The sequence below is a fragment of the Hippocampus zosterae genome, chromosome 5 (genome assembly GCF_025434085.1).
Source record: "Hippocampus zosterae strain Florida chromosome 5, ASM2543408v3, whole genome shotgun sequence".
Lineage (NCBI taxonomy): Eukaryota > Metazoa > Chordata > Actinopteri > Syngnathiformes > Syngnathidae > Hippocampus > Hippocampus zosterae.
The window spans coordinates 17,087,817-17,159,396 of NC_067455.1; positions in this window are offsets into that span (position 1 = coordinate 17,087,817).

Consider the following 71,580-nt stretch of genomic DNA (forward strand, 5'->3'; position numbering starts at 1 on the left):
GGTGTTGGCTGTGTGGATGTTGTCAGGTATGGTTATGTTCTCCAGTGCTGATTCTATTTCAGAGGTGTATCCTTCCCAGTCTGCTTTCCTGTAATTTGTGTAAGTTTGAAGGTGTTGTTGTAGGCGGAAAGGAGCACGCGTGTTGTGTGTGATTTTGATAGGAAGGTGGTCTGAACTGAGTGCGTGTATTGTGGTCCATGTTGTTCTGTTTGTGATGCTGTTGCTGGCTGTTGTGATGTCCGGTGATGTTGGTTGTTGGTTGATGTTTGTAGGTTTTCTGGTGGGTGTGTTTGCGTTTAGAGTGATTTGTTGGGAGTTTTGTAGTATGTCTGCAATGTGGGTGCCTCTGTGGCCGTCGTAGGGAGAGTGCCATTGTGTTGAGTGAGCGTTGATGTCTGCGGTTAGAATGGTGTTGTTCAGCGAGTTTATGTATTGGAAGGTGTTGGTGATGTCTGTGTCTTCTGTGGCGTGGTCTGGTCGGGTGGTATCTCTGGGGGGTATATACATGTTGCATATGTGTAGTCTTTTGTGGTTGGTTATGTGAATCTTTACGGTTTGAATTTCTGTAGTGTTGGTGTTAATGTTGTTGGGGATGTTCATGGGAGTGAATGTGTATCTACTGTATATCTATAAAAAAAATCCTCGTCTCACCCCTCAGGTGGTGTCCATCCCTCATTCAGCTGGGGTCCTCTACCAGAGGCCAGGAAGCTTGAGGGTTCTGCGCAGTATCCTTGCCGTTCCCAGCACTGCACATTTCTGGACTGAGATGTCCGATGTTGTTCCCGGGATCTGTTGCAACCACTCATCATCTAGTTTGGGGGTCACTGCCCCGAGTGCTCCGACCACCACAGGCACGACTGTCCCCTTTACCTTCCAGGCTCTCTCCAGCTCCTCTCTGAGCCCTTGGGATTTCTCGAGTTTCTCGTGTTCCTTCTTTCTGATGTTTCCAGCACTTGGGACCGCTACATCCACTACAACGGCTTTCCTCTGCCCTTTATCTATCATCAGGATATCTGGTTGGTTCGCCATTACCATCTTGTCAGTCTGGATCTGGAAGTCCCATAGGATCTTCGCTCTGTCATTCTCCACCACCTTCGGAGGTGTTTCCCATTTTGACCTTGGGGTTTCCAGTCCGTACTCCGCACAGATGTTTCGGTAGACTATGCCAGCCACCTGGTTATGGCGTTCCATATAGGCTTTCCCTGCCAGCACCTTACACCCTGCAGTTATGTGTTAGATCGTCTCAGGTGCCTCTTTGCACAACCTACACCTTGGGTCTTGTCTGGTGTGGTATATCTGGGCCTCAATGGCTCTAGTGCTCAGGGCCTGTTCCTGAGCAGCCAGGATGAGTGCCTCTGTACTGTCCTTCAGGCCAGTCCTCTCTAGCCACTGATCGGAATTCTTGAGATCGGCCACTTCAGTTATGGTCCGGTGGTACATCCCGTGTAGGGGCTTGTCCTCCGATGATGGTCCCTCTTCCAGCGCCTCATCCTCTGTTGCCCATTGTCTGAGACATTCTCTGAGTACGTCATCCGTTGGAGCCTTCTCCTTGATGTATTCATGGAGCTTGGATGTTTCATCCTGGACAGTGGCTCTCACACTCACTAGTCCCCAGCCGCTTTCCTTGTTGCCAGTTCAAGGTTGCCATTGGCTTGTGGTACACCGAGGTACTTGTAGCTGTCCTCAATGTCTGCTATTGTTCCTTCGGGGAGTGAGACCCCTTCAGTCCGGACTACCGTTCCTCTCTTAGTCACCATCCGACTATCACATCCCGATGTCGCTGCTGTAGATCCTGGTTGTGTGGATCAGGGAGTCTATGTCCCTTTCACTCTTAGCATACAGCTTTATGTCATCCATGTAGAGGAGGTGACTGATCGTAGCTTCATTTCTGAGGCTGTATCCATAGCCTGTCTTGGTGATTACTTGGCTTAGGGAGTTCAGTCCTATGCAGAACAGCAATGGGGAGAGTGCATCACCTTGGTATATGCCACATTTGATGGACACTTGGGTAAGTGGCTTGCCATTGGCTTCAAGTGTGGTTTTCCACATCCTCATCAAGTTCGCAACGAAGGCTCTTAGGGTCCTGTTCACCTTATACACATCCAAGCATTCAGTGATCCATGTATGTGGCATCGAGTCATAGGCTTTCTTTTAATCAATCCAGGCTGTGCACAGGTTGGTACATCGGGACCTGCAGTCTTGTGCGACTGTTCTGTCAACCAGGAGCTGATGTTTGGCTCCCCTGGTATCTCTACCAATGCCCTTCCGTGCTTCGCTCATGTATTGATCCATGTGTGCACTTATCTTAGCCGCAACATGAGCTTCCAAAATTGTGGAGGGACAGGTTATTGGCCGATAGTTGGATGCGACTGCACCCTTTGAGGGATCTTTCATGATAAGGATCGTTCGCCCTTCGGTTAGCCATCCTGGGTGAGTCCCATCCCTAGGCAGCTGGTTCATTTGTGCTGCTGGGCGCTCATGGAGTGCTGTGAGTCTCTTTAGCCAGTAAGTGTGGACCATGTCCGGGCCTGGTGCTGTCCAGTCCTTCATATTTGAGACTATTTCCTTTATGTCTGCCACTGTTATGGTAATTGGGTTCTGTTCAGTAGGTGTCTGTGCTCCTCTCTTTGGGTGACCAGCCATTGTGCACTGCTGTTATGTGCAACCTCCTTCTCCCATCTGCCTCTCCAGTACCTTTCAGTTTCCAGTCTTGGTGGATCAGCTCTGTTGTTAGGACCCTGCCACTGAGCGTACACTTTCGCAGGTTGTGTTGCAAACAGCCTGTTTATTCGTCTGGCCTCATTCTCTTTCGTGTACCGCTTTAGGCGGCTGGACAAGGCTTGGAGCCTTTGTTTCGAGTGCTTCATATATGGTCATCTGGATGTACCTCTCAGGATCGGCCTTTTCATCACACCTCTCTGGACCTCAGTCAATTGACTCACATCTTTCCGAGCCGCCTTGATCTTAGCCTCCAACCGTCTTTTCCATGGTCGGTAATGTATCTCATGGCTTCCATGGTTGCTCTTATAGCCAAGCATCTCAAGGATCACTGATGCTGAAGCGTATATCAGTTCATTTCCGTGATCGTTACGGTAAGGATCGCCCTCAGTGCTGAATTCACACTTTCCAAGAGACTTTCAGGTGGTACTTCACATAGCCGTTGTAATCGGATTCTAGGTTTCCCAGCTTTCATTCTTGCCATGATCTTAGCTTTCAGGTCAGTTGCTGCCTCGCTCAGCATTTCATTCATTGGGGCTGGCCTCCCAATCTCATCATCTGCATTCACTCTGGTATGAACTCCTCCTCTGATCTGGCAGCCTGGGGCCCCTCACCATGGAACCTGCGTTGTACCTCATCAATCTCAAGTTGTGACAGCAGTTGCCGTTTGTGGATGTTGGAACACTGAGTTACGAGTGGTTTCGTGGCCACCCGTGACTGTGGGTTTCGAAGTAACCATTTAGCCCACATTCTCTCCATGTAACCTCTCTGACTAGGCTTGCTTGAGTAGTAGCATTCCAACAGAGCCATGTTATTGCATCTTGCCCATCTCTGCTCCATTTTTCATCAAGGTGCTCTGGTTCCCCAGCACCTGACGCAGACCTTGTTTGGCCGGGCGACGTCTGAGCTGGCATGTCATTCATTTTATTGTCTCTCATCATTGTATGAGGTACGCATTAGCGTGAAGGCTCTTGCCCAAGGACCCACACTGGATGGTGTTATGTGCTCATTTTTTGCCCCAAGTGGGGAGCGGAGGGACGGGCGCTGGGGGGGGGACCATCGTGGTGGGGCGGGCCCCTACGCGGGATGTGCCACCGGACCGTGGCTGAGGTGGCTGATCTCAAGAAGTCCTATCGGTGGCTGGAGGGGACTGGCCTGGGGGACAGCGCAGGGGCGCTCATCCTGGCTGCTCAGGAGCGGGCCTTGGGCGCCGGAGCCGTCGAGGCCCGGATGTGCCGCGCCGGACAGGACCCGGGGTGTGGGTTGTGCGGGGAGGCGCCTGGGACGATCCGGCACGTGGCTGCGGGGTGTGGGATGCTGGCAGGGGGGGCCTGCGTGGAGCGCCATGGCCAGGTGGCTGGCGTGGTCTGCCGAGGCATCTGTGCGGAGTGTGGACTGGGGGCCCCGGGGTCGGAGTGGGGGGCACCTCCGAGGGTGGTGGAGGGTGGCGGAGCGGGGATCCTGTGGGACTTCCGGATCCAGACTGGCGGGATGGTGGTGGCGAGCCAGCCAGATGTCGTGGTCGTGGATGGGGGGCGGAGGAGGGCCGTTGTGGTGGATGTGGCGGTCCCAGGTGGTGGAGGCATCGGGAGGGGGGAGCATGGGGGGCTCGGGGGGTACCAGGGGCTCGGGGAGGGGCTGGGGAGGGCCTGGGGGGTGGGGGTGGCGGTCGTGCCTGTGGTGGTCGGGGAGCTCGGGGCAGTGACCCCCGGACTGGATGGGTGGTTGCGACAGATCCCGGGACCAGCGTCGGACATCTCGGTCCGGAGGTGTGCGGTGCTGGGAGCGGCGGGGGTACTGCGCGGGGCCCTCGGGCTTCCTGGCCTCTGGTGGAGGACCCGAGCTGAATGAGGGACGGACACCACCCGAGGACACCTCCTATTGGCTCCATGATAAGAGCTCCACCCAGCAAAGAATTAACCCTTTAAAACCTGATTCTGAGCTTTCACAATTATTTACCGCCATTTGCGTAATATCTACAGTATACAGAAGGAATCAAGCAATTTTTACCAATGTATCTGTAGGTGATGTTTATTTATTATGTACACAGAGATAAAGAGTAATGGCACAGCTCTGCAGTATCTTTCCACTTTTATATATGTATGCTATACTAAATAAAATGAATAGGGCACCATATAATGCAACAGTTATGCAACTCCCTAAATAATGATGTGAATTTTCAGTTGTTGCTAAATCAGTTAGGATGTTATAATTTGTGGTGTAGATGCGAATTTAGGAGAGCAGGACAATATATCGCATTGCAATTGGAGCAGCAGCTTGGTTGATGATGTCCCCAAACCGGCTCATCTATTATATTTGTCGTGCAATACAATGAAAATGAGCACAATTGCAAAACATAGGCTTCTTATATTTTAAAATAAAATAATCACATGTTTACCGTTCTGGGGTTTCTACAATCATGAATGGAGGCATTATTTACAGCAGGTTGATGTTGTTGTTGTTGTTGTCGACCCCACCCGTGCCCCGACATTGGGGGACCGGGCCCTCACTCCGTCTCCCGGATCCCCAGACCCCCCTCCGCCGCCCAGCGGGCGAGCAGGGCCGCCACTCCGCTTGGGTTTCGCCAGAGGTCCTCCGGAGTCAGTGTGGTGGGTATGTTTGTGCAGGTGCGTATTCGAGGCGTGTGAGTGTGGTTGCTTTGTATGTGGTGAGTATAGTTTCTTTGGATTTTCCCCAGTGAGTGGTTGTTAAGGCTTTAAGTATTTTGTTTGATTGCTTGGCGCGGGTTAGAGTGTGTTGTGTGTGTTTTGAGAAGGTGAGTTTGGGGTCCCATGTTAATCCCAGTATTTTGGGTTCGCGGACTGTGGGTAGGGTGGTGTTATCTATTTGTAAAGTGAGCCTGTTGCTGTATTCTGCCGGATCCGGTGTGAACAGAGTGGTGGTGGTTTTGTCTGCGTTGAGTGTGAGTTGGTTCTGTTTTGTCCAGTTGTATATGTCGTGGAGATATTTTTGTACTTGTTGTTGTGCCTGTTGTGGTTTGACATGTGTGGATAGAATGGTGATGTCGTCTGCATATGTAACTGTGTGTACATTTGGAGGTGGTTGTGGTAAGTCTGCCATGTATATGTTGAATAGTGTTGGTGAAAGTACTCCCCCCTGTGGTACCCCCGTTTTCGTGTTTCTATGTTCTGATGTTTCCCCCCGGTATTGAGTGTATTGTCTGCGTCCCCTTATGTAGTTGAAGATGTATTTGATGATGATGTTTGGGGTGTTAGTGTTGTTGAGTTTGTTTGTGAGTGTGTGTAGGTTTACCGTGTCAAAGGCTTTGGACATGTCTAGGGCTATGGCAACTGTTCGTTGTGGTGGTTTTTGTTGATTGAAACCTGTGGCTATGATGTTGTGTATGTGGTGTAGTGCTGTGGTTGTGGAGTGTTGTTTTCGGAAGCCGTGTTGGTGAGAGGGTAGTTGAGTGTTGTTGGTAATGAAGGGTAGTATTACCTTTTCCATTGTTTTGGCTATTGGGCTGAGTAGTGCTATTGGTCTGTAAGATGGGCCGAGTGCGTGGTTTTTGTTGGGTTTTGGTATTGGGATTATTTTTGCAGTCTTCCATATTGCGGGGATGGTGTTGGTGTTGAGTGATGTGTTGTAAGTGTGTGTGAGTAGTGTTATTGCTTTGGGGCCTAGGTGTTTCAGATGTCTGATGTTTATGTTGTCTGGGCCTGTGGAGTTGTTGCTTTTGGAGCGTTGTAGTGCTTGTTTGACTTGTTGTTCTGTGATGGTTATGGGCGTGGTGTTGAGTTTTCGTATTTTGCGTTGTAGTTGTCTGTATGTTCTGTTGGTTTTGTGTTGTATTATGTTGGTGAATTGTTTGTTGAATGCTCGTGCTTTCTGTTTGTTGGATATTGCCGTGTGTTGTCCGAACTGTATTGTGGTGTTTTCTGGTGCTTTTTGTTCTTTGTTTGATAGTCTTGTTACTGTGTTCCAGAGTATGTGTTGTTTGTGTCTGTGGTTCCATGCATCCGTTAAGTGTTCTTTCCATAGCTCTTGTTTGTGTTTTTGGATTTGTGTGTCTATTTCTTTGTTTAGGTCTGTGATGCGTGGGTCTTGGTGGTTTTGTTGTCTGATGTCGTTTCTTTGGCTGATGAGTGTTCTGATGTGTTGTGGTAGGAGAAGTGATTTGCTTTTTATTTTTCCGTGGGGTATGTGGTGTTTGTCTGCTGTAAGTATGAGGTTTGTGAGCATGGTGTTGGCTGTGTGGATGTTGTCAGGTATGGTTATGTTCTCCAGTGCTGATTCTATTTCAGAGGTGTATCCTTCCCAGTCTGCTTTCCTGTAATTTGTGTAAGTTTGAAGGTGTTGTTGTAGGCGGAAAGGAGCACGCGTGTTGTGTGTGATTTTGATAGGAAGGTGGTCTGAACTGAGTGCGTGTATTGTGGTCCATGTTGTTCTGTTTGTGATGCTGTTGCTGGCTGTTGTGATGTCCGGTGATGTTGGTTGTTGGTTGATGTTTGTAGGTTTTCTGGTGGGTGTGTTTGCGTTTAGAGTGATTTGTTGGGAGTTTTGTAGTATGTCTGCAATGTGGGTGCCTCTGTGGTCGTCGTAGGGAGAGTGCCATTGTGTTGAGTGAGCGTTGATGTCTGCGGTTAGAATGGTGTTGTTCAGCGAGTTTATGTATTGGAAGGTGTTGGTGATGTCTGTGTCTTCTGTGGCGTGGTCTGGTCGGGTGGTATCTCTGGGGGGTATATACATGTTGCATATGTGTAGTCTTTTGTGGTTGGTTATGTGAATCTTTACGGTTTGAATTTCTGTAGTGTTGGTGTTAATGTTGTTGGGGATGTTCATGGGAGTGAATGTGACTGATTTGTGAATGTATGTGAGCAGTCCTCCTCCTCCCTTGTGTTCTCTGTCTTTCCTAATGCTGGTGTAGTTGGTGAGACGAGGTGTGTTGTGTTGTTTTTCTAGTTTGGTTTCTTGTATGGTGATGATGTCTGCGTGCTGTTGTGAGGCGAGTTCTTCTAGTTCTGTTTTCTTGTTTTGGATGCCGTTGATGTTTATTTGTAGTATGGTCAGTGTGTGTTTGTTGTTTTTGTTGGTGGGTGTTGTTCTTTGTGGGTTGTTCGGGGGTTGTGGTGTTGGGGTGTTTGTTGTTTGCGTGTGTGTTCTGCATGTCCACGTGTTTGTGTATTGGCGGGTGGTGATGCCGGAGCAATGTCTGTGTATCCAGTGTGGGTGTGTTGAGTTGCATCCGAGTGAGGTTTGTCTGCGTGTGATGATTCTATTGCAGCTATTGCAGGTCCAGGTTTGGGGGGGTGGTCTTGTGTTTGTTGTATCTCTGTTGGAGTTGTCTGTCCGTGTTGCCTTTGAGGGTAGTGTTGGTGAGGCGAGTGTGTTGTTTTGGTCTGTTTGTGCTCTGCTGCCTGTTGGTGTCCTACGAGGTGTTGTTGTTCGTGGTGGTGTTTTGGGATGTAGTCTGCATTTCCATGTTATGTTGTATTGTCTAGTGTTTATGTTTGTGCAATGTTTGTGTACCCAGTGTGGTGTGTGGTGGTTGCATCTGAAGGATGTCTGTCTTCTTGTAATCTGTTGTGTGCAAATGTCGCATGTCCAGGTAGTTTGTTGTGTGTGTGTTTGTTGCGTGCGTGAGAGTGTCTGTGTGGGCCCCGGATTTGTCTCTATGTCCCCCGCCTGGGGCAAAAGGTCCGCCCGCCACCCTGCCAGGTTCAGGGGGCGGTTAGCCGAAAAAAAAAAAACGGCCGTAAGGGCACCCCGTTCGGGGTGCAGGGATTGGTTCCTTGATTTGTCCCCCCGTTCGGGGGGAACCCTCCAACTGCGAGTAAGCCAAGGAGTTTGGAGGTACAGCAGGTTGACAGCAGTGTGATCGAGCAGATTAGATAGAGTAGAATTTGAATGGGGCTTCACTGATTTATTTCATACAATTCATATCTAAAACACAGTTGAAAAATATTTGATTGTTAAAATATTTAAATACAAGAACTATATCAAGAAATTAACAAAACATAGTTTTTTAGTTAGGAGAAAAGTCTAAAAACATATCACAAATGACAAACGTTGTGCCTCTCCTCCTCCTGTTCTTCAATGAAGCTGATCACCCTCCAGCTCCCGTTAGAAACATCGTGCTGCTGAAGGTGTGCCGGCAGAATGGTTGTGATACAGGAGGTGCTGTGGACTCTCCCAGAAACGAGGACCTAGTTTAGTTGTAGATCCAGTAAAACATAGTGCAAATGTGACATTATTTATAATGCACAGTTACAGTCTTGTGAATATTAAAAAATGTACTTCATGTAATGCAGGAAGCGAATATTTCAAACGAACTAAGGCAGCAAACAGTAAGAGCAAAATCGTGTTCCAAACATTAACTCTTTTTTTAAATGTCAATTAGCTTGTGAGTAATAAGACAAAATGTGACTGTCAGACAGAGAACTGTCAGAGCAAACGGCAGATTTTAGAAAGTCCTGCCGAAATAAATCTGCACCCGACTGCGACTGTCAGCGTTGAACTGCCGCCATTGCTGTCAAAGTCAGACACATCTCCAAAATTGTTGGAGCAAATTTTTAAGCAGGCTTCATCTTGATAAATTGACCACGTATTTGACATTTACACCATAACGTTACCGCCTAAAATAATCGTAAAACAAAATTTTGTGTAACAACAAGAGTAATATGTACCCCAAAAGCTTTCAAAGCGTCTGAAAGTTTTCTCCTCCGTTTTTGTTGGGGCTTGGCTCGAAATGCATCATGATTGGCCGCCCGAAGTCCACGTGTCTGTCGGACGTGCTCTCATTGGTCTACAATACCATCACGGATGAATAAATACTCAAAGGGCTTGCCAGGCAAGCCCTTTGAACCCTTTAAATACTCAATGGGCTTGCCTGGCAAGCCCTTTGAGTATTTATTCCATATTGCCCACTAGTTCACTACTAAGGTCATTTTGACGCTTACTAGTGAACATGTAAGGCCATAAATGTGCCCACTAGTTCACTAGTAAGATCATTTTGAGGCTTACTAGTTGACATGTAAGCCACAAAACGCCCGCTAGTTCACTAGTAAGATAATTTTGAGGCTTCTAGTGAACATGTAAGCCACAGAACGCCCACTAGTTCACTAGTAAGATCATTTTGACGCTTACTAGTGAACATGTAAGCCACAAAACGCTCACTAGTTCACTAGTAAGGTCATTTTGACGCTTACTAGTGAACATGTAAGCCACAAAACGCTCACTGGTTCACTAGTAAGGTAATTTTGACGCTTACTAGTGAACATGTAAGCCACAAAACGCCCACTAGTTCCCTAGTAAGATCATTTGACACTTATTTATGAACATGTCAGCCACAAAACGCTCACTCGTTCACTAGTAAGATCATTTTGACGCTTACTAGTGAACATGTAAGCCACAAAACGCCCACTAGTTCACTAGTAAGGTCATTTTGACGCTTACTAGTGAACATGTAAGCCACAAAACGCCCACTAGTTCACTAGTAAGATCATTTTGACGCTTACTAGTGAACATGTAAGGCCATAAATGTGCCCACTAGTTCACTAGTAAGTTCATTTTGAGGCTTACTAGTTGACATGTAAGCCACACATCGCCTACTAGTTCACTAGTAAGATCATTTTGAGGCTTACTAGTGAACATGTAAGCCACAAAACGCCCAATAGTTCACTAGTAAGATCATTTTGACGCTTACTAGTGAACATGTAAGCCACAAAACGCTCACTAGTTTACTAGTAAGGTCATTTTGACGCTTACTAGTGAACATGTAAGCCACAAAACGCTCACTAGTTCACTAGTAAGGTCATTTTGACGCTTACTAGTGAACATGTAAGCCGCAAAACGCCCACTAGTTCACTAATAAGATTATTTTGACGCTTACTACTGAACATTTAAGGCCATAAATGTGCCCACTAGTTCACTGGTAAGATGATTTTGACGCTTACTAGTGAACATGTAAGGCCATAAATGTGCCCACTTGTAGTGCTAGTGACATTACACTGTACTTGCATTAAATGCAAATAAGGATGATTACGAAAACATGTAACGGTATCCTATTGGCTGTACGTTTCAAAATAGTGTCATCCCACCAGTCAGGGCTCATGATTTTGGAAATTCTGTGCCCACTTAGTTTTTTAAAACAACAATGGCGGACAGTGTCCTGAGACGTATTCGGCGAAGGTGCAGGGCAATAGAGAGTGCCTGTCATCAAGGGTCTGCCGGTGAAAGTGAAGCACGCGCGATAAACATTTCAATTGCTAATTTAAGAAGAGTTAGTGACCAGTTTAGCGCTGATACTATTCAAAGTTTGATTCAAAGTCCAATAGATCTCCGATCTGTCATCATTGCGGGACCCACTCCTAATGGTGGACGTGTTTGTTCCCATGTGGCACATCGTTTGCACACAGGTAAAATGGCTACCATTTTTTGTCATTGGTTTTTCGTATGTATTTTTATTCGAACTACACACGGGTTTTACTGACGACTTGCTGTGACTTACCTTCTATCACCCTGTCAAACGTTGTTTTATACCAGTGGTTTTCCTGCAAATCAGTAGACTATTAAGTAACGCGATGGCTGTACACTTTTAAGCAATAACTAGTGATCTTTTAGTTATTCAATTATAAGTTTGAATTATTTTTTTCTTGAGTAAAATGGTTAGAGAAAATAGCTGCTCGTGGTTTTGAAGCTGCATATACTTTTATGTACATCTGTGTCTATATGCCTGTACTGTATACAGTATATAAAAAACACGTAGTGATTCGTTTGCTTGAATTCCTTAATCCTTTTATTTCCACACTTTAGGTAGACGAGGAAGACCAGCACTTGACATTACAAGTGATCAAATTGAACTGCTCCCCACTCAGGGCTTTACAGTGAGAGCCATCACTGAGATGTTGTGTTGTTCCTCTTCATACCTGCATAAAAAAATGAAGTTTTTTCCATGATGTTGACCTGGAAGAGCATGTCAGAAGATTGCACAGCCAATTTCCCAGGTCAGTTTCGGAAGCAAGTGTTCTGCTACATACTCTTGTCCCTTCATGTATATATCATTATATTCATTGTGAAAGTGTACTTTCTTTATTGTGTTGTTTTATGAACCTGTTGCAGATGATGAGGGAATACCTGCGTGCTGATGGTATTGTAGTACAAAGAAAAAGAGTTCGAGAAATCCTCAACCGTATTGAGCCAGCTGCTGCAGCCCAGAGATGGAGCCAGACTGTGGCTAGAAGAACATACTATGTGCCATTCCCCAATAGTTTATGGCACATAGATGGGCATATGCGTCTCATTCGGTAATAAGGGATCATCTTATATTTGTACTCGTGGGAGCATTAGAAAGCCATATTGTATGGACAGCACAGATTAAATTGAATTTTATCATTTGTATATCCAAGTTACACAAACTCCAAATTGCCTCCATGTAGTCTTAAGTGCACAGCAATACCTTCTCTACCGAGATGATATTTCAAACAAGATATGAAACTTGATTGTTTTCTTGTATTTAATCATTATTCTTTTCATGTTTGTTTTACAGGTGGGTGTTTGTGACACATGCCGGCATTGATGGGAATTCCAGGCTAATAACGTACCTTCAACTGGAGCACAGACAACACAGCTTTGACAGTGTTGAAATATTTTGTCCAAGCCACCTGCCTGTATGGGTTACCCTCCAGAGTAAGATCCGACCATGGTGGTGAAAACACTGGTTGCTCTTTTAATGAACCTACTGCAGGGACAAGACACCAAAATTATTTCTAGCTCCAGCCAACACCCCCTCACAATTTACTCACACCTCCCATGGCCTGATTATCCACCAACAGGGGCCCTTTTTGGATTATCATTTTGGCATAGGAACTTTCCTTTCCTATCCTAACCGAGTGAGATGAGCCGGTAGCACCTGGAGCAAAGATCGTCTAAATTTTAATAATGCTTAGGAAAGGTTCTGACCATCCTTTACGAAAGGAAAGGAGATATATTATGCAGCAGGAATATTTAAAGGGGAAGTCTTTTTTTATGTTGTTGTTGTTGTTGTTGTCGACCCCACCCGTGCCCCGACATTGGGGGACCGGGCCCTCACTCCGTCTCCCGGATCCCCAGACCCCCCTCCTCCGCCCAGCGGGCGAGCAGGGCCGCCACTCCGCTTGGGTTTCGCCAGAGGTCCTCCGGAGTCAGTGTGGTGGGTATGTTTGTGCAGGTGAACAGGTGTTGTGTGTCGTGCACTTGCGTGCCGCATAGCGCACAGAGTGGTGTTGGGTGTGTGTCCGGTGTAATGTTGTGTAGGTAGGAGTGGAGGGCTGGTGATTTGTTGGTTCGGAGTTGTGCTAGGAGTTGTCTGGTTCTGTGTGGTAGGTCTTGCTCTGATGGGTCTATTTCTGGTGCTGGTGCATGTATTACTTTGTTGTGTTGTCTGGTGTCCAAGTGTGTTTGTACAAAGTGGGTGTGTATGTCTTTCATGTTCTGTTTTATGGTGTCGTTGTTGGTGTCCTGTGGTGCTGTGTCTTTGTTGTGTGTGTAGTTGTTGTTGTGGAAGATTGTTTGTTTCTTTTGTCTGGGTGGTGGTGGTTGTTGAGTGAGTGGGTGTAGTGGGTGGGTTGGGTGTTGGGCTTTTTGTCTGATTTGCGATGCGTGTAGTTTTAGATGGGTGTTCAGTGGGAGAGTTTTTGTTTCCTCATGCAAGTGTTGTATGTTTGTGTCTTGTGTGCATCCTGTTGCTATTCTGAGTGCGGTGTTCTGTGTGGTCTGGAGTTTTGTCTTGTTTGTGTCCGATAGTGTTGGTGACCATATAGTGTTTGCGTATTCGAGGCGTGTGAGTGTGGTTGCTTTGTATGTGGTGAGTATAGTTTCTTTGGATTTTCCCCAGTGAGTGGTTGTTAAGGCTTTAAGTATTTTGTTTGATTGCTTGGCGCGGGTTAGAGTGTGTTGTGTGTGTTTTGAGAAGGTGAGTTTGGGGTCCTATGTTAATCCCAGTATTTTGGGTTCGCGGACTGTGGGTAGGGTGGTGTTATCTATTTGTAAAGTGAGCCTGTTGCTGTATTCTGCCGGATCCGGTGTGAACAGAGTGGTGGGGGTTTTGTCTGCGTTGAGTGTGAGTTGGTTCTGTTTTGTCCAGTTGTATATGTCGTGGAGATATTTTTGTACTTGTTGTTGTGCCTGTTGTGGTTTGACATGTGTGGATAGAATGGTGATGTCGTCTGCATATGTAACTGTGTGTACATTTGGAGGTGGTTGTGGTAAGTCTGCCATGTATATGTTGAATAGTGTTGGTGAAAGTACTCCCCCCTGTGGTACCCCCGTTTTCGTGTTTCTATGTTCTGATGTTTCCCCCCGGTATTGAGTGTATTGTCTGCGTCCCCTTATGTAGTTGAAGATGTATTTGATGATGATGTTTGGGGTGTTAGTGTTGTTGAGTTTGTTTGTGAGTGTGTGTAGGTTTACCGTGTCAAAGGCTTTGGACATGTCTAGGGCTATGGCAACTGTTCGTTGTGGTGGTTTTTGTTGATTGAAACCTGTGGCTATGATGTTGTGTATGTGGTGTAGTGCTGTGGTTGTGGAGTGTTGTTTTCGGAAGCCGTGTTGGTGAGAGGGTAGTTGAGTGTTGTTGGTAATGAAGGGTAGTATTACCTTTTCCATTGTTTTGGCTATTGGGCTGAGTAGTGCTATTGGTCTGTAAGATGGGCCGAGTGCGTGGTTTTTGTTGGGTTTTGGTATTGGGATTATTTTTGCAGTCTTCCATATTGCGGGGATGGTGTTGGTGTTGAGTGATGTGTTGTAAGTGTGTGTGAGTAGTGTTATTGCTTTGGGGCCTAGGTGTTTCAGATGTCTGATGTTTATGTTGTCTGGGCCTGTGGAGTTGTTGCTTTTGGAGCGTTGTAGTGCTTGTTTGACTTGTTGTTCTGTGATGGTTATGGGCGTGGTGTTGAGTTTTCGTATTTTGCGTTGTAGTTGTCTGTATGTTCTGTTGGTTTTGTGTTGTATTATGTTGGTGAATTGTTTGTTGAATGCTCGTGCTTTCTGTTTGTTGGATATTGCCGTGTGTTGTCCGAACTGTATTGTGGTGTTTTCTGGTGCTTTTTGTTCTTTGTTTGATAGTCTTGTTACTGTGTTCCAGAGTATGTGTTGTTTGTGTCTGTGGTTCCATGCATCCGTTAAGTGTTCTTTCCATAGCTCTTGTTTGTGTTTTTGGATTTGTGTGTCTATTTCTTTGTTTAGGTCTGTGATGCGTGGGTCTTGGTGGTTTTGTTGTCTGATGTCGTTTCTTTGGCTGATGAGTGTTCTGATGTGTTGTGGTAGGAGAAGTGATTTGCTTTTTATTTTTCCGTGGGGTATGTGGTGTTTGTCTGCTGTAAGTATGAGGTTTGTGAGCATGGTGTTGGCTGTGTGGATGTTGTCAGGTATGGTTATGTTCTCCAGTGCTGATTCTATTTCAGAGGTGTATCCTTCCCAGTCTGCTTTCCTGTAATTTGTGTAAGTTTGAAGGTGTTGTTGTAGGCGGAAAGGAGCACGCGTGTTGTGTGTGATTTTGATAGGAAGGTGGTCTGAACTGAGTGCGTGTATTGTGGTCCATGTTGTTCTGTTTGTGATGCTGTTGCTGGCTGTTGTGATGTCCGGTGATGTTGGTTGTTGGTTGATGTTTGTAGGTTTTCTGGTGGGTGTGTTTGCGTTTAGAGTGATTTGTTGGGAGTTTTGTAGTATGTCTGCAATGTGGGTGCCTCTGTGGTCGTCGTAGGGAGAGTGCCATTGTGTTGAGTGAGCGTTGATGTCTGCGGTTAGAATGGTGTTGTTCAGCGAGTTTATGTATTGGAAGGTGTTGGTGATGTCTGTGTCTTCTGTGGCGTGGTCTGGTCGGGTGGTATCTCTGGGGGGTATATACATGTTGCATATGTGTAGTCTTTTGTGGTTGGTTATGTGAATCTTTACGGTTTGAATTTCTGTAGTGTTGGTGTTAATGTTGTTGGGGATGTTCATGGGAGTGAATGTGTACTGTATATCTATAAAAAAAATCCTCGTCTCACCCCTCAGGTGGTGTCCATCCCTCATTCAGCTGGGGTCCTCTACCAGAGGCCAGGAAGCTTGAGGGTTCTGCGCAGTATCCTTGCCGTTCCCAGCACTGCACATTTCTGGACTGAGATGTCCGATGTTGTTCCCGGGATCTGTTGCAACCACTCATCATCTAGTTTGGGGGTCACTGCCCCGAGTGCTCCGACCACCACAGGCACGACTGTCCCCTTTACCTTCCAGGCTCTCTCCAGCTCCTCTCTGAGCCCTTGGGATTTCTCGAGTTTCTCGTGTTCCTTCTTTCTGATGTTTCCAGCACTTGGGACCGCTACATCCACTACAACGGCTTTCCTCTGCCCTTTATCTATCATCAGGATATCTGGTTGGTTCGCCATTACCATCTTGTCAGTCTGGATCTGGAAGTCCCATAGGATCTTCGCTCTGTCATTCTCCACCACCTTCGGAGGTGTTTCCCATTTTGACCTTGGGGTTTCCAGTCCGTACTCCGCACAGATGTTTCGGTAGACTATGCCAGCCACCTGGTTATGGCGTTCCATATAGGCTTTCCCTGCCAGCACCTTACACCCTGCAGTTATGTGTTAGATCGTCTCAGGTGCCTCTTTGCACAACCTACACCTTGGGTCTTGTCTGGTGTGGTATATCTGGGCCTCAATGGCTCTAGTGCTCAGGGCCTGTTCCTGAGCAGCCAGGATGAGTGCCTCTGTACTGTCCTTCAGGCCAGTCCTCTCTAGCCACTGATGGGAATTCTTGAGATCGGCCACTTCAGTTATGGTCCGGTGGTACATCCCGTGTAGGGGCTTGTCCTCCGATGATGGTCCCTCTTCCAGCGCCTCATCCTCTGTTGCCCATTGTCTGAGACATTCTCTGAGTACGTCATCCGTTGGAGCCTTCTCCTTGATGTATTCATGGAGCTTGGATGTTTCATCCTGGACAGTGGCTCTCACACTCACTAGTCCCCAGCCGCTTTCCTTGTTGCCAGTTCAAGGTTGCCATTGGCTTGTGGTACACCGAGGTACTTGTAGCTGTCCTCAATGTCTGCTATTGTTTCTTCGGGGAGTGAGACCCCTTCAGTCCGGACTACCGTTCCTCTCTTAGTCACCATCCGACTATCACATCCCGATGTCGCTGCTGTAGATCCTGGTTGTGTGGATCAGGGAGTCTATGTCCCTTTCACTCTTAGCATACAGCTTTATGTCATCCATGTAGAGGAGGTGACTGATCGTAGCTTCATTTCTGAGGCTGTATCCATAGCCTGTCTTGGTGATTACTTGGCTTAGGGAGTTCAGTCCTATGCAGAACAGCAATGGGGAGAGTGCATCACCTTGGTATATGCCACATTTGATGGACACTTGGGTAAGTGGCTTGCCATTGGCTTCAAGTGTGGTTTTCCACATCCTCATCAAGTTCGCAACGAAGGCTCTTAGGGTCCTGTTCACCTTATACACATCCAAGCATTCAGTGATCCATGTATGTGGCATCGAGTCATAGGCTTTCTTTTAATCAATCCAGGCTGTGCACAGGTTGGTACATCGGGACCTGCAGTCTTGTGCGACTGTTCTGTCAACCAGGAGCTGATGTTTGGCTCCCCTGGTATCTCTACCAATGCCCTTCCGTGCTTCGCTCATGTATTGATCCATGTGTGCACTTATCTTAGCCGCAACATGAGCTTCCAAAATTGTGGAGGGACAGGTTATTGGCCGATAGTTGGATGCGACTGCACCCTTTGAGGGATCTTTCATGATAAGGATCGTTCGCCCTTCGGTTAGCCATCCTGGGTGAGTCCCATCCCTAGGCAGCTGGTTCATTTGTGCTGCTGGGCGCTCATGGAGTGCTGTGAGTCTCTTTAGCCAGTAAGTGTGGACCATGTCCGGGCCTGGTGCTGTCCAGTCCTTCATATTTGAGACTATTTCCTTTATGTCTGCCACTGTTATGGTAATTGGGTTCTGTTCAGGGAGGTGTCTGTGCTCCTCTCTTTGGGTGACCAGCCATTGTGCACTGCTGTTATGTGCAACCTCCTTCTCCCATCTGCCTCTCCAGTACCTTTCAGTTTCCAGTCTTGGTGGATCAGCTCTGTTGTTAGGACCCTGCCACTGAGCGTACACTTTCGCAGGTTGTGTTGCAAACAGCCTGTTTATTCGTCTGGCCTCATTCTCTTTCGTGTACCGCTTTAGGCGGCTGGACAAGGCTTGGAGCCTTTGTTTCGAGTGCTTCATATATGGTCATCTGGATGTACCTCTCAGGATCGGCCTTTTCATCACACCTCTCTGGACCTCAGTCAATTGACTCACATCTTTCCGAGCCGCCTTGATCTTAGCCTCCAACCGTCTTTTCCATGGTCGGTAATGTATCTCATGGCTTCCATGGTTGCTCTTATAGCCAAGCATCTCAAGGATCACTGATGCTGAAGCGTATATCAGTTCATTTCCGTGATCGTTACGGTAAGGATCGCCCTCAGTGCTGAATTCACACTTTCCAAGAGACTTTCAGGTGGTACTTCACATAGCCGTTGTAATCGGATTCTAGGTTTCCCAGCTTTCATTCTTGCCATGATCTTAGCTTTCAGGTCAGTTGCTGCCTCGCTCAGCATTTCATTCATTGGGGCTGGCCTCCCAATCTCATCATCTGCATTCACTCTGGTATGAACTCCTCCTCTGATCTGGCAGCCTGGGGCCCCTCACCATGGAACCTGCGTTGGACCTCATCAATCTCAAGTTGTGACAGCAGTTGCCGTTTGTGGATGTTGGAACACTGAGTTACGAGTTGTTTCGTGGCCACCCGTGACTGTGGGTTTCGAAGTAACCATTTAGCCCACATTCTCTCCATGTAACCTCTCTGACTAGGCTTGCTTGAGTAGTAGCATTCCAACAGAGCCATGTTATTGCATCTTGCCCATCTCTGCTCCATTTTTCATCAAGGTGCTCTGGTTCCCCAGCACCTGACGCAGACCTTGTTTGGCCGGGCGACGTCTGAGCTGGCATGTCATTCATTTTATTGTCTCTCATCATTGTATGAGGTACGCATTAGCGTGAAGGCTCTTGCCCAAGGACCCACACTGGATGGTGTTATGTGCTCATTTTTTGCCCCAAGTGGGGAGCGGAGGGACGGGCGCCGGGGGGGGGGACCATCGTGGTGGGGCGGGCCCCTACGCGGGATGTGCCACCGGACCGTGGCTGAGGTGGCTGATCTCAAGAAGTCCTATCGGTGGCTGGAGGGGACTGGCCTGGGGGACAGCGCAGGGGCGCTCATCCTGGCTGCTCAGGAGCGGGCCTTGGGCGCCGGAGCCGTCGAGGCCCGGATGTGCCGCGCCGGACAGGACCCGGGGTGTGGGTTGTGCGGGGAGGCGCCTGGGACGATCCGGCACGTGGCTGCGGGGTGTGGGATGCTGGCAGGGGGGGCCTGCGTGGAGCGCCATGGCCAGGTGGCTGGCGTGGTCTGCCGAGGCATCTGTGCGGAGTGTGGACTGGGGGCCCCGGGGTCGGAGTGGGGGGCACCTCCGAGGGTGGTGGAGGGTGGCGGAGCGGGGATCCTGTGGGACTTCCGGATCCAGACTGGCGGGATGGTGGTGGCGAGCCAGCCAGATGTCGTGGTCGTGGATGGGGGGCGGAGGAGGGCCGTTGTGGTGGATGTGGCGGTCCCAGGTGGTGGAGGCATCGGGAGGGGGGAGCATGGGGGGCTCGGGGGGTACCAGGGGCTCGGGGAGGGGCTGGGGAGGGCCTGGGGGGTGGGGGTGGCGGTCGTGCCTGTGGTGGTCGGGGAGCTCGGGGCAGTGACCCCCGGACTGGATGGGTGGTTGCGACAGATCCCGGGACCAGCGTCGGACATCTCGGTCCGGAGGTGTGCGGTGCTGGGAACGGCGGGGGTACTGCGCGGGGCCCTCGGGCTTCCTGGCCTCTGGTGGAGGACCCGAGCTGAATGAGGGACGGACACCACCCGAGGACACCTCCTATTGGCTCCATGATAAGAGCTCCACCCAGCAAAGAATTAACCCTTTAAAACCTGATTCTGAGCTTTCACAATTATTTACCGCCATTTGCGTAATATCTACAGTATACAGAAGGAATCAAGCAATTTTTACCAATGTATCTGTAGGTGATGTTTATTTATTATGTACACAGAGATAAAGAGTAATGGCACAGCTCTGCAGTATCTTTCCACTTTTATATATGTATGCTATACTAAATAAAATGAATAGGGCACCATATAATGCAACAGTTATGCAACTCCCTAAATAATGATGTGAATTTTCAGTTGTTGCTAAATCAGTTAGGATGTTATAATTTGTGGTGTAGATGCGAATTTAGGAGAGCAGGACAATATATCGCATTGCAATTGGAGCAGCAGCTTGGTTGATGATGTCCCCAAACCGGCTCATCTATTATATTTGTCTTGCAATACAATGAAAATGAGCACAATTGCAAAACATAGGCTTCTTATATTTTAAAATAAAATAATCACATGTTTACCGTTCTGGGGTTTCTACAATCATGAATGGAGGCATTATTTACAGCAGGTTGATGTTGTTGTTGTTGTTGTTGTCGACCCCACCCGTGCCCCGACATTGGGGGACCGGGCCCTCACTCCGTCTCCCGGATCCCCAGACCCCCCTCCGCCGCCCAGCGGGCGAGCAGGGCCGCCACTCCGCTTGGGTTTCGCCAGAGGTCCTCCGGAGTCAGTGTGGTGGGTATGTTTGTGCAGGTGCGTATTCGAGGCGTGTGAGTGTGGTTGCTTTGTATGTGGTGAGTATAGTTTCTTTGGATTTTCCCCAGTGAATGGTTGTTAAGGCTTTAAGTATTTTGTTTGATTGCTTGGCGCGGGTTAGTGTGTTGTGTGTGTTTTGAGAAGGTGAGTTTGGGGTCCCATGTTAATCCCAGTATTTTGGGTTCGCGGACTGTGGGTAGGGTGGTGTTATCTATTTGTAAAGTGAGCCTGTTGCTGTATTCTGCCGGATCCGGTGTGAACAGAGTGGTGGTGGTTTTGTCTGCGTTGAGTGTGAGTTGGTTCTGTTTTGTCCAGTTGTATATGTCGTGGAGATATTTTTGTACTTGTTGTTGTGCCTGTTGTGGTTTGACATGTGTGGATAGAATGGTGATGTCGTCTGCATATGTAACTGTGTGTACATTTGGAGGTGGTTGTGGTAAGTCTGCCATGTATATGTTGAATAGTGTTGGTGAAAGTACTCCCCCCTGTGGTACCCCCGTTTTCGTGTTTCTATGTTCTGATGTTTCCCCCCGGTATTGAGTGTATTGTCTGCGTCCCCTTATGTAGTTGAAGATGTATTTGATGATGATGTTTGGGGTGTTAGTGTTGTTGAGTTTGTTTGTGAGTGTGTGTAGGTTTACCGTGTCAAAGGCTTTGGACATGTCTAGGGCTATGGCAACTGTTCGTTGTGGTGGTTTTTGTTGATTGAAACCTGTGGCTATGATGTTGTGTATGTGGTGTAGTGCTGTGGTTGTGGAGTGTTGTTTTCGGAAGCCGTGTTGGTGAGAGGGTAGTTGAGTGTTGTTGGTAATGAAGGGTAGTATTACCTTTTCCATTGTTTTGGCTATTGGGCTGAGTAGTGCTATTGGTCTGTAAGATGGGCCGAGTGCGTGGTTTTTGTTGGGTTTTGGTATTGGGATTATTTTTGCAGTCTTCCATATTGCGGGGATGGTGTTGGTGTTGAGTGATGTGTTGTAAGTGTGTGTGAGTAGTGTTATTGCTTTGGGGCCTAGGTGTTTCAGATGTCTGATGTTTATGTTGTCTGGGCCTGTGGAGTTGTTGCTTTTGGAGCGTTGTAGTGCTTGTTTGACTTGTTGTTCTGTGATGGTTATGGGCGTGGTGTTGAGTTTTCGTATTTTGCGTTGTAGTTGTCTGTATGTTCTGTTGGTTTTGTGTTGTATTATGTTGGTGAATTGTTTGTTGAATGCTCGTGCTTTCTGTTTGTTGGATATTGCCGTGTGTTGTCTGAACTGTATTGTGGTGTTTTCTGGTGCTTTTTGTTCTTTGTTAGATAGTCTTGTTACTGTGTTCCAGAGTATGTATTGTTTGTGTCTGTGGTTCCATGCATCCGTTAAGTGTTCTTTCCATAGCTCTTGTTTGTGTTTTTGGATTTGTGTGTCTATTTCTTTGTTTAGGTCTGTGATGCGTGGGTCTTGGTGGTTTTGTTGTCTGATGTCGTTTCTTTGGCTGATGAGTGTTCTGATGTGTTGTGGTAGGAGAAGTGATTTGCTTTTTATTTTTCCGTGGGGTATGTGGTGTTTGTCTGCTGTAAGTATGAGGTTTGTGAGCATGGTGTTGGCTGTGTGGATGTTGTCAGGTATGGTTATGTTCTCCAGTGCTGATTCTATTTCAGAGGTGTATCCTTCCCAGTCTGCTTTCCTGTAATTTGTGTAAGTTTGAAGGTGTTGTTGTAGGCGGAAAGGAGCACGCGTGTTGTGTGTGATTTTGATAGGAAGGTGGTCTGAACTGAGTGCGTGTATTGTGGTCCATGTTGTTCTGTTTGTGATGCTGTTGCTGGCTGTTGTGATGTCCGGTGATGTTGGTTGTTGGTTGATGTTTGTAGGTTTTCTGGTAGGTGTGTTTGCGTTTAGAGTGATTTGTTGGGAGTTCTGTAGTATGTCTGCAATGAGGGTGCCTCTGTGGTCGTCGTAGGGAGAGTGCCATTGTGTTGAGTGAGCGTTGATGTCTGCGGTTAGAATGGTGTTGTTCAGCGAGTTTATGTATTGGAAGGTGTTGGTGATGTCTGTGTCTTCTGTGGCGTGGTCTGGTCGGGTGGTATCTCTGGGGGGTATATACATGTTGCATATGTGTAGTCTTTTGTGGTTGGTTATGTGAATCTTTACGGTTTGAATTTCTGTAGTGTTGGTGTTAATGTTGTTGGGGATGTTCATGGGAGTGAATGTGACTGATTTGTGAATGTATGTGAGCAGTCCTCCTCCTCCCTTGTGTTCTCTGTCTTTCCTAATGCTGGTGTAGTTGGTGAGACGAGGTGTGTTGTGTTGTTTTTCTAGTTTGGTTTCTTGTATGGTGATGATGTCTGCGTGCTGTTGTGAGGCGAGTTCTTCTAGTTCTGTTTTCTTGTTTTGGATGCCGTTGATGTTTATTTGTAGTATGGTCAGTGTGTGTTTGTTGTTTTTGTTGGTGGGTGTTGTTCTTTGTGGGTTGTTCGGGGGTTGTGGTGTTGGGGTGTTGTTTGCGTGTGTGTTCTGCATGTCCACGTGTTTGTGTATTGGCGGGTGGTGATGCCGGAGCAATGTCTGTGTATCCAGTGTGGGTGTGTTGAGTTGCATCTGAGTGAGGTTTGTCTGCGTGTGATGATTCTATTGCAGCTATTGCAGGTCCAGGTTTGGGGGGGTGGTCTTGTGTTTGTTGTATCTCTGTTGGAGTTGTCTGTCCGTGTTGCGTTTGAGGGTAGTGTTGGTGAGGCGAGTGTGTTGTTTTGGTCTGTTTGTGCTCTGCTGCCTGTTGGTGTCCTACGAGGTGTTGTTGTTCGTGGTGGTGTTTTGGGATGTAGTCTGCATTTCCATGTTATGTTGTATTGTCTAGTGTTTATGTTTGTGCAATGTTTGTGTACCCAGTGTGGTGTGTGGTGGTTGCATCTGAAGGATGTCTGTCTTCTTGTAATCTGTTGTGTGCAAATGTCGCATGTCCAGGTAGTTTGTTGTGTGTGTGTTTGTTGCGTGCGTGAGAGTGTCTGTGTGGGCCCCGGATTTGTCTCTATGTCCCAGGCCTGGAGCAAAAGGTCCGCCCGCCACCCTGCCAGGTTCAGGGGGCGGTTAGCCGAAAAAAAAAAAAAACGGCCGTAAGGGCACCCCGTTCGGGGTGCAGGGATTGGTTCCTTGATTTGTCCCCCCGTTCGGGGGGAACCCTCCAACTGCGAGTAAGCCAAGGAGTTTGGAGGTACAGCAGGTTGACAGCAGTGTGATCGAGCAGATTAGATAGAGTAGAATTTGAATGGGGCTTCACTGATTTATTTCATACAATTCATATCTAAAACACAGTTGAAAAATATTTGATTGTTAAAATATTTAAATACAAGAACTATATCAAGAAATTAACAAAACATAGTTTTTTTAGTTAGGAGAAAAGTCTAAAAACATATCACAAATGACAAACGTTGTGCCTCTCCTCCTCCTGTTCTTCAATGAAGCTGATCACCCTCCAGCTCCCGTTAGAAACATTGTGCTGCTGAAGGTGTGCCGGCAGAATGGTTGTGATACAGGAGGTGCTGTGGACTCTCCCAGAAACGAGGACCTAGTTTAGTTGTAGATCCAGTAAAACATAGTGCAAATGTGACATTATTTATAATGCACAGTTACAGTCTTGTGAATATTAAAAAATGTACTTCATGTAATGCAGGAAGCGAATATTTCAAACGAACTAAGGCAGCAAACAGTAAGAGCAAAATCGTGTTCCAAACATTAACTCTTTTTTTAAATGTCAATTAGCTTGTGAGTAATAAGACAAAATGTGACTGTCAGACAGAGAACTGTCAGAGCAAACGGCAGATTTTAGAAAGTCCTGCCGAAATAAATCTGCACCCGACTGCGACTGTCAGCGTTGAACTGCCGCCATTGCTGTCAAAGTCAGACACATCTCCAAAATTGTTGGAGCAAATTTTTAAGCAGGCTTCATCTTGATAAATTGACCACGTATTTGACATTTACACCATAACGTTACCGCCTAAAATAATCGTAAAACAAAATTTTGTGTAACAACAAGAGTAATATGTACCCCAAAAGCTTTCAAAGCGTCTGAAAGTTTTCTCCTCCGTTTTTGTTGGGGCTTGGCTCGAAATGCATCATGATTGGCCGCCCAAAGTCCACGTGTCTGTCGGACGTGCTCTCATTGGTCTACAATACCATCACGGATGAATAAATACTCAAAGGGCTTGCCAGGCAAGCCCTTTGAACCCTTTAAATACTCAATGGGCTTGCCTGGCAAGCCCTTTGAGTATTTATTCCATATTGCCCACTAGTTCACTAGTAAGGTCATTTTGACGCTTACTAGTGAACATGTAAGGCCATAAATGTGCCCACTAGTTCACTAGTAAGATCATTTTGAGGCTTACTAGTTGACATGTAAGCCACAAAACGCCCGCTAGTTCACTAGTAAGATAATTTTGAGGCTTCTAGTGAACATGTAAGCCACAGAACGCCCACTAGTTCACTAGTAAGATCATTTTGACGCTTACTAGTGAACATGTAAGCCACAAAACGCTCACTAGTTCACTAGTAAGGTCATTTTGACACTTACTAGTGAACATGTAAGCCACAAAACGCTCACTGGTTCACTAGTAAGGTAATTTTGACGCTTACTAGTGAACATGTAAGCCACAAAACGCTCACTAGTTCACTAGTAAGGTCATTTTGACACTTACTAGTGAACATGTAAGCCACAAAACGCTCACTGGTTCACTAGTAAGGTCATTTTGACGCTTACTAGTGAACATGTAAGCCACAAAACGCTCACTAGTTCACTAGTAAGGTCATTTTGACACTTACTAGTGAACATGTAAGCCACAAAACGCCCACTAGTTCACTAGTAAGATCATTTTGACGCTTACTAGTGAACATGTAAGGCCATAAATGTGCCCACTAGTTCACTAGTAAGTTCATTTTGAGGCTTACTAGTTGACATGTAAGCCACACATCGCCTACTAGTTCACTAGTAAGATCATTTTGAGGCTTACTAGTGAACATGTAAGCCACAAAACGCCCAATCGTTCACTAGTAAGATCATTTTGACGCTTACTAGTGAACATGTAAGCCACAAAACGCTCACTAGTTTACTAGTAAGGTCATTTTGACGCTTACTAGTGAACATGTAAGCCACAAAACGCTCACTAGTTCACTAGTAAGGTCATTTTGACGCTTACTAGTGAACATGTAAGCCGCAAAACGCCCACTAGTTCACTAATAAGATTATTTTGACGCTTACTACTGAACATTTAAGGCCATAAATGTGCCCACTAGTTCACTGGTAAGATGATTTTGACGCTTACTAGTGAACATGTAAGGCCATAAATGTGCCCACTTGTAGTGCTAGTGACATTACACTGTACTTGCATTAAATGCAAATAAGGATTATTACGAAAACATGTAACGGTATCCTATTGGCTGTACGTTTCAAAATAGTGTCATCCCACCAGTCAGGGCTCATGATTTTGGAAATTCTGTGCCCACTTAGTTTTTTAAAACAACAATGGCGGACAGTGTCCTGAGACGTATTCGGCGAAGGTGCAGGGCAATAGAGAGTGCCTGTCATCAAGGGTCTGCCGGTGAAAGTGAAGCACGCGCGATAAACATTTCAATTGCTAATTTAAGAAGAGTTAGTGACCAGTTTAGCGCTGATACTATTCAAAGTTTGATTTAAAGTCCAATAGATCTCCGATCTGTCATCATTGCGGGACCCACTCCTAATGGTGGACGTGTTTGTTCCCATGTGGCACATCGTTTGCACACAGGTAAAATGGCTACCATTTTTTGTCATTGGTTTTTCGTATGTATTTTTATTCGAACTACACACGGGTTTTACTGACGACTTGCTGTGACTTACCTTCTATCACCCTGTCAAACGTCGTTTTATACCAGTGGTTTTCCTGCAAATCAGTAGACTATTAAGTAACGCGATGGCTGTACACTTTTAAGCAATAACTAGTGATCTTTTAGTTATTCAATTATAAGTTTGAATTATTTTTTTCTTGAGTAAAATGGTTAGAGAAAATAGCTGCTCGTGGTTTTGAAGCTGCATATACTTTTATGTACATCTGTGTCTATATGCCTGTACTGTATACAGTATATAAAAAACACGTAGTGATTCGTTTGCTTGAATTCCTTAATCCTTTTATTTCCATACTTTAGGTAGACGAGGAAGACCAGCACTTGACATTACAAGTGATCAAATTCAACTGCTCCCCACTCAGGGCTTTACAGTGAGAGCCATCACTGAGATGTTGTGTTGTTCCTCTTCATACCTGCATAAAAAAATGAAGTTTTTTCAGATTTCAGCCAGAAATAGATTTACTCCCATTCATGATGTTGACCTGGAAGAGCATGTCAGAAGATTGCACAGCCAATTTCCCAGATCAGGCTCGGAAGCAAGTGTTCTGCTACATACTCTTGTCCCTTCATGTATATATCATTATATTCATTGTGAAAGTGTACTTTCTTTATTGTGTTGTTTTATGAACCTGTTGCAGATGATGAGGGCATACCTGCGTGCTGATGGTATTGTAGTACAAAGAAAAAGAGTTCGAGAAATCCTCAACCGTATTGAGCCAGCTGCTGCAGCCCAGAGATGGAGCCAGACTGTGGCTAGAAGAACATACTATGTGCCATTCCCCAATAGTTTATGGCACATAGATGGGCATATGCGTCTCATTCGGTAATAAGGGATCATCTTATATTTGTACTCGTGGGAGCATTAGAAAGCCATATTGTATGGACAGCACAGATTAAATTGAATTTTATCATTTGTATATCCAAGTTACACAAACTCCAAATTGCCTCCATGTAGTCTTAAGTGCACAGCAATACCTTCTCTACCGAGATGATATTTCAAACAAGATATGAAACTTGATTGTTTTCTTGTATTTAATCATTATTCTTTTCATGTTTGTTTTACAGGTGGGTGTTTGTGACACATGCCGGCAATGATGGGAATTCCAGGCTAATAACGTACCTTCAACTGGAGCACAGACAACACAGCTTTGACAGTGTTGAAATATTTTGTCCAAGCCACCTGCCTGTATGGGTTACCCTCCAGAGTAAGATCCGACCATGGTGGTGAAAACACTGGTTGCTCTTTTAATGAACCTACTGCAGGGACAAGACACCAAAATTATTTCTAGCTCCAGCCAACACCCCCTCACAATTTACTCACACCTCCCATGGCCTGATTATCCACCAAAAGGGGCCCTTTTTGGATTATCATTTTGGCATAGGAACTTTCCTTTCCTATCCTAACCGAGTGAGATGAGCCGGTAGCACCTGGAGCAAAGATCGTCTAAATTTTAATAATGCTTAGGAAAGGTTCTGACCATCCTTTACGAAAGGAAAGGAGATATATTATGCAGCAGGAATATTTAAAGGGGAAGTCTTTTTTTATGTTGTTGTTGTTGTTGTTGTCGACCCCACCCGTGCCCCGACATTGGGGGACCGGGCCCTCACTCCGTCTCCCGGATCCCCAGACCCCCCTCCTCCGCCCAGCGGGCGAGCAGGGCCGCCACTCCACTTGGGTTTCGCCAGAGGTCCTCCGGAGTCAGTGTGGTGGGTATGTTTGTGCAGGTGAACAGGTGTTGTGTGTCGTGCACTTGCGTGCCGCATAGCGCACAGAGTGGTGTTGGGTGTGTGTCCGGTGTAATGTTGTGTAGGTAGGAGTGGAGGGCTGGTGATTTGTTGGTTCGGAGTTGTGCTAGGAGTTGTCTGGTTCTGTGTGGTAGGTCTTGCTCTGATGGGTCTATTTCTGGTGCTGGTGCATGTATTACTTTGTTGTGTTGTCTGGTGTCCAAGTGTGTTTGTACAAAGTGGGTGTGTATGTCTTTCATGTTCTGTTTTATGGTGTCGTTGTTGGTGTCCTGTGGTGCTGTGTCTTTGTTGTGTGTGTAGTTGTTGTTGTGGAAGATTGTTTGTTTCTTTTGTCTGGGTGGTGGTGGTTGTTGAGTGAGTGGGTGTAGTGGGTGGGATGGGTGTTGGGCTTTTTGTCTGATTTGCGATGCGTGTAGTTTTAGATGGATGTTCAGTGGGAGAGTTTTTGTTTCCTCATGCAAGTGTTGTATGTTTGTGTCTTGTGTGCATCCTGTTGCTATTCTGAGTGCTGTGTTCTGTGTGGTCTGGAGTTTTGTCTTGTTTGTGTCCGATAGTGTTGGTGACCATATAGTGTTTGCGTATTCGAGGCGTGTGACTGTGGTTGCTTTGTATGTGGTGAGTATAGTTTCTTTGGATTTTCCCCAGTGAGTGGTTGTTAAGGCTTTAAGTATTTTGTTTGATTGCTTGGCGCGGGTTAGAGTGTGTTGTGTGTGTTTTGAGAAGGTGAGTTTGGGGTCCCATGTTAATCCCAGTATTTTGGGTTCGCGGACTGTGGGTAGGGTGGTGTTATCTATTTGTAAAGTGAGCCTGTTGCTGTATTCTGCCGGATCCGGTGTGAACAGAGTGGTGGTGGTTTTGTCTGCGTTGAGTGTGAGTTGGTTCTGTTTTGTCCAGTTGTATATGTCGTGGAGATATTTTTGTACTTGTTGTTGTGCCTGTTGTGGTTTGACATGTGTGGATAGAATGGTGATGTCGTCTGCATATGTAACTGTGTGTACATTTGGAGGTGGTTGTGGTAAGTCTGCCATGTATATGTTGAATAGTGTTGGTGAAAGTACTCCCCCCTGTGGTACCCCCGTTTTCGTGTTTCTATGTTCTGATGTTTCCCCCCGGTATTGAGTGTATTGTCTGCGTCCCCTTATGTAGTTGAAGATGTATTTGATGATGATGTTTGGGGTGTTAGTGTTGTTGAGTTTGTTTGTGAGTGTGTGTAGGTTTACCGTGTCAAAGGCTTTGGACATGTCTAGGGCTATGGCAACTGTTCGTTGTGGTGGTTTTTGTTGATTGAAACCTGTGGCTATGATGTTGTGTATGTGGTGTAGTGCTGTGGTTGTGGAGTGTTGTTTTCGGAAGCCGTGTTGGTGAGAGGGTAGTTGAGTGTTGTTGGTAATGAAGGGTAGTATTACCTTTTCCATTGTTTTGGCTATTGGGCTGAGTAGTGCTATTGGTCTGTAAGATGGGCCGAGTGCGTGGTTTTTGTTGGGTTTTGGTATTGGGATTATTTTTGCAGTCTTCCATATTGCGGGGATGGTGTTGGTGTTGAGTGATGTGTTGTAAGTGTGTGTGAGTAGTGTTATTGCTTTGGGGCCTAGGTGTTTCAGATGTCTGATGTTTATGTTGTCTGGGCCTGTGGAGTTGTTGCTTTTGGAGCATTGTAGTGCTTGTTTGACTTGTTGTTCTGTGATGGTTATGGGCGTGGTGTTGAGTTTTCGTATTTTGCGTTGTAGTTGTCTGTATGTTCTGTTGGTTTTGTGTTCTATTATGTTGGTGAATTGTTTGTTGAATGCTCGTGCTTTCTGTTTGTTGGATATTGCCGTGTGTTGTCCGAACTGTATTGTGGTGTTTTCTGGTGCTTTTTGTTCTTTGTTAGATAGTCTTGTTACTGTGTTCCAGAGTATGTATTGTTTGTGTCTGTGGTTCCATGCATCCGTTAAGTGTTCTTTCCATAGCTCTTGTTTGTGTTTTTGGATTTGTGTGTCTATTTCTTTGTTTAGGTCTGTGATGCGTGGGTCTTGGTGGTTTTGTTGTCTGATGTCGTTTCTTTGGCTGATGAGTGTTCTGATGTGTTGTGGTAGGAGAAGTGATTTGCTTTTTATTTTTCCGTGGGGTATGTGGTGTTTGTCTGCTGTAAGTATGAGGTTTGTGAGCATGGTGTTGGCTGTGTGGATGTTGTCAGGTATGGTTATGTTCTCCAGTGCTGATTCTATTTCAGAGGTGTATCCTTCCCAGTCTGCTTTCCTGTAATTTGTGTAAGTTTGAAGGTGTTGTTGTAGGCGGAAAGGAGCACGCGTGTTGTGTGTGATTTTGATAGGAAGGTGGTCTGAACTGAGTGCGTGTATTGTGGTCCATGTTGTTCTGTTTGTGATGCTGTTGCTGGCTGTTGTGATGTCCGGTGATGTTGGTTGTTGGTTGATGTTTGTAGGTTTTCTGGTAGGTGTGTTTGCGTTTAGAGTGATTTGTTGGGAGTTCTGTAGTATGTCTGCAATGAGGGTGCCTCTGTGGTCGTCGTAGGGAGAGTGCCATTGTGTTGAGTGAGCGTTGATGTCTGCGGTTAGAATGGTGGTGTTCAGCGAGTTTATGTATTGGAAGGTGTTGGTGATGTCTGTGTCTTCTGTGGCGTGGTCTGGTCGGGTGGTATCTCTGGGGGGTATATACATGTTGCATGTGTGTAGTCTTTTGTGGTTGGTTATGTGAATCTTTACGGTTTGAATTTCTGTAGTGTTGGTGTTAATGTTGTTGGGGATGTTCATGGGAGTGAATGTGACTGATTTGTGAATGTATGTGAGCAGTCCTCCTCCTCCCTTGTGTTCTCTGTCTTTCCTAATGCTGGTGTAGTTGGTGAGACGAGGTGTGTTGTGTTGTTTTTCTAGTTTGGTTTCTTGTATGGTGATGATGTCTGCGTGCTGTTGTGAGACGAGTTCTTCTAGTTCTGTTTTCTTGTTTTGGATGCCGTTGATGTTTATTTGTAGTATGGTCAGTGTGTGTTTGTTGTTTTTGTTGGTGGGTGTTGTTCTTTGTGGGTTGTTCGGGGGTTGTGGTGTTGGGGTGTTTGTTGTTTGCGTGTGTGTTCTGCATGTCCACGTGTTTGTGTATTGGCGGGTGGTGATGCCGGAGCAATGTCTGTGTATCCAGTGTGGGTGTGTTGAGTTGCATCTGAGTGAGGTTTGTCTGCGTGTGATGATTCTATTGCAGCTATTGCAGGTCCAGGTTTGGGGGGGTGGTCTTGTGTTTGTTGTATCTCTGTTGGAGTTGTCTGTCCGTGTTGCGTTTGAGGGTAGTGTTGGTGAGGCGAGTGTGTTGTTTTGGTCTGTTTGTGCTCTGCTGCCTGTTGGTGTCCTACGAGGTGTTGTTGTTCGTGGTGGTGTTTTGGGATGTAGTCTGCATTTCCATGTTATGTTGTATTGTCTAGTGTTTATGTTTGTGCAATGTTTGTGTACCCAGTGTGGTGTGTGGTGGTTGCATCTGAAGGATGTCTGTCTTCTTGTAATCTGTTGTGTGCAAATGTCGCATGTCCAGGTAGTTTGTTGTGTGTGTGTTTGTTGCGTGCGTGAGAGTGTCTGTGTGGGCCCCGGATTTGTCTCTATGTCCCCCGCCTGGAGCAAAAGGTCCGCCCGCCACCCTGCCAGGTTCAGGGGTCGGTTAGCCGAAAAAAAAAAAACGGCCGTAAGGGCACCCCGTTCGGGGTGCAGGGATTGGTTCCTTGATTTGTCCCCCCGTTCGGGGGGAACCCTCCAACTGCGAGTAAGCCAAGGAGTTTGGAGGTACAGCAGGTTGACAGCAGTGTGATCGAGCAGATTAGATAGAGTAGAATTTGAATGGGGCTTCACTGATTTATTTCATACAATTCATATCTAAAACACAGTTGAAAAATATTTGATTGTTAAAATATTTAAATACAAGAACTATATCAAGAAATTAACAAAACATAGTTTTTTTAGTTAGGAGAAAAGTCTAAAAACATATCACAAATGACAAACGTTGTGCCTCTCCTCCTCCTGTTCTTCAATGAAGCTGATCACCCTCCAGCTCCCGTTAGAAACATTGTGCTGCTGAAGGTGTGCCGGCAGAATGGTTGTGATACAGGAGGTGCTGTGGACTCTCCCAGAAACGAGGACCTAGTTTAGTTGTAGATCCAGTAAAACATAGTGCAAATGTGACATTATTTATAATGCACAGTTACAGTCTTGTGAATATTAAAAAATGTACTTCATGTAATGCAGGAAGCGAATATTTCAAACGAACTAAGGCAGCAAACAGTAAGAGCAAAATCATGTTCCAAACATTAACTCTTTTTTTAAATGTCAATTAGCTTGTGAGTAATAAGACAAAATGTGACTGTCAGACAGAGAACTGTCAGAGCAAACGGCAGATTTTAGAAAGTACTGCCGAAATAAATCTGCACCCGACTGCGACTGTCAGCGTTGAACTGCCGCCATTGCTGTCAAAGTCAGACACATCTCCAAAATTGTTGGAGCAAATTTTTAAGCAGGCTTCATCTTGATAAATTGACCACGTATTTGACATTTACACCATAACGTTACCGCCTAAAATAATCGTAAAACAAAATTTTGTGTAACAACAAGAGTAATATGTACCCCAAAAGCTTTCAAAGCGTCTGAAAGTTTTCTCCTCCGTTTTTGTTGGGGCTTGGCTCGAAATGCATCATGATTGGCCGCCCGAAGTCCACGTGTCTGTCGGACGTGCTCTCATTGGTCTACAATACCATCACGGATGAATAAATACTCAAAGGGCTTGCCTGGCAAGCCCTTTGAACCCTTTAAATACTCAATGGGCTTGCCTGGCAAGCCCTTTGAGTATTTATTCCATATTGCCCACTAGTTCACTAGTAAGGTCATTTTGACGCTTACTAGTGAACATGTAAGGCCATAAATGTGCCCACTAGTTCACTAGTAAGATCATTTTGAGGCTTACTAGTTGACATGTAAGCCACAAAACGCCCGCTAGTTCACTAGTAAGATAATTTTGAGGCTTCTAGTGAACATGTAAGCCACAGAACGCCCACTAGTTCACTAGTAAGATCATTTTGACGCTTACTAGTGAACATGTAAGGCCATAAATGTGCCCACTAGTTCACTAGTAAGTTCATTTTGAGGCTTACTAGTTGACATGTAAGCCACAAAACGCCCAATAGTTCACTAGTAAGATCATTTTGAGGCTTACTAGTGAACATGTAAGCCACAAAACGCCCAATAGTTCACTAGTAAGATCATTTTGACGCTTACTAGTGAACATGTAAGCCACAAAACGCTCACTAGTTTACTAGTAAGGTCATTTTGACGCTTACTAGTGAACATGTAAGCCACAAAACGCTCACTAGTTCACTATCCATCCATCCATCCATCCATAATAAGATAATTTTGACGCTTACTACTGAACATTTAAGGCCATAAATGTGCCCACTAGTTCACTGGTAAGATGATTTTGACGCTTACTAGTGAACATGTAAGGCCATAAATGTGCCCACTTGTAGTGCTGGTGACATTACACTGTACTTGCATTAAATGCAAATAAGGATGATTACGAAAACATGTAACGGTATCCTATTGGCTGTACGTTTCAAAATAGTGTCATCCCACCAGTCAGGGCTCATGATTTTGGAAATTCTGTGCCCACTTAGTTTTTTAAAACAACAATGGCGGACAGTGTCCTGAGACGTATTCGGCGAAGGTGCAGGGCAATGGAGAGTGCCTGTCATCAAGGGTCTGCCGGTGAAAGTGAAGCACGCGCGATAAACATTTCAATTGCTAATTTAAGAAGAGTTAGTGACCAGTTTAGCGCTGATACTATTCAAAGTTTGATTCAAAGTCCAATAGATCTCCGATCTGTCATCATTGCGGGACCCACTCCTAATGGTGGACGTGTTTGTTCCCATGTGGCACATCGTTTGCACACAGGTAAAATGGCTACCATTTTTTGTCATTGGTTTTTCGTATGTATTTTTATTCGAACTACACACGGGTTTTACTGACGACTTGCTGTGACTTACCTTCTATCACCCTGTCAAACGTCGTTTTATACCAGTGGTTTTCCTGCAAATCAGTAGACTATTAAGTAACGCGATGGCTGTACACTTTTAAGCAATAACTAGTGATCTTTTAGTTATTCAATTATAAGTTTGAATTATTTTTTTCTTGAGTAAAATGGTTAGAGAAAATAGCTGCTCGTGGTTTTGAAGCTGCATATACTTTTATGTACATCTGTGTCTATATGCCTGTACTGTATACAGTATATAAAAAACACGTAGTGATTCGTTTGCTTGAATTCCTTAATCCTTTTATTTCCATACTTTAGGTAGACGAGGAAGACCAGCACTTGACATTACAAGTGATCAAATTGAACTGCTCCCCACTCAGGTCTTTACAGTGAGAGCCATCACTGAGATGTTGTGTTGTTCCTCTTCATACCTGCATAAAAAAAATGAAGTTTTTTCAGATTTCAGCCAGAAATAGATTTACTCCCATTCATGATGTTGACCTGGAAGAGCATGTCAGAAGATTGCACAGCCAATTTCCCAGATCAGGCTCGGAAGCAAGTGTTCTGCTACATACTCTTGTCCCTTCATGTATATATCATTATATTCATTGTGAAAGTGTACTTTCTTTATTGTGTTGTTTTATGAACCTGTTGCAGATGATGAGGGCATACCTGCGTGCTGATGGTATTGTAGTACAAAGAAAAAGAGTTCGAGAAATCCTCAACCGTATTGAGCCAGCTGCTGCAGCCCAGAGATGGAGCCAGACTGTGGCTAGAAGAACATACTATGTGCCATTCCCCAATAGTTTATGGCACATAGATGGGCATATGCGTCTCATTCGGTAATAAGGGATCATCTTATATTTGTACTCGTGGGAGCATTAGAAAGCCATATTGTATGGACAGCACAGATTAAATTGAATTTTATCATTTGTATATCCAAGTTACACAAACTCCAAATTGCCTCCATGTAGTCTTAAGTGCACAGCAATACCTTCTCTACCGAGATGATATTTCAAACAAGATATGAAACTTGATTGTTTTCTTGTATTTAATCATTATTCTTTTCATGTTTGTTTTACAGGTGGGTGTTTGTGACACATGCCGGCAATGATGGGAATTCCAGGCTAATAACGTACCTTCAACTGGAGCACAGACAACACAGCTTTGACAGTGTTGAAATATTTTGTCCAAGCCACCTGCCTGTATGGGTTACCCTCCAGAGTAAGATCCGACCATGGTGGTGAAAACACTGGTTGCTCTTTTAATGAACCTACTGCAGGGACAAGACACCAAAATTATTTCTAGCTCCAGCCAACACCCCCTCACAATTTACTCACACCTCCCATGGCCTGATTATCCACCAACAGGGGCCCTTTTTGGATTATCATTTTGGCATAGGAACTTTCCTTTCCTATCCTAACCGAGTGAGATGAGCCGGTAGCACCTGGAGCAAAGATCGTCTAAATTTTAATAATGCTTAGGAAAGGTTCTGACCATCCTTTACGAAAGGAAAGGAGATATATTATGCAGCAGGAATATTTAAAGGGGAAGTCTTTTTTTATGTTGTTGTTGTTGTTGTTGTCGACCCCACCCGTGCCCCGACATTGGGGGACCGGGCCCTCACTCCGTCTCCCGGATCCCCAGACCCCCCTCCTCCGCCCAGCGGGCGAGCAGGGCCGCCACTCCGCTTGGGTTTCGCCAGAGGTCCTCCGGAGTCAGTGTGGTGGGTATGTTTGTGCAGGTGAACAGGTGTTGTGTGTCGTGCACTTGCGTGCCGCATAGCGCACAGAGTGGTGTTGGGTGTGTGTCCGGTGTAATGTTGTGTAGGTAGGAGTGGAGGGCTGGTGATTTGTTGGTTCGGAGTTGTGCTAGGAGTTGTCTGGTTCTGTGTGGTAGGTCTTGCTCTGATGGGTCTATTTCTGGTGCTGGTGCATGTATTACTTTGTTGTGTTGTCTGGTGTCCAAGTGTGTTTGTACAAAGTGGGTGTGTATGTCTTTCATGTTCTCTTTTATGGTGTCGTTGTTGGTGTCCTGTGGTGCTGTGTCTTTGTTGTGTGTGTAGTTGTTGTTGTGGAAGATTGTTTGTTTCTTTTGTCTGGGTGGTGGTGGTTGTTGAGTGAGTGGGTGTAGTGGGTGGGTTGGGTGTTGGGCTTTTTGTCTGATTTGCGATGCGTGTAGTTTTAGATGGATGTTCAGTGGGAGAGTTTTTGTTTCCTCATGCAAGTGTTGTATGTTTGTGTCTTGTGTGCATCCTGTTGCTATTCTGAGTGCGGTGTTCTGTGTGGTCTGGAGTTTTGTCTTGTTTGTGTCCGATAGTGTTGGTGACCATATAGTGTTTGCGTATTCGAGGCGTGTGAGTGTGGTTGCTTTGTATGTGGTGAGTATAGTTTCTTTGGATTTTCCCCAGTGAGTGGTTGTTAAGGCTTTAAGTATTTTGTTTGATTGCTTGGCGCGGGTTAGAGTGTGTTGTGTGTGTTTTGAGAAGGTGAGTTTGGGGTCCCATGTTAATCCCAGTATTTTGGGTTCGCGGACTGTGGGTAGGGTGGTGTTATCTATTTGTAAAGTGAGCCTGTTGCTGTATTCTGCCGGATCCGGTGTGAACAGAGTGGTGGTGGTGGTTTTGTCTGCGTTGAGTGTGAGTTGGTTCTGTTTTGTCCAGTGGTATATGTCGTGGAGATATTTTTGTACTTGTTGTTGTGCCTGTTGTGGTTTGACATGTGTGGATAGAATGGTGATGTCGTCTGCATATGTAACTGTGTGTACATTTGGAGGTGGTTGTGGTAAGTCTGCCATGTATATGTTGAATAGTGTTGGTGAAAGTACTCCCCCCTGTGGTACCCCCGTTTTCGTGTTTCTATGTTCTGATGTTTCCCCCCGGTATTGAGTGTATTGTCTGCGTCCCCTTATGTAGTTGAAGATGTATTTGATGATGATGTTTGGGGTGTTAGTGTTGTTGAGTTTGTTTGTGAGTGTGTGTAGGTTTACCGTGTCAAAGGCTTTGGACATGTCTAGGGCTATGGCAACTGTTCGTTGTGGTGGTTTTTGTTGATTGAAACCTGTGGCTATGATGTTGTGTATGTGGTGTAGTGCTGTGGTTGTGGAGTGTTGTTTTCGGAAGCCGTGTTGGTGAGAGGGTAGTTGAGTGTTGTTGGTAATGAAGGGTAGTATTACCTTTTCCATTGTTTTGGCTATTGGGCTGAGTAGTGCTATTGGTCTGTAAGATGGGCCGAGTGCGTGGTTTTTGTTGGGTTTTGGTATTGGGATTATTTTTGCAGTCTTCCATATTGCGGGGATGGTGTTGGTGTTGAGTGATGTGTTGTAAGTGTGTGTGAGTAGTGTTATTGCTTTGGGGCCTAGGTGTTTCAGATGTCTGATGTTTATGTTGTCTGGGCCTGTGGAGTTGTTGCTTTTGGAGCATTGTAGTGCTTGTTTGACTTGTTGTTCTGTGATGGTTATGGGCGTGGTGTTGAGTTTTCGTATTTTGCGTTGTAGTTGTCTGTATGTTCTGCTGGTTTTGTGTTGTATTATGTTGGTGAATTGTTTATTGAATGCTCGTGCTTTCTGTTTGTTGGATATTGCCGTGTGTTGTCCGAACTGTATTGTGGTGTTTTCTGGTGCTTTTTGTTCTTTGTTAGATAGTCTTGTTACTGTGTTCCAGAGTATGTATTGTTTGTGTCTGTGGTTCCATGCATCCGTTAAGTGTTCTTTCCATAGCTCTTTTTTGTGTTTTTGGATTTGTGTGTCTATTTCTTTGTTTAGGTCTGTGATGCGTGGGTCTTGGTGGTTTTGTTGTCTGATGTCGTTTCTTTGGCTGATGAGTGTTCTGATGTGTTGTGGTAGGAGAAGTGATTTGCTTTTTATTTTTCCGTGGGGTATGTGGTGTTTGTCTGCTGTAAGTATGAGGTTTGTGAGCATGGTGTTGGCTGTGTGGATGTTGTCAGGTATGGTTATGTTCTCCAGTGCTGATTCTATTTCAGAGGTGTATCCTTCCCAGTCTGCTTTCCTGTAATTTGTGTAAGTTTGAAGGTGTTGTTGTAGGCGGAAAGGAGCACGCGTGTTGTGTGTGATTTTGATAGGAAGGTGGTCTGAACTGAGTGCGTGTATTGTGGTCCATGTTGTTCTGTTTGTGATGCTGTTGCTGGCTGTTGTGATGTCCGGTGATGTTGGTTGTTGGTTGATGTTTGTAGGTTTTCTGGTAGGTGTGTTTGCGTTTAGAGTGATTTGTTGGGAGTTCTGTAGTATGTCTGCAATGAGGGTGCCTCTGTGGTCGTCGTAGGGAGAGTGCCATTGTGTTGAGTGAGCGTTGATGTCTGCGGTTAGAATGGTGTTGTTCAGCGAGTTTATGTATTGGAAGGTGTTGGTGATGTCTGTGTCTTCTGTGGCGTGGTCTGGTCGGGTGGTATCTCTGGGGGGTATATACATGTTGCATATGTGTAGTCTTTTGTGGTTGGTTATGTGAATCTTTACGGTTTGAATTTCTGTAGTGTTGGTGTTAATGTTGTTGGGGATGTTCATGGGAGTGAATGTGACTGATTTGTGAATGTATGTGAGCAGTCCTCCTCCTCCCTTGTGTTCTCTGTCTTTCCTAATGCTGGTGTAGTTGGTGAGACGAGGTGTGTTGTGTTGTTTTTCTAGTTTGGTTTCTTGTATGGTGATGATGTCTGCGTGCTGTTGTGAGGCGAGTTCTTCTAGTTCTGTTTTCTTGTTTTGGATGCCGTTGATGTTTATTTGTAGTATGGTCAGTGTGTGTTTGTTGTTTTTGTTGGTGGGTGTTGTTCTTTGTGGGTTGTTCGGGGTTGTGGTGTTGGGGTGTTTGTTGTTTGCGTGTGTGTTCTGCATGTCCACGTGTTTGTGTATTGGCGGGTGGTGATGCCGGAGCAATGTCTGTGTATCCAGTGTGGGTGTGTTGAGTTGCATCTGAGTGAGGTTTGTCTGCGTGTGATGATTCTATTGCAGCTATTGCAGGTCCAGGTTTGGGGGGGTGGTCTTGTGTTTGTTGTATCTCTGTTGGAGTTGTCTGTCCGTGTTGCGTTTGAGGGTAGTGTTGGTGAGGCGAGTGTGTTGTTTTGGTCTGTTTGTGCTCTGCTGCCTGTTGGTGTCCTACGAGGTGTTGTTGTTCGTGGTGGTGTTTTGGGATGTAGTCTGCATTTCCATGTTATGTTGTATTGTCTAGTGTTTATGTTTGTGCAATGTTTGTGTACCCAGTGTGGTGTGTGGTGGTTGCATCTGAAGGATGTCTGTCTTCTTGTAATCTGTTGTGTGCAAATGTCGCATGTCCAGGTAGTTTGTTGTCTGTGTGTTTGTTGCGTGCGTGAGAGTGTCTGTGTGGGCCCCGGATTTGTCTCTATGTCCCCCGCCTGGAGCAAAAGGTCCGCCCGCCACCCTGCCAGGTTCAGGGGGCGGTTAGCCGAAAAAAAAAAAAACGGCCGTAAGGGCACCCCGTTCGGGGTGCAGGGATTGGTTCCTTGATTTGTCCCCCCGTTCTGGGGGAACCCTCCAACTGCGAGTAAGCCAAGGAGTTTGGAGGTACAGCAGGTTGACAGCAGTGTGATCGAGCAGATTAGATAGAGTAGAATTTGAATGGGGCTTCACTGATTTATTTCATACAATTCATATCCAAAACACAGTTGAAAAATATTTGATTGTTAAAATATTTAAATACAAGAACTATATCAAGAAATTAACAAAACATAGTTTTTTTAGTTAGGAGAAAAGTCTAAAAACATATCACAAATGACAAACGTTGTGCCTCTCCTCCTCCTGTTCTTCAATGAAGCTGATCACCCTCCAGCTCCCGTTAGAAACATTGTGCTGCTGAAGGTGTGCCGGCAGAATGGTTGTGATACAGGAGGTGTTGTGGACTCTCCCAGAAACGAGGACCTAGTTTAGTTGTAGATCCAGTAAAACATAGTGCAAATGTGACATTATTTATAATGCACAGTTACAGTCTTGTGAATATTAAAAAATGTACTTCATGTAATGCAGGAAGCGAATATTTCAAACGAACTAAGGCAGCAAACAGTAAGAGCAAAATCGTGTTCCAAACATTAACTCTTTTTTTAAATGTCAATTAGCTTGTGAGTAATAAGACAAAATGTGACTGTCAGACAGAGAACTGTCAGAGCAAACGGCAGATTTTAGAAAGTCCTGCCAAAATAAATCTGCACCCGACTGCGACTGTCAGCGTTGAACTGCCGCCATTGCTGTCAAAGTCAGACACATCTCCAAAATTGTTGGAGCAAATTTTTAAGCAGGCTTCATCTTGATAAATTGACCACGTATTTGACATTTACACCATAACGTTACCGCCTAAAATAATCGTAAAACAAAATTTTGTGTAACAACAAGAGTAATATGTACCCCAAAAGCTTTCAAAGCGTCTGAAAGTTTTCTCCTCCGTTTTTGTTGGGGCTTGGCTCGAAATGCATCATGATTGGCCGCCCGAAGTCCACGTGTCTGTCGGACGTGCTCTCATTGGTCTACAATACCATCACGGATGAATAAATACTCAAAGGGCTTGCGAGGCAAGCCCTTTGAACCCTTTAAATACTCAATGGGCTTGCCTGGCAAGCCCTTTGAGTATTTATTCCATATTGCCCACTAGTTCACTAGTAAGGTCATTTTGACGCTTACTAGTGAACATGTAAGGCCATAAATGTGCCCACTAGTTCACTAGTAAGATCATTTTGAGGCTTACTAGTTGACATGTAAGCCACAAAACGCCCGCTAGTTCACTAGTAAGATAATTTTGAGGCTTCTAGTGAACATGTAAGCCACAGAACGCCCACTAGTTCACTAGTAAGATCATTTTGACGCTTACTAGTGAACATGTAAGCCACAAAACGCTCACTAGTTCACTAGTAAGGTCATTTTGACGCTTACTAGTGAACATGTAAGCCACAAAACGCTCACTGGTTCACTAGTAAGGTAATTTTGACGCTTACTAGTGAACATGTAAGCCACAAAACGCCCACTAGTTCCCTAGTAAGATCATTTTGACGCTTATTTATGAACATGTCAGCCACAAAACGCTCACTCGTTCACTAGTAAGATCATTTTGACGCTTACTAGTGAACATGTAAGCCACAAAACGCCCACTAGTTCACTAGTAAGGTCATTTTGACGCTTACTAGTGAACATGTAAGCCACAAAACGCCCACTAAGATCATTTAGTGGGCGTTTTGTCGCTTTGTCGCTGATCATTTTGTCGCTGATCATTTTGACGCTTATTTATGAACATGTCAGCCACAAAACGCTCACTCGTTCACTAGTAAGATCATTTTGACGCTTACTAGTGAACATGTAAGCCACAAAACGCCCACTAGTTCACCAGTAAGATCATTTTGACGCTTACTAGTGAACATGTAAGGCCATAAATGTGCCCACTAGTTCACTAGTAAGTTCATTTTGAGGCTTACTAGTTGACATGTAAGCCACACATCGCCTACTAGTTCACTAGTAAGATAATTTTGAGGCTTACTAGTGAACATGTAAGCCACACAACGCCCAATAGTTCACTAGTAAGATCATTTTGACGCTTACTAGTTAACATGTAAGCCACAAAACGCTCACTAGTTTACTAGTAAGGTCATTTTGACGCTTACTAGTGAACATGTAAGCCACAAAACGCTCACTAGTTCACTAGTAAGGTCATTTTGACGCTTACTAGTGAACATGTAAGCCGCAAAACGCCCACTAGTTCACTAATAAGATTATTTTGACGCTTACTACTGAACATTTAAGGCCATAAATGTGCCCACTAGTTCACTGGTAAGATGATTTTGACGCTTACTAGTGAACATGTAAGGCCATAAATGTGCCCACTTGTAGTGCTAGTGACATTACACTGTACTTGCATTAAATGCAAATAAGGATGATTACGAAAACATGTAACGGTATCCTATTGGCTGTACGTTTCAAAATAGTGTCATCCCACCAGTCAGGGCTCATGATTTTGGAAATTCTGTGCCCACTTAGTTTTTTAAAACAACAATGGCGGACAGTGTCCTGAGACGTATTCGGCGAAGGTGCAGGGCAATAGAGAGTGCCTGTCATCAAGGGTCTGCCGGTGAAAGTGAAGCACGCGCGATAAACATTTCAATTGCTAATTTAAGAAGAGTTAGTGACCAGTTTAGCGCTGATACTATTCAAAGTTTGATTCAAAGTCCAATAGATCTCCGATCTGTCATCATTGCGGGACCCACTCCTAATGGTGGACGTGTTTGTTCCCATGTGGCACATCGTTTGCACACAGGTAAAATGGCTACCATTTTTTGTCATTGGTTTTTCGTATGTATTTTTATTCGAACTACACACGGGTTTTACTGACGACTTGCTGTGACTTACCTTCTATCACCCTGTCAAACGTCGTTTTATACCAGTGGTTTTCCTGCAAATCAGTAGACTATTAAGTAACGCGATGGCTGTACACTTTTAAGCAATAACTAGTGATCTTTTAGTTATTCAATTATAAGTTTGAATTATTTTTTTCTTGAGTAAAATGGTTAGAGAAAATAGCTGCTCGTGGTTTTGAAGCTGCATATACTTTTATGTACATCTGTGTCTATATGCCTGTACTGTATACAGTATATAAAAAACACGTAGTGATTCGTTTGCTTGAATTCCTTAATCCTTTTATTTCCATACTTTAGGTAGACGAGGAAGACCAGCACTTGACATTACAAGTGATCAAATTGAACTGCTCCCCACTCCGGGCTTTACAGTGAGAGCCATCACTGAGATGTTGTGTTGTTCCTCTTCATACCTGCATAAAAAAATGAAGTTTTTTCAGATTTCAGCCAGAAATAGATTTACTCCCATTCATGATGTTGACCTGGAAGAGCATGTCAGAAGATTGCACAGCCAATTTCCCAGATCAGGCTCGGAAGCAAGTGTTCTGCTACATACTCTTGTCCCTTCATGTATATATCATTATATTCATTGTGAAAGTGTACTTTCTTTATTGTGTTGTTTTATGAACCTGTTGCAGATGATGAGGGCATACCTGCGTGCTGATGGTATTGTAGTACAAAGAAAAAGAGTTCGAGAAATCCTCAACCGTATTGAGCCAGCTGCTGCAGCCCAGAGATGGAGCCAGACTGTGGCTAGAAGAACATACTATGTGCCATTCCCCAATAGTTTATGGCACATAGATGGGCATATGCGTCTCATTCGGTAATAAGGGATCATCTTATATTTGTACTCGTGGGAGCATTAGAAAGCCATATTGTATGGACAGCACAGATTAAATTGAATTTTATCATTTGTATATCCAAGTTACACAAACTCCAAATTGCCTCCATGTAGTCTTAAGTGCACAGCAATACCTTCTCTACCGAGATGATATTTCAAACAAGATATGAAACTTGATTGTTTTCTTGTATTTAATCATTATTCTTTTCATGTTTGTTTTACAGGTGGGTGTTTGTGACACATGCCGGCATTGATGGGAATTCCAGGCTAATAACGTACCTTCAACTGGAGCACAGACAACACAGCTTTGACAGTGTTGAAATATTTTGTCCAAGCCACCTGCCTGTATGGGTTACCCTCCAGAGTAAGATCCGACCATGGTGGTGAAAACACTGGTTGCTCTTTTAATGAACCTACTGCAGGGACAAGACACCAAAATTATTTCTAGCTCCAGCCAACACCCCCTCACAATTTACTCACACCTCCCATGGCCTGATTATCCACCAACAGGGGCCCTTTTTGGATTATCATTTTGGCATAGGAACTTTCCTTTCCTATCCTAACCGAGTGAGATGAGCCGGTAGCACCTGGAGCAAAGATCGTCTAAATTTTAATAATGCTTAGGAAAGGTTCTGACCATCCTTTACGAAAGGAAAGGAGATATATTATGCAGCAGGAATATTTAAAGGGGAAGTCTTTTTTTATGTTGTTGTTGTTGTTGTTGTCGACCCCACCCGTGCCCCGACATTGGGGGACCGGGCCCTCACTCCGTCTCCCGGATCCCCAGACCCCCCTCCTCCGCCCAGCGGGCGAGCAGGGCCGCCACTACGCTTGGGTTTCGCCAGAGGTCCTCCGGAGTCAGTGTGGTGGGTATGTTTGTGCAGGTGAACAGGTGTTGTGTGTCGTGCACTTGTGTGCCGCATAGCGCACAGAGTGGTGTTGGGTGTGTGTCCGGTGTAATGTTGTGTAGGTAGGAGTGGAGGGCTGGTGATTTGTTGGTTCGGAGTTGTGCTAGGAGTTGTCTGGTTCTGTGTGGTAGGTCTTGCTCTGATGGGTCTATTTCTGGTGCTGGTGCATGTATTACTTTGTTGTGTTGTCTGGTGTCCAAGTGTGTTTGTACAAAGTGGGTGTGTATGTCTTTCATGTTCTGTTTTATGGTGTCGTTGTTGGTGTCCTGTGGTGCTGTGTCTTTGTTGTGTGTGTAGTTGTTGTTGTGGAAGATTGTTTGTTTCTTTTGTCTGGGTGGTGGTGGTTGTTGAGTGAGTGGGTGTAGTGGGTGGGTTGTGTGTTGGGCTTTTTGTCTGATTTGCGATGCGTGTAGTTTTAGATGGGTGTTCAGTGGGAGAGTTTTTGTTTCCTCATGCAAGTGTTGTATGTTTGTGTCTTGTGTGCATCCTGTTGCTATTCTGAGTGCGGTGTTCTGTGTGGTCTGGAGTTTTGTCTTGTTTGTGTCCGATAGTGTTGGTGACCATATAGTGTTTGCGTATTCGAGGCGTGTGAGTGTGGTTGCTTTGTATGTGGTGAGTATAGTTTCTTTGGATTTTCCCCAGTGAGTGGTTGTTAAGGCTTTAAGTATTTTGTTTGATTGCTTGGCGCGGGTTAGAGTGTGTTGTGTGTGTTTTGAGAAGGTGAGTTTGGGGTCCCATGTTAATCCCAGTATTTTGGGTTCGCGGACTGTGGGTAGGGTGGTGTTATCTATTTGTAAAGTGAGCCTGTTGCTGTATTCTGCCGGATCCGGTGTGAACAGAGTGGTGGTGGTTTTGTCTGCGTTGAGTGTGAGTTGGTTCTGTTTTGTCCAGTTGTATATGTCGTGGAGATATTTTTGTACTTGTTGTTGTGCCTGTTGTGGTTTGACGTGTGGATAGAATGGTGATGTCGTCTGCATATGTAACTGTGTGTACATTTGGAGGTGGTTGTGGTAAGTCTGCCATGTATATGTTGAATAGTGTTGGTGAAAGTACTCCCCCCTGTGGTACCCCCGTTTTCGTGTTTCTATGTTCTGATGTTTCCCCCCGGTATTGAGTGTATTGTCTGCGTCCCCTTATGTAGTTGAAGATGTATTTGATGATGATGTTTGGGGTGTTAGTGTTGTTGAGTTTGTTTGTGAGTGTGTGTAGGTTTACCGTGTCAAAGGCTTTGGACATGTCTAGGGCTATGGCAACTGTTCGTTGTGGTGGTTTTTGTTGATTGAAACCTGTGGCTATGATGTTGTGTATGTGGTGTAGTGCTGTGGTTGTGGAGTGTTGTTTTCGGAAGCCGTGTTGGTGAGAGGGTAGTTGAGTGTTGTTGGTAATGAAGGGTAGTATTACCTTTTCCATTGTTTTGGCTATTGGGCTGAGTAGTGCTATTGGTCTGTAAGATGGGCCGAGTGCGTGGTTTTTGTTGGGTTTTGGTATTGGGATTATTTTTGCAGTCTTCCATATTGCGGGGATGGTGTTGGTGTTGAGTGATGTGTTGTAAGTGTGTGTGAGTAGTGTTATTGCTTTGGGGCCTAGGTGTTTCAGATGTCTGATGTTTATGTTGTCTGGGCCTGTGGAGTTGTTGCTTTTGGAGCGTTGTAGTGCTTGTTTGACTTGTTGTTCTGTGATGGTTATGGGCGTGGTGTTGAGTTTTCGTATTTTGCGTTGTAGTTGTCTGTATGTTCTGTTGGTTTTGTGTTGTATTATGTTGGTGAATTGTTTGTTGAATGCTCGTGCTTTCTGTTTGTTGGATATTGCCGTGTGTTGTCCGAACTGTATTGTGGTGTTTTCTGGTGCTTTTTGTTCTTTGTTAGATAGTCTTGTTACTGTGTTCCAGAGTATGTATTGCTTGTGTCTGTGGTTCCATGCATCCGTTAAGTGTTCTTTCCATAGCTCTTGTTTGTGTTTTTGGATTTGTTTGTCTATTTCTTTGTTTAGGTCTGTGATGCGTGGGTCTTGATGGTTTTGTTGTCTGATGTCGTTTCTTTGGCTGATGAGTGTTCTGATGTGTTGTGGTAGGAGAAGTGATTTGCTTTTTATTTTTCCGTGGGGTATGTGGTGTTTGTCTGCTGTAAGTATGAGGTTTGTGAGCATGGTGTTGGCTGTGTGGATGTTGTCAGGTATGGTTAAGTTCTCCAGTGCTGATTCTATTTCAGAGGTGTATCCTTCCCAGTCTGCTTTCCTGTAATTTGTGTAAGTTTGAAGGTGTTGTTGTAGGCGGAAAGGAGCACGCGTGTTGTGTGTGATTTTGATAGGAAGGTGGTCTGAACTGAGTGCGTGTATTGTGGTCCATGTTGTTCTGTTTGTGATGCTGTTGCTGGCTGTTGTGATGTCCGGTGATGTTGGTTGTTGGTTGATGTTTGTAGGTTTTCTGGTAGGTGTGTTTGCGTTTAGAGTGATTTGTTGGGAGTTCTGTAGTATGTCTGCAATGAGGGTGCCTCTGTGGTCGTCGTAGGGAGAGTGCCATTGTGTTGAGTGAGCGTTGATGTCTGCGGTTAGAATGGTGTTGTTCAGCGAGTTTATGTATTGGAAGGTGTTGGTGATGTCTGTGTCTTCTGTGGTGTGGTCTGGTCGGGTGGTATCTCTGGGGGGTATATACATGTTGCATATGTGTAGTCTTTTGTGGTTGGTTATGTGAATCTTTACGGTTTGAATTTCTGTAGTGTTGGTGTTAATGTTGTTGGGGATGTTCATGGGAGTGAATGTGACTGATTTGTGAATGGATGTGAGCAGTCCTCCTCCTCCCTTGTGTTCTCTGTCTTTCCTAATGCTGGTGTAGTTGGTGAGACGAGGTGTGTTGTGTTGTTTTTCTAGTTTGGTTTCTTGTATGGTGATGATGTCTGCGTGCTGTTGTGAGGCGAGTTCTTCTAGTTCTGTTTTCTTGTTTTGGATGCCGTTGATGTTTATTTGTAGTATGGTCAGTGTGTGTTTGTTGTTTTTGTTGGTGGGTGTTGTTCTTTGTGGGTTGTTCGGGGGTTGTGGTGTTGGGGTGTTTGTTGTTTGCGTGTGTGTTCTGCATGTCCACGTGTTTGTGTATTGGCGGGTGGTGATGCCGGAGCAATGTCTGTGTATCCAGTGTGGGTGTGTTGAGTTGCATCTGAGTGAGGTTTGTCTGCGTGTGATGATTCTATTGCAGCTATTGCAGGTCCAGGTTTGGGGGGGTGGTCTTGTGTTTGTTGTATCTCTGTTGGAGTTGTCTGTCCGTGTTGCGTTTGAGGGTAGTGTTGGTGAGGCGAGTGTGTTGTTTTGGTCTGTTTGTGCTCTGCTGCCTGTTGGTGTCCTACGAGGTGTTGTTGTTCGTGGTGGTGTTTTGGGATGTAGTCTGCATTTCCATGTTATGTTGTATTGTCTAGTGTTTATGTTTGTGCAATGTTTGTGTACCCAGTGTGGTGTGTGGTGGTTGCATCTGAAGGATGTCTGTCTTCTTGTAATCTGTTGTGTGCAAATGTCGCATGTCCAGGTAGTTTGTTGTGTGTGTGTTTGTTGCGTGCGTGAGAGTGTCTGTGTGGGCCCCGGATTTGTCTCTATGTCCCCCGCCTGGAGCAAAAGGTCCGCCCGCCACCCTGCCAGGTTCAGGGGGCGGTTAGCCGAAAAAAAAAAAAAACGGCCGTAAGGGCACCCCGTTCGGGGTGCAGGGATTGGTTCCTTGATTTGTCCCCCCGTTCTGGGGGAACCCTCCAACTGCGAGTAAGCCAAGGAGTTTGGAGGTACAGCAGGTTGACAGCAGTGTGATCGAGCAGATTATATAGAGTAGAATTTGAATGGGGCTTCACTGATTTATTTCATACAATTCATATCTAAAACACAGTTGAAAAATATTTGATTGTTAAAATATTTAAATACAAGAACTATATCAAGAAATTAACAAAACATAGTTTTTTTAGTTAGGAGAAAAGTCTAAAAACATATCACAAATGACAAACGTTGTGCCTCTCCTCCTCCTGTTCTTCAATGAAGCTGATCACCCTCCAGCTCCCGTTAGAAACATCGTGCTGCTGAAGGTGTGCCGGCAGAATGGTTGTGATACAGGAGGTGCTGTGGACTCTCCCAGAAACGAGGACCTAGTTTAGTTGTAGATCCAGTAAAACATAGTGCAAATGTGACATTATTTATAATGCACAGTTACAGTCTTGTGAATATTAAAAAATGTACTTCATGTAATGCAGGAAGCGAATATTTCAAACGAACTAAGGCAGCAAACAGTAAGAGCAAAATCGTGTTCCAAACATTAACTCTTTTTTTAAATGTCAATTAGCTTGTGAGTAATAAGACAAAATGTGACTGTCAGACAGAGAACTGTCAGAGCAAACGGCAGATTTTAGAAAGTCCTGCCGAAATAAATCTGCACCCGACTGCGACTGTCAGCGTTGAACTGCCGCCATTGCTGTCAAAGTCAGACACATCTCCAAAATTGTTGGAGCAAATTTTTAAGCAGGCTTCATCTTGATAAATTGACCACGTATTTGACATTTACACCATAACGTTACCGCCTAAAATAATCGTAAAACAAAATTTTGTGTAACAACAAGAGTTGTTGCCAGGCAAGCCCTTTGAACCCTTTAAATACTCAATGGGCTTGCCTGGCAAGCCCTTTGAGTATTTATTCCATATTGCCCACTAGTTCACTAGTAAGGTCATTTTGACGCTTACTAGTGAACATGTAAGGCCATAAATGTGCCCACTAGTTCACTAGTAAGATCATTTTGAGGCTTACTAGTTGACATGTAAGCCACAAAACGCCCGCTAGTTCACTAGTAAGATAATTTTGAGGCTTCTAGTGAACATGTAAGCCACAGAACGCCCACTAGTTCACTAGTAAGATCATTTTGACGCTTACTAGTGAACATGTAAGGCCATAAATGTGCCCACTAGTTCACTAGTAAGTTCATTTTGAGGCTTACTAGTTGACATGTAAGCCACACATCGCCTACTAGTTCACTAGTAAGATCATTTTGAGGCTTACTAGTGAACATGTAAGCCACAAAACGCCCAATAGTTCACTAGTAAGATCATTTTGACGCTTACTAGTGAACATGTAAGCCACAAAACGCTCACTAGTTTACTAGTAAGGTCATTTTGACGCTTACTAGTGAACATGTAAGCCACAAAACGCTCACTAGTTCACTAGTAAGGTCATTTTGACGCTTACTAGTGAACATGTAAGCCGCAAAACGCCCACTAGTTCACTAATAAGATTATTTTGACGCTTACTACTGAACATTTAAGGCCATAAATGTGCCCACTAGTTCACTGGTAAGATGATTTTGACGCTTACTAGTGAACATGTAAGGCCATAAATGTGCCCACTTGTAGTGCTAGTGACATTACACTGTACTTGCATTAAATGCAAATAAGGATGATTACGAAAACATGTAACGGTATCCTATTGGCTGTACGTTTCAAAATAGTGTCATCCCACCAGTCAGGGCTCATGATTTTGGAAATTCTGTGCCCACTTAGTTTTTTAAAACAACAATGGCGGACAGTGTCCTGAGACGTATTCGGCGAAGGTGCAGGGCAATAGAGAGTGCCTGTCATCAAGGGTCTGCCGGTGAAAGTGAAGCACGCGCGATAAACATTTCAATTGCTAATTTAAGAAGAGTTAGTGACCAGTTTAGCGCTGATACTATTCAAAGTTTGATTCAAAGTCCAATAGATCTCTGATCTGTCATCATTGCGGGACCCACTCCTAATGGTGGACGTGTTTGTTCCCATGTGGCACATCGTTTGCACACAGGTAAAATGGCTACCATTTTTTGTCATTGGTTTTTCGTATGTATTTTTATTCGAACTACACACGGGTTTTACTGACGACTTGCTGTGACTTACCTTCTATCACCCTGTCAAACGTCGTTTTATACCAGTGGTTTTCCTGCAAATCAGTAGACTATTAAGTAACGCGATGGCTGTACACTTTTAAGCAATAACTAGTGATCTTTTAGTTATTCAATTATAAGTTTGAATTATTTTTTTCTTGAGTAAAATGGTTAGAGAAAATAGCTGCTCGTGGTTTTGAAGCTGCATATACTTTTATGTACATCTGTGTCTATATGCCTGTACTGTATACAGTATATAAAAAACACGTAGTGATTCGTTTGCTTGAATTCCTTAATCCTTTTATTTCCATACTTTAGGTAGACGAGGAAGACCAGCACTTGACATTACAAGTGATCAAATTGAACTGCTCCCCACTCCGGGCTTTACAGTGAGAGCCATCACTGAGATGTTGTGTTGTTCCTCTTCATACCTGCATAAAAAAATGAAGTTTTTTCAGATTTCAGCCAGAAATAGATTTACTCCCATTCATGATGTTGACCTGGAAGAGCATGTCAGAAGATTGCACAGCCAATTTCCCAGATCAGGCTCGGAAGCAAGTGTTCTGCTACATACTCTTGTCCCTTCATGTATATATCATTATATTCATTGTGAAAGTGTACTTTCTTTATTGTGTTGTTTTATGAACCTGTTGCAGATGATGAGGGCATACCTGCGTGCTGATGGTATTGTAGTACAAAGAAAAAGAGTTCGAGAAATCCTCAACCGTATTGAGCCAGCTGCTGCAGCCCAGAGATGGAGCCAGACTGTGGCTAGAAGAACATACTATGTGCCATTCCCCAATAGTTTATGGCACATAGATGGGCATATGCGTCTCATTCGGTAATAAGGGATCATCTTATATTTGTACTCGTGGGAGCATTAGAAAGCCATATTGTATGGACAGCACAGATTAAATTGAATTTTATCATTTGTATATCCAAGTTACACAAACTCCAAATTGCCTCCATGTAGTCTTAAGTGCACATCAATACCTTCTCTACCGAGATGATATTTCAAACAAGATATGAAACTTGATTGTTTTCTTGTATTTAATCATTATTCTTTTCATGTTTGTTTTACAGGTGGGTGTTTGTGACACATGCCGGCATTGATGGGAATTCCAGGCTAATAACGTACCTTCAACTGGAGCACAGACAACACAGCTTTGACAGTGTTGAAATATTTTGTCCAAGCCACCTGCCTGTATGGGTTACCCTCCAGAGTAAGATCCGACCATGGTGGTGAAAACACTGGTCGCTCTTTTAATGAACCTACTGCAGGGACAAGACACCAAAATTATTTCTAGCTCCAGCCAACACCCCCTCACAATTTACTCACACCTCCCATGGCCTGATTATCCACCAACAGGGGCCCTTTTTGGATTATCATTTTGGCATAGGAACTTTCCTTTCCTATCCTAACCGAGTGAGATGAGCCGGTAGCACCTGGAGCAAAGATCGTCTAAATTTTAATAATGCTTAGGAAAGGTTCTGACCATCCTTTACGAAATGAAAGGAGATATATTATGCAGCAGGAATATTTAAAGGGGAAGTCTTTTTTTATGTTGTTGTTGTTGTTGTTGTCGACCCCACCCGTGCCCCGACATTGGGGGACCGGGCCCTCACTCCGTCTCCCGGATCCCCAGACCCCCCTCCTCCGCCCAGCGGGCGAGCAGGGCCGCCACTCCGCTTGGGTTTCGCCAGAGGTCCTCCGGAGTCAGTGTGGTGGGTATGTTTGTGCAGGTGAACAGGTGTTGTGTGTCGTGCACTTGCGTGCCGCATAGCGCACAGAGTGGTGTTGGGTGTGTGTCCGGTGTAATGTTGTGTAGGTAGGAGTGGAGGGCTGGTGATTTGTTGGTTCGGAGTTGTGCTAGGAGTTGTCTGGTTCTGTGTGGTAGGTCTTGCTCTGATGGGTCTATTTCTGGTGCTGGTGCATGTATTACTTTGTTGTGTTGTCTGGTGTCCAAGTGTGTTTGTACAAAGTGGGTGTGTATGTCTTTCATGTTCTGTTTTATGGTGTCGTTGTTGGTGTCCTGTGGTGCTGTGTCTTTGTTGTGTGTGTAGTTGTTGTTGTGGAAGATTGTTTGTTTCTTTTGTCTGGGTGGTGGTGGTTGTTGAGTGAGTGGGTGTAGTGGGTGGGTTGGGTGTTGGGCTTTTTGTCTGATTTGCGATGCGTGTAGTTTTAGATGGGTGTTCAGTGGGAGAGTTTTTGTTTCCTCATGCAAGTGTTGTATGTTTGTGTCTTGTGTGCATCCTGTTGCTATTCTGAGTGCGGTGTTCTGTGTGGTCTGGAGTTTTGTCTTGTTTGTGTCCGATAGTGTTGGTGACCATATAGTGTTTGCGTATTCGAGGCGTGTGAGTGTGGTTGCTTTGTATGTGGTGAGTATAGTTTCTTTGGATTTTCCCCAGTGAGTGGTTGTTAAGGCTTTAAGTATTTTGTTTGATTGCTTGGCGCGGGTTAGAGTGTGTTGTGTGTGTTTTGAGAAGGTGAGTTTGGGGTCCCATGTTAATCCCAGTATTTTGGGTTCGCGGACTGTGGGTAGGGTGGTGTTATCTATTTGTAAAGTGAGCCTGTTGCTGTATTCTGCCGGATCCGGTGTGAACAGAGTGGTGGTGGTTTTGTCTGCGTTGAGTGTGAGTTGGTTCTGTTTTGTCCAGTTGTATATGTCGTGGAGATATTTTTGTACTTGTTGTTGTGCCTGTTGTGGTTTGACATGTGTGGATAGAATGGTGATGTCGTCTGCATATGTAACTGTGTGTACATTTGGAGGTGGTTGTGGTAAGTCTGCCATGTATATGTTGAATAGTGTTGGTGAAAGTACTCCCCCCTGTGGTACCCCCGTTTTCGTGTTTCTATGTTCTGATGTTTCCCCCCGGTATTGAGTGTATTGTCTGCGTCCCCTTATGTAGTTGAAGATGTATTTGATGATGATGTTTGGGGTGTTAGTGTTGTTGAGTTTGTTTGTGAGTGTGTGTAGGTTTACCGTGTCAAAGGCTTTGGACATGTCTAGGGCTATGGCAACTGTTCGTTGTGGTGGTTTTTGTTGATTGAAACCTGTGGCTATGATGTTGTGTATGTGGTGTAGTGCTGTGGTTGTGGAGTGTTGTTTTCGGAAGCCGTGTTGGTGAGAGGGTAGTTGAGTGTTGTTGGTAATGAAGGGTAGTATTACCTTTTCCATTGTTTTGGCTATTGGGCTGAGTAGTGCTATTGGTCTGTAAGATGGGCCGAGTGCGTGGTTTTTGTTGGGTTTTGGTATTGGGATTATTTTTGCAGTCTTCCATATTGCGGGGATGGTGTTGGTGTTGAGTGATGTGTTGTAAGTGTGTGTGAGTAGTGTTATTGCTTTGGGGCCTAGGTGTTTCAGATGTCTGATGTTTATGTTGTCTGGGCCTGTGGAGTTGTTGCTTTTGGAGCGTTGTAGTGCTTGTTTGACTTGTTGTTCTGTGATGGTTATGGGCGTGGTGTTGAGTTTTCGTATTTTGCGTTGTAGTTGTCTGTATGTTCTGTTGGTTTTGTGTTGTATTATGTTGGTGAATTGTTTGTTGAATGCTCGTGCTTTCTGTTTGTTGGATATTGCCGTGTGTTGTCCGAACTGTATTGTGGTGTTTTCTGGTGCTTTTTGTTCTTTGTTAGATAGTCTTGTTACTGTGTTCCAGAGTATGTATTGCTTGTGTCTGTGGTTCCATGCATCCGTTAAGTGTTCTTTCCATAGCTCTTGTTTGTGTTTTTGGATTTGTTTGTCTATTTCTTTGTTTAGGTCTGTGATGCGTGGGTCTTGATGGTTTTGTTGTCTGATGTCGTTTCTTTGGCTGATGAGTGTTCTGATGTGTTGTGGTAGGAGAAGTGATTTGCTTTTTATTTTTCCGTGGGGTATGTGGTGTTTGTCTGCTGTAAGTATGAGGTTTGTGAGCATGGTGTTGGCTGTGTGGATGTTGTCAGGTATGGTTAAGTTCTCCAGTGCTGATTCTATTTCAGAGGTGTATCCTTCCCAGTCTGCTTTCCTGTAATTTGTGTAAGTTTGAAGGTGTTGTTGTAGGCGGAAAGGAGCACGCGTGTTGTGTGTGATTTTGATAGGAAGGTGGTCTGAACTGAGTGCGTGTATTGTGGTCCATGTTGTTCTGTTTGTGATGCTGTTGCTGGCTGTTGTGATGTCCGGTGATGTTGGTTGTTGGTTGATGTTTGTAGGTTTTCTGGTAGGTGTGTTTGCGTTTAGAGTGATTTGTTGGGAGTTCTGTAGTATGTCTGCAATGAGGGTGCCTCTGTGGTCGTCGTAGGGAGAGTGCCATTGTGTTGAGTGAGCGTTGATGTCTGCGGTTAGAATGGTGTTGTTCAGCGAGTTTATGTATTGGAAGGTGTTGGTGATGTCTGTGTCTTCTGTGGTGTGGTCTGGTCGGGTGGTATCTCTGGGGGGTATATACATGTTGCATATGTGTAGTCTTTTGTGGTTGGTTATGTGAATCTTTACGGTTTGAATTTCTGTAGTGTTGGTGTTAATGTTGTTGGGGATGTTCATGGGAGTGAATGTGACTGATTTGTGAATGGATGTGAGCAGTCCTCCTCCTCCCTTGTGTTCTCTGTCTTTCCTAATGCTGGTGTAGTTGGTGAGACGAGGTGTGTTGTGTTGTTTTTCTAGTTTGGTTTCTTGTATGGTGATGATGTCTGCGTGCTGTTGTGAGGCGAGTTCTTCTAGTTCTGTTTTCTTGTTTTGGATGCCGTTGATGTTTATTTGTAGTATGGTCAGTGTGTGTTTGTTGTTTTTGTTGGTGGGTGTTGTTCTTTGTGGGTTGTTCGGGGGTTGTGGTGTTGGGGTGTTTGTTGTTTGCGTGTGTGTTCTGCATGTCCACGTGTTTGTGTATTGGCGGGTGGTGATGCCGGAGCAATGTCTGTGTATCCAGTGTGGGTGTGTTGAGTTGCATCTGAGTGAGGTTTGTCTGCGTGTGATGAGTCTATTGCAGCTATTGCAGGTCCAGGTTTGGGGGGGTGGTCTTGTGTTTGTTGTATCTCTGTTGGAGTTGTCTGTCCGTGTTGCGTTTGAGGGTAGTGTTGGTGAGGCGAGTGTGTTGTTTTGGTCTGTTTGTGCTCTGCTGCCTGTTGGTGTCCTACGAGGTGTTGTTGTTCGTGGTGGTGTTTTGGGATGTAGTCTGCATTTCCATGTTATGTTGTATTGTCTAGTGTTTATGTTTGTGCAATGTTTGTGTACCCAGTGTGGTGTGTGGTGGTTGCATCTGAAGGATGTCTGTCTTCTTGTAATCTGTTGTGTGCAAATGTCGCATGTCCAGGTAGTTTGTTGTGTGTGTGTTTGTTGCGTGCGTGAGAGTGTCTGTGTGGGCCCCGGATTTGTCTCTATGTCCCCCGCCTGGAGCAAAAGGTCCGCCCGCCACCCTGCCAGGTTCAGGGGGCGGTTAGCCGAAAAAAAAAAAAAAACGGCCGTAAGGGCACCCCGTTCGGGGTGCAGGGATTGGTTCCTTGATTTGTCCCCCCGTTCTGGGGGAACCCTCCAACTGCGAGTAAGCCAAGGAGTTTGGAGGTACAGCAGGTTGACAGCAGTGTGATCGAGCAGATTAGATAGAGTAGAATTTGAATGGGGCTTCACTGATTTATTTCATACAATTCATATCTAAAACACAGTTGAAAAATATTTGATTGTTAAAATATTTAAATACAAGAACTATATCAAGAAATTAACAAAACATAGTTTTTTTAGTTAGGAGAAAAGTCTAAAAACATATCACAAATGACAAACGTTGTGCCTCTCCTCCTCCTGTTCTTCAATGAAGCTGATCACCCTCCAGCTCCCGTTAGAAACATCGTGCTGCTGAAGGTGTGCCGGCAGAATGGTTGTGATACAGGAGGTGCTGTGGACTCTCCCAGAAACGAGGACCTAGTTTAGTTGTAGATCCAGTAAAACATAGTGCAAATGTGACATTATTTATAATGCACAGTTACAGTCTTGTGAATATTAAAAAATGTACTTCATGTAATGCAGGAAGCGAATATTTCAAACGAACTAAGGCAGCAAACAGTAAGAGCAAAATCGTGTTCCAAACATTAACTCTTTTTTTAAATGTCAATTAGCTTGTGAGTAATAAGACAAAATGTGACTGTCAGACAGAGAACTGTCAGAGCAAACGGCAGATTTTAGAAAGTCCTGCCGAAATAAATCTGCACCCGACTGCGACTGTCAGCGTTGAACTGCCGCCATTGCTGTCAAAGTCAGACACATCTCCAAAATTGTTGGAGCAAATTTTTAAGCAGGCTTCATCTTGATAAATTGACCACGTATTTGACATTTACACCATAACGTTACCGCCTAAAATAATCGTAAAACAAAATTTTGTGTAACAACAAGAGTTGTTGCCAGGCAAGCCCTTTGAACCCTTTAAATACTCAATGGGCTTGCCTGGCAAGCCCTTTGAGTATTTATTCCATATTGCCCACTAGTTCACTAGTAAGGTCATTTTGACGCTTACTAGTGAACATGTAAGGCCATAAATGTGCCCACTAGTTCACTAGTAAGATCATTTTGAGGCTTACTAGTTGACATGTAAGCCACAAAACGCCCGCTAGTTCACTAGTAAGATAATTTTGAGGCTTCTAGTGAACATGTAAGCCACAGAACGCCCACTAGTTCACTAGTAAGATCATTTTGACGCTTACTAGTGAACATGTAAGGCCATAAATGTGCCCACTAGTTCACTAGTAAGTTCATTTTGAGGCTTACTAGTTGACATGTAAGCCACACATCGCCTACTAGTTCACTAGTAAGATCATTTTGAGGCTTACTAGTGAACATGTAAGCCACAAAACGCCCAATAGTTCACTAGTAAGATCATTTTGACGCTTACTAGTGAACATGTAAGCCACAAAACGCTCACTAGTTTACTAGTAAGGTCATTTTGACGCTTACTAGTGAACATGTAAGCCACAAAACGCTCACTAGTTCACTAGTAAGGTCATTTTGACGCTTACTAGTGAACATGTAAGCCGCAAAACGCCCACTAGTTCACTAATAAGATTATTTTGACGCTTACTACTGAACATTTAAGGCCATAAATGTGCCCACTAGTTCACTGGTAAGATGATTTTGACGCTTACTAGTGAACATGTAAGGCCATAAATGTGCCCACTTGTAGTGTTAGTGACATTACACTGTACTTGCATTAAATGCAAATAAGGATGATTACGAAAACATGTAACGGTATCCTATTGGCTGTACGTTTCAAAATAGTGTCATCCCACCAGTCAGGGCTCATGATTTTGGAAATTCTGTGCCCACTTAGTTTTTTAAAACAACAATGGCGGACAGTGTCCTGAGACGTATTCGGCGAAGGTGCAGGGCAATAGAGAGTGCCTGTCATCAAGGGTCTGCCGGTGAAAGTGAAGCACGCGCGATAAACATTTCAATTGCTAATTTAAGAAGAGTTAGTGACCAGTTTAGCGCTGATACTATTCAAAGTTTGATTCAAAGTCCAATAGATCTCCGATCTGTCATCATTGCGGGACCCACTCCTAATGGTGGACGTGTTTGTTCCCATGTGGCACATCGTTTGCACACAGGTAAAATGGCTACCATTTTTTGTCATTGGTTTTTCGTATGTATTTTTATTCGAACTACACACGGGTTTTACTGACGACTTGCTGTGACTTACCTTCTATCACCCTGTCAAACGTCGTTTTATACCAGTGGTTTTCCTGCAAATCAGTAGACTATTAAGTAACGCGATGGGTGTACACTTTTAAGCAATAACTAGTGATCTTTTAGTTATTCAATTATAAGTTTGAATTATTTTTTTCTTGAGTAAAATGGTTAGAGAAAATAGCTGCTCGTGGTTTTGAAGCTGCATATACTTTTATGTACATCTGTGTCTATATGCCTGTACTGTATACAGTATATAAAAAACACGTAGTGATTCGTTTGCTTGAATTCCTTAATCCTTTTATTTCCATACTTTCGGTAGACGAGGAAGACCAGCACTTGACATTACAAGTGATCAAATTGAACTGCTCCCCACTCAGGGCTTTACAGTGAGAGCCATCACTGAGATGTTGTGTTGTTCCTCTTCATACCTGCATAAAAAAATGAAGTTTTTTCAGATTTCAGCCAGAAATAGATTTACTCCCATTCATGATGTTGACCTGGAAGAGCATGTCAGAAGATTGCACAGCCAATTTCCCAGATCAGGCTCGGAAGCAAGTGTTCCGCTACATACTCTTGTCCCTTCATGTATATATCATTATATTCATTGTGAAAGTGTACTTTCTTTATTGTGTTGTTTTATGAACCTGTTGCAGATGATGAGGGCATACCTGCGTGCTGATGGTATTGTAGTACAAAGAAAAAGAGTTCGAGAAATCCTCATCCGTATTGAGCCAGCTGCTGCAGCCCAGAGATGGAGCCAGACTGTGGCTAGAAGAACATACTATGTGCCATTCCCCAATAGTTTATGGCACATAGATGGGCATATGCGTCTCATTCGGTAATAAGGGATCATCTTATATTTGTACTCGTGGGAGCATTAGAAAGCCATATTGTATGGACAGCACAGATTAAATTGAATTTTATCATTTGTATATCCAAGTTACACAAACTCCAAATTGAATCCATGTAGTCTTAAGTGCACAGCAATACCTTCTCTACCGAGATGATATTTCAAACAAGATATGAAACTTGATTGTTTTCTTGTATTTAATCATTATTCTTTTCATGTTTATTTTACAGGTGGGTGTTTGTGACACATGCCGGCATTGATGGGAATTCCAGGCTAATAACGTACCTTCAACTGGAGCACAGACAACACAGCTTTGACAGTGTTGAAATATTTTGTCCAAGCCACCTGCCTGTATGGGTTACCCTCCAGAGTAAGATCCGACCATGGTGGTGAAAACACTGGTTGCTCTTTTAATGAACCTACTGCAGGGACAAGACACCAAAATTATTTCTAGCTCCAGCCAACACCCCCTCACAATTTACTCACACCTCCCATGGCCTGATTATCCACCAACAGGGGCCCTTTTTGGATTATCATTTTGGCATAGGAACTTTCCTTTCCTATCCTAACCGAGTGAGATGAGCCGGTAGCACCTGGAGCAAAGATCGTCTAAATTTTAATAATGCTTAGGAAAGGTTCTGACCATCCTTTACGAAAGGAAAGGAGATATATTATGCAGCAGGAATATTTAAAGGGGAAGTCTTTTTTTATGTTGTTGTTGTTGTTGTTGTCGACCCCACCCGTGCCCCGACATTGGGGGACCGGGCCCTCACTCCGTCTCCCGGATCCCCAGACCCCCCTCCTCCGCCCAGCGGGCGAGCAGGGCCGCCACTCCGCTTGGGTTTCGCCAGAGGTCCTCCGGAGTCAGTGTGGTGGGTATGTTTGTGCAGGTGAACAGGTGTTGTGTGTCGTGCACTTGCGTGCCGCATAGCGCACAGAGTGGTGTTGGGTGTGTGTCCGGTGTAATGTTGTGTAGGTAGGAGTGGAGGGCTGGTGATTTGTTGGTTCGGAGTTGTGCTAGGAGTTGTCTGGTTCTGTGTGGTAGGTCTTGCTCTGATGGGTCTATTTCTGGTGCTGGTGCATGTATTACTTTGTTGTGTTGTCTGGTGTCCAAGTGTGTTTGTACAAAGTGGGTGTGTATGTCTTTCATGTTCTGTTTTATGGTGTCGTTGTTGGTGTCCTGTGGTGCTGTGTCTTTGTTGTGTGTGTAGTTGTTGTTGTGGAAGATTGTTTGTTTCTTTTGTCTGGGTGGTGGTGGTTGTTGAGTGAGTGGGTGTAGTGAGTGGGTTGGGTGTTGGGCTTTTTGTCTGATTTGCGATGCGTGTAGTTTTAGATGGGTGTTCAGTGGGAGAGTTTTTGTTTCCTCATGCAAGTGTTGTATGTTTGTGTCTTGTGTGCATCCTGTTGCTATTCTGAGTGCGGTGTTCTGTGTGGTCTGGAGTTTTGTCTTGTTTGTGTCCGATAGTGTTGGTGACCATATAGTGTTTGCGTATTCGAGGCGTGTGAGTGTGGTTGCTTTGTATGTGGTGAGTATAGTTTCTTTGGATTTTCCCCAGTGAGTGGTTGTTAAGGCTTTAAGTATTTTGTTTGATTGCTTGGCGCGGGTTAGAGTGTGTTGTGTGTGTTTTGAGAAGGTGAGTTTGGGGTCCCATGTTAATCCCAGTATTTTGGGTTCGCGGACTGTGGGTAGGGTGGTGTTATCTATTTGTAAAGTGAGCCTGTTGCTGTATTCTGCCGGATCCGGTGTGAACAGAGTGGTGGTGGTTTTGTCTGCGTTGAGTGTGAGTTGGTTCTGTTTTGTCCAGTTGTATATGTCGTGGAGATATTTTTGTACTTGTTGTTGTGCCTGTTGTGGTTTGACATGTGTGGATAGAATGGTGATGTCGTCTGCATATGTAACTGTGTGTACATTTGGAGGTGGTTGTGGTAAGTCTGCCATGTATATGTTGAATAGTGTTGGTGAAAGTACTCCCCCCTGTGGTACCCCCGTTTTCGTGTTTCTATGTTCTGATGTTTCCCCCCGGTATTGAGTGTATTGTCTGCGTCCCCTTATGTAGTTGAAGATGTATTTGATGATGATGTTTGGGGTGTTAGTGTTGTTGAGTTTGTTTGTGAGTGTGTGTAGGTTTACCGTGTCAAAGGCTTTGGACATGTCTAGGGCTATGGCAACTGTTCGTTGTGGTGGTTTTTGTTGATTGAAACCTGTGGCTATGATGTTGTGTATGTGGTGTAGTGCTGTGGTTGTGGAGTGTTGTTTTCGGAAGCTGTGTTGGTGAGAGGGTAGTTGAGTGTTGTTGGTAATGAAGGGTAGTATTACCTTTTCCATTGTTTTGGCTATTGGGCTGAGTAGTGCTATTGGTCTGTAAGATGGGCCGAGTGCGTGGTTTTTGTTGGGTTTTGGTATTGGGATTATTTTTGCAGTCTTCCATATTGCGGGGATGGTGTTGGTGTTGAGTGATGTGTTGTAAGTGTGTGTGAGTAGTGTTATTGCTTTGGGGCCTAGGTGTTTCAGATGTCTGATGTTTATGTTGTCTGGGCCTGTGGAGTTGTTGCTTTTGGAGCGTTGTAGTGCTTGTTTGACTTGTTGTTCTGTGATGGTTATGGGCGTGGTGTTGAGTTTTCGTATTTTGCGTTGTAGTTGTCTGTATGTTCTGTTGGTTTTGTGTTGTATTATGTTGGTGAATTGTTTGTTGAATGCTCGTGCTTTCTGTTTGTTGGATATTGCCGTGTGTTGTCCGAACTGTATTGTGGTGTTTTCTGGTGCTTTTTGTTCTTTGTTAGATAGTCTTGTTACTGTGTTCCAGAGTATGTATTGTTTGTGTCTGTGGTTCCATGCATCCGTTAAGTGTTCTTTCCATAGCTCTTGTTTGTGTTTTTGGATTTGTTTGTCTATTTCTTTGTTTAGGTCTGTGATGCGTGGGTCTTGGTGGTTTTGTTGTCTGATGTCGTTTCTTTGGCTGATGAGTGTTCTGATGTGTTGTGGTAGGAGAAGTGATTTGCTTTTTATTTTTCCGTGGGGTATGTGGTGTTTGTCTGCTGTAAGTATGAGGTTTGTGAGCATGGTGTTGGCTGTGTGGATGTTGTCAGGTATGGTTAAGTTCTCCAGTGCTGATTCTATTTCAGAGGTGTATCCTTCCCAGTCTGCTTTCCTGTAATTTGTGTAAGTTTGAAGGTGTTGTTGTAGGCGGAAAGGAGCACGCGTGTTGTGTGTGATTTTGATAGGAAGGTGGTCTGAACTGAGTGCGTGTATTGTGGTCCATGTTGTTCTGTTTGTGATGCTGTTGCTGGCTGTTGTGATGTCCGGTGATGTTGGTTGTTGGTTGATGTTTGTAGGTTTTCTGGTAGGTGTGTTTGCGTTTAGAGTGATTTGTTGGGAGTTCTGTAGTATGTCTGCAATGAGGGTGCCTCTGTGGTCGTCGTAGGGAGAGTGCCATTGTGTTGAGTGAGCGTTGATGTCTGCGGTTAGAATGGTGTTGTTCAGCGAGTTTATGTATTGGAAGGTGTTGGTGATGTCTGTGTCTTCTGTGGCGTGGTCTGGTCGGGTGGTATCTCTGGGGGGTATATACATGTTGCATATGTGTAGTCTTTTGTGGTTGGTTATGTGAATCTTTACGGTTTGAATTTCTGTAGTGTTGGTGTTAATGTTGTTGGGGATGTTCATGGGAGTGAATGTGACTGATTTGTGAATGTATGTGAGCAGTCCTCCTCCTCCCTTGTGTTCTCTGTCTTTCCTAATGCTGGTGTAGTTGGTGAGACGAGGTGTGTTGTGTTGTTTTTCTAGTTTGGTTTCTTGTATGGTGATGATGTCTGCGTGCTGTTGTGAGGCGAGTTCTTCTAGTTCTGTTTTCTTGTTTTGGATGCCGTTGATGTTTATTTGTAGTATGGTCAGTGTGTGTTTGTTGTTTTTGTTGGTGGGTGTTGTTCTTTGTGGGTTGTTCGGGGGTTGTGGTGTTGGGGTGTTTGTTGTTTGCGTGTGTGTTCTGCATGTCCACGTGTTTGTGTATTGGCGGGTGGTGATGCCGGAGCAATGTCTGTGTATCCAGTGTGGGTGTGTTGAGTTGCATCTGAGTGAGGTTTGTCTGCGTGTGATGATTCTATTGCAGCTATTGCAGGTCCAGGTTTGGGGGGGTGGTCTTGTGTTTGTTGTATCTCTGTTGGAGTTGTCTGTCCGTGTTGCGTTTGAGGGTAGTGTTGGTGAGGCGAGTGTGTTGTTTTGGTCTGTTTGTGCTCTGCTGCCTGTTGGTGTCCTACGAGGTGTTGTTGTTCGTGGTGGTGTTTTGGGATGTAGTCTGCATTTCCATGTTATGTTGTATTGTCTAGTGTTTATGTTTGTGCAATGTTTGTGTACCCAGTGTGGTGTGTGGTGGTTGCATCTGAAGGATGTCTGTCTTCTTGTAATCTGTTGTGTGCAAATGTCGCATGTCCAGGTAGTTTGTTGTGTGTGTGTTTGTTGCGTGCGTGAGAGTGTCTGTGTGGGCCCCGGATTTGTCTCTATGTCCCCCGCCTGGAGCAAAAGGTCCGCCCGCCACCCTGCCAGGTTCAGGGGGCGGTTAGCCGAAAAAAAAAAAAAACGGCCGTAAGGGCACCCCGTTCGGGGTGCAGGGATTGGTTCCTTGATTTGTCCCCCCGTTCTGGGGGAACCCTCCAACTGCGAGTAAGCCAAGGAGTTTGGAGGTACAGCAGGTTGACAGCAGTGTGATCGAGCAGATTAGATAGAGTAGAATTTGAATGGGGCTTCACTGATTTATTTCATACAATTCATATCTAAAACACAGTTGAAAAATATTTGATTGTTAAAATATTTAAATACAAGAACTATATCAAGAAATTAACAAAACATAGTTTTTTTAGTTAGGAGAAAAGTCTAAAAACATATCACAAATGACAAACGTTGTGCCTCTCCTCCTCCTGTTCTTCAATGAAGCTGATCACCCTCCAGCTCCCGTTAGAAACATCGTGCTGCTGAAGGTGTGCCGGCAGAATGGTTGTGATACAGGAGGTGCTGTGGACTCTCCCAGAAACGAGGACCTAGTTTAGTTGTAGATCCAGTAAAACATAGTGCAAATGTGACATTATTTATAATGCACAGTTACAGTCTTGTGAATATTAAAAAATGTACTTCATGTAATGCAGGAAGCGAATATTTCAAACGAACTAAGGCAGCAAACAGTAAGAGCAAAATCATGTTCCAAACATTAACTCTTTTTTTAAATGTCAATTAGCTTGTGAGTAATAAGACAAAATGTGACTGTCAGACAGAGAACTGTCAGAGCAAACGGCAGATTTTAGAAAGTCCTGCCGAAATAAATCTGCACCCGACTGCGACTGTCAGCGTTGAACTGCCGCCATTGCTGTCAAAGTCAGACACATCTCCAAAATTGTTGGAGCAAATTTTTAAGCAGGCTTCATCTTGATAAATTGACCACGTATTTGACATTTACACCATAACGTTACCGCCTAAAATAATCGTAAAACAAAATTTTGTGTAACAACAAGAGTAATATGTACCCCAAAAGCTTTCAAAGCGTCTGAAAGTTTTCTCCTCCGTTTTTGTTGGGGCTTGGCTCGAAATGCATCATGATTGGCCGCCCAAAGTCCACGTGTCTGTCGGACGTGCTCTCATTGGTCTACAATACCATCACGGATGAATAAATACTCAAAGGGCTTGCCAGGCAAGCCCTTTGAACCCTTTAAATACTCAATGGGCTTGCCTGGCAAGCCCTTTGAGTATTTATTCCATATTGCCCACTAGTTCACTAGTAAGGTCATTTTGACGCTTACTAGTGAACATGTAAGGCCATAAATGTGCCCACTAGTTCACTAGTAAGATCATTTTGAGGCTTACTAGTTGACATGTAAGCCACAAAACGCCCGCTAGTTCACTAGTAAGATAATTTTGAGGCTTCTAGTGAACATGTAAGCCACAAAACGCTCACTGGTTCACTAGTAAGGTAATTTTGACGCTTACTAGTGAACATGTAAGCCACAAAACGCTCACTAGTTCACTAGTAAGGTCATTTTGACACTTACTAGTGAACATGTAAGCCACAAAACGCTCACTGGTTCACTAGTAAGGTAATTTTGACGCTTACTAGTGAACATGTAAGCCACAAAACGCCCACTAGTTCACTAGTAAGGTCATTTTGACGCTTACTAGTGAACATGTAAGCCACAAAACGCCCACTAGTTCACTAGTAAGATCATTTTGACGCTTACTAGTGAACATGTAAGGCCATAAATGTGCCCACTAGTTCACTAGTAAGTTCATTTTGAGGCTTACTAGTTGACATGTAAGCCACACATCGCCTACTAGTTCACTAGTAAGATCATTTTGAGGCTTACTAGTGAACATGTAAGCCACAAAACGCCCAATAGTTCACTAGTAAGATCATTTTGACGCTTACTAGTGAACATGTAAGCCACAAAACGCTCACTAGTTTACTAGTAAGGTCATTTTGACGCTTACTAGTGAACATGTAAGCCACAAAACGCTCACTAGTTCACTAGTAAGGTCATTTTGACGCTTACTAGTGAACATGTAAGCCGCAAAACGCCCACTAGTTCACTAATAAGATTATTTTGACGCTTACTACTGAACATTTAAGGCCATAAATGTGCCCACTAGTTCACTGGTAAGATGATTTTGACGCTTACTAGTGAACATGTAAGGCCATAAATGTGCCCACTTGTAGTGCTAGTGACATTACACTGTACTTGCATTAAATGCAAATAAGGATGATTACGAAAACATGTAACGGTATCCTATTGGCTGTACGTTTCAAAATAGTGTCATCCCACCAGTCAGGGCTCATGATTTTGGAAATTCTGTGCCCACTTAGTTTTTTAAAACAACAATGGCGGACAGTGTCCTGAGACGTATTCGGCGAAGGTGCAGGGCAATAGAGAGTGCCTGTCATCAAGGGTCTGCCGGTGAAAGTGAAGCACGCGCGATAAACATTTCAATTGCTAATTTAAGAAGAGTTAGTGACCAGTTTAGCGCTGATACTATTCAAAGTTTGATTCAAAGTCCAATAGATCTCCGATCTGTCATCATTGCGGGACCCACTCCTAATGGTGGACGTGTTTGTTCCCATGTGGCACATCGTTTGCACACAGGTAAAATGGCTACCATTTTTTGTCATTGGTTTTTCGTATGTATTTTTATTCGAACTACACACGGGTTTTACTGACGACTTGCTGTGACTTACCTTCTATCACCCTGTCAAACGTCGTTTTATACCAGTGGTTTTCCTGCAAATCAGTAGACTATTAAGTAACGCGATGGCTGTACACTTTTAAGCAATAACTAGTGATCTTTTAGTTATTCAATTATAAGTTTGAATTATTTTTTTCTTGAGTAAAATGGTTAGAGAAAATAGCTGCTCGTGGTTTTGAAGCTGCATATACTTTTATGTACATCTGTGTCTATATGCCTGTACTGTATACAGTATATAAAAAACACGTAGTGATTCGTTTGCTTGAATTCCTTAATCCTTTTATTTCCATACTTTAGGTAGACGAGGAAGACCAGCACTTGACATTACAAGTGATCAAATTGAACTGCTCCCCACTCAGGTCTTTACAGTGAGAGCCATCACTGAGATGTTGTGTTGTTCCTCTTCATACCTGCATAAAAAAAATGAAGTTTTTTCAGATTTCAGCCAGAAATAGATTTACTCCCATTCATGATGTTGACCTGGAAGAGCATGTCAGAAGATTGCACAGCCAATTTCCCAGATCAGGCTCGGAAGCAAGTGTTCTGCTACATACTCTTGTCCCTTCATGTATATATCATTATATTCATTGTGAAAGTGTACTTTCTTTATTGTGTTGTTTTATGAACCTGTTGCAGATGATGAGGGCATACCTGCGTGCTGATGGTATTGTAGTACAAAGAAAAAGAGTTCGAGAAATCCTCAACCGTATTGAGCCAGCTGCTGCAGCCCAGAGATGGAGCCAGACTGTGGCTAGAAGAACATACTATGTGCCATTCCCCAATAGTTTATGGCACATAGATGGGCATATGCGTCTCATTCGGTAATAAGGGATCATCTTATATTTGTACTCGTGGGAGCATTAGAAAGCCATATTGTATGGACAGCACAGATTAAATTGAATTTTATCATTTGTATATCCAAGTTACACAAACTCCAAATTGCCTCCATGTAGTCTTAAGTGCACAGCAATACCTTCTCTACCGAGATGATATTTCAAACAAGATATGAAACTTGATTGTTTTCTTGTATTTAATCATTATTCTTTTCATGTTTGTTTTACAGGTGGGTGTTTGTGACACATGCCGGCAATGATGGGAATTCCAGGCTAATAACGTACCTTCAACTGGAGCACAGACAACACAGCTTTGACAGTGTTGAAATATTTTGTCCAAGCCACCTGCCTGTATGGGTTACCCTCCAGAGTAAGATCCGACCATGGTGGTGAAAACACTGGTTGCTCTTTTAATGAACCTACTGCAGGGACAAGACACCAAAATTATTTCTAGCTCCAGCCAACACCCCCTCACAATTTACTCACACCTCCCATGGCCTGATTATCCACCAACAGGGGCCCTTTTTGGATTATCATTTTGGCATAGGAACTTTCCTTTCCTATCCTAACCGAGTGAGATGAGCCGGTAGCACCTGGAGCAAAGATCGTCTAAATTTTAATAATGCTTAGGAAAGGTTCTGACCATCCTTTACGAAAGGAAAGGAGATATATTATGCAGCAGGAATATTTAAAGGGGAAGTCTTTTTTTATGTTGTTGTTGTTGTTGTTGTCGACCCCACCCGTGCCCCGACATTGGGGGACCGGGCCCTCACTCCGTCTCCCGGATCCCCAGACCCCCCTCCTCCGCCCAGCGGGCGAGCAGGGCCGCCACTCCGCTTGGGTTTCGCCAGAGGTCCTCCGGAGTCAGTGTGGTGGGTATGTTTGTGCAGGTGAACAGGTGTTGTGTGTCGTGCACTTGCGTGCCGCATAGCGCACAGAGTGGTGTTGGGTGTGTGTCCGGTGTAATGTTGTGTAGGTAGGAGTGGAGGGCTGGTGATTTGTTGGTTCGGAGTTGTGCTAGGAGTTGTCTGGTTCTGTGTGGTAGGTCTTGCTCTGATGGGTCTATTTCTGGTGCTGGTGCATGTATTACTTTGTTGTGTTGTCTGGTGTCCAAGTGTGTTTGTACAAAGTGGGTGTGTATGTCTTTCATGTTCTCTTTTATGGTGTCGTTGTTGGTGTCCTGTGGTGCTGTGTCTTTGTTGTGTGTGTAGTTGTTGTTGTGGAAGATTGTTTGTTTCTTTTGTCTGGGTGGTGGTGGTTGTTGAGTGAGTGGGTGTAGTGGGTGGGTTGGGTGTTGGGCTTTTTGTCTGATTTGCGATGCGTGTAGTTTTAGATGGATGTTCAGTGGGAGAGTTTTTGTTTCCTCATGCAAGTGTTGTATGTTTGTGTCTTGTGTGCATCCTGTTGCTATTCTGAGTGCGGTGTTCTGTGTGGTCTGGAGTTTTGTCTTGTTTGTGTCCGATAGTGTTGGTGACCATATAGTGTTTGCGTATTCGAGGCGTGTGAGTGTGGTTGCTTTGTATGTGGTGAGTATAGTTTCTTTGGATTTTCCCCAGTGAGTGGTTGTTAAGGCTTTAAGTATTTTGTTTGATTGCTTGGCGCGGGTTAGAGTGTGTTGTGTGTGTTTTGAGAAGGTGAGTTTGGGGTCCCATGTTAATCCCAGTATTTTGGGTTCGCGGACTGTGGGTAGGGTGGTGTTATCTATTTGTAAAGTGAGCCTGTTGCTGTATTCTGCCGGATCCGGTGTGAACAGAGTGGTGGTGGTGGTTTTGTCTGCGTTGAGTGTGAGTTGGTTCTGTTTTGTCCAGTGGTATATGTCGTGGAGATATTTTTGTACTTGTTGTTGTGCCTGTTGTGGTTTGACATGTGTGGATAGAATGGTGATGTCGTCTGCATATGTAACTGTGTGTACATTTGGAGGTGGTTGTGGTAAGTCTGCCATGTATATGTTGAATAGTGTTGGTGAAAGTACTCCCCCCTGTGGTACCCCCGTTTTCGTGTTTCTGTGTTCTGATGTTTCCCCCCGGTATTGAGTGTATTGTCTGCGTCCCCTTATGTAGTTGAAGATGTATTTGATGATGATGTTTGGGGTGTTAGTGTTGTTGAGTTTGTTTGTGAGTGTGTGTAGGTTTACCGTGTCAAAGGCTTTGGACATGTCTAGGGCTATGGCAACTGTTCGTTGTGGTGGTTTTTGTTGATTGAAACCTGTGGCTATGATGTTGTGTATGTGGTGTAGTGCTGTGGTTGTGGAGTGTTGTTTTCGGAAGCCGTGTTGGTGAGAGGGTAGTTGAGTGTTGTTGGTAATGAAGGGTAGTATTACCTTTTCCATTGTTTTGGCTATTGGGCTGAGTAGTGCTATTGGTCTGTAGGATGGGCCGAGTGCGTGGTTTTTGTTGGGTCTTGGTATTGGGATTATTTTTGCAGTCTTCCATATTGCGGGGATGGTGTTGGTGTTGAGTGATGTGTTGTAAGTGTGTGTGAGTAGTGTTATTGCTTTGGGGCCTAGGTGTTTCAGATGTCTGATGTTTATGTTGTCTGGGCCTGTGGAGTTGTTGCTTTTGGAGCGTTGTAGTGCTTGTTTGACTTGTTGTTCTGTGATGGTTATGGGCGTGGTGTTGAGTTTTCGTATTTTGCGTTGTAGTTGTCTGTATGTTCTGTTGGTTTTGTGTTGTATTATGTTGGTGAATTGTTTGTTGAATGCTCGTGCTTTCTGTTTGTTGGATATTGCCGTGTGTTGTCCGAACTGTATTGTGGTGTTTTCTGGTGCTTTTTGTTCTTTGTTAGATAGTCTTGTTACTGTGTTCCAGAGTATGTATTGTTTGTGTCTGTCGTTCCATGCATCCGTTAAGTGTTCTTTCCATAGCTCTTGTTTGTGTTTTTGCATTTGTGTGTCTATTTCTTTGTTTAGGTCTGTGATGCGTGGGTCTTGGTGGTTTTGTTGTCTGATGTCGTTTCTTTGGCTGATGAGTGTTCTGATGTGTTGTGGTAGGAGAAGTGATTTGCTTTTTATTTTTCCGTGGGGTATGTGGTGTTTGTCTGCTGTAAGTATGAGGTTTGTGAGCATGGTGTTGGCTGTGTGGATGTTGTCAGGTATGGTTAAGTTCTCCAGTGCTGATTCTATTTCAGAGGTGTATCCTTCCCAGTCTGCTTTCCTGTAATTTGTGTAAGTTTGAAGGTGTTGTTGTAGGCGGAAAGGAGCACGCGTGTTGTGTGTGATTTTGATAGGAAGGTGGTCTGAACTGAGTGCGTGTATTGTGGTCCATGTTGTTCTGTTTGTGATGCTGTTGCTGGCTGTTGTGATGTCCGGTGATGTTGGTTGTTGGTTGATGTTTGTAGGTTTTCTGGTAGGTGTGTTTGCGTTTAGAGTGATTTGTTGGGAGTTCTGTAGTATGTCTGCAATGAGGGTGCCTCTGTGGTCGTCGTAGGGAGAGTGCCATTGTGTTGAGTGAGCGTTGATGTCTGCGGTTAGAATGGTGTTGTTCAGCGAGTTTATGTATTGGAAGGTGTTGGTGATGTCTGTGTCTTCTGTGGCGTGGTCTGGTCGGGTGGTATCTCTGGGGGGTATATACATGTTGCATATGTGTAGTCTTTTGTGGTTGGTTATGTGAATCTTTACGGTTTGAATTTCTGTAGTGTTGGTGTTAATGTTGTTGGGGATGTTCATGGGAGTGAATGTGACTGATTTGTGAATGTATGTGAGCAGTCCTCCTCCTCCCTTGTGTTCTCTGTCTTTCCTAATGCTGGTGTAGTTGGTGAGACGAGGTGTGTTGTGTTGTTTTTCTAGTTTGGTTTCTTGTATGGTGATGATGTCTGCGTGCTGTTGTGAGGCGAGTTCTTCTAGTTCTGTTTTCTTGTTTTGGATGCCGTTGATGTTTATTTGTAGTATGGTCAGTGTGTTTTTTTTTGTTTTTGTTGGTGGGTGTTGTTCTTTGTGGGTTGTTCGGGGGTTGTGGTTTTGGGGTGTTTGTTGTTTGCGTGTGTGTTCTGCATGTCCACGTGTTTGTGTATTGGCGGGTGGTGATGCCGGAGCAATGTCTGTGTATCCAGTGTGGGTGTGTTGAGTTGCATCTGAGTGAGGTTTGTCTGCGTGTGATGATTCTATTGCAGCTATTGCAGGTCCAGGTTTGGGGGGGGTGGTCTTGTGTTTGTTGTATCTCTGTTGGAGTTGTCTGTCCGTGTTGCGTTTGAGGGTAGTGTTGGTGAGGCGAGTGTGTTGTTTTGATCTGTTTGTGCTCTGCTGCCTGTTGGTGTCCTACGAGGTGTTGTTGTTCGTGGTGGTGTTTTGGGATGTAGTCTGCATTTCCATGTTATGTTGTATTGTCTAGTGTTTATGTTTGTGCAATGTTTGTGTACCCAGTGTGGTGTGTGGTGGTTGCATCTGAAGGATGTCTGTCTTCTTGTAATCTGTTGTGTGCAAATGTCGCATGTCCAGGTAGTTTGTTGTGTGTGTGTTTGTTGCGTGCGTGAGAGTGTCTGTGTGGGCCCCGGATTTGTCTCTATGTCCCCCGCCTGGAGCAAAAGGTCCGCCCGCCACCCTGCCAGGTTCAGGGGGCGGTTAGCCGAAAAAAAAAAAAAACGGCCGTAAGGGCACCCCGTTCGGGGTGCAGGGATTGGTTCCTTGATTTGTCCCCCCGTTCGGGGGGAACCCTCCAACTGCGAGTAAGCCAAGGAGTTTGGAGGTACAGCAGGTTGACAGCAGTGTGATCGAGCAGATTAGATAGAGTAGAATTTGAATGGGGCTTCACTGATTTATTTCATACAATTCATATCTAAAACACAGTTGAAAAATATTTGATTGTTAAAATATTTAAATACAAGAACTATATCAAGAAATTAACAAAACATAGTTTTTTTAGTTAGGAGAAAAGTCTAAAAACATATCACAAATGACAAACGTTGTGCCTCTCCTCCTCCTGTTCTTCAATGAAGCTGATCACCCTCCAGCTCCCGTTAGAAACATCGTGCTGCTGAAGGTGTGCCGGCAGAATGGTTGTGATACAGGAGGTGCTGTGGACTCTCCCAGAAACGAGGACCTAGTTTAGTTGTAGATCCAGTAAAACATAGTGCAAATGTGACATTATT